Here is a 57,934-nt window from a genome sequence, read left to right on the forward strand (position 1 = left end):
CCCTAGTTTTGAACTCTCCCAAATTTAGCTGCATCCTTTCTATAGCAGGGTGACCAGAATTATACACAGTGTTCTAAAAGAGGTCTCACTAATGTCCTATACAATATTAATATGATGTCCCAACTCTTATACTCAAAGGTCTGAATTATGAAGGAATGCATGCTCAATGCCTTCACTCTGTGACACAAATGTCAAACCCTGAAGTGTCTGTTCAAGATCTCTAACCACACTAATTGTATAATCCCTGCTTTTGTTTTACCAAAATGCATTAGCTCACATTTATCTGAACTAAACTCCATCACCCAGTTGCTTGAGATCCCTTTGTAATCTGAGATAACCTTCTTCACTGTCCACTAACCTGTCGTTCTTGGTGTTATCTGCAAACAAACTAACCGTGCCTCCAATATTCTCATCCAAATCATTTATATAAATGACAAACACCAATGGACCCGATCCTTGTGGAACATTGCTGGTCACAGGCCTCCAGTCTGAAAAACAACCCTCCATCATCACCCTCTGGCTCCTACTGTCAACTCAGTTGGCAAGCACCCCCCCCCCCCCCCCCGAATCTCATGTGATCTAACTTTACTAACTAGTCTAACATGCAGGACCTTGTCGAAGGCTTTACTAGAATCCAAGTAAGTAACATCTCCTGCTCTGTGAGACATGATTTCCAACACAAAAAATATTGCCAACTCTCCCTAGTCAGTCCCAGCCTCTCCGAATGCAAGTAAATCCTATCTCTCAGAATCACCTCCAACAACTTACCCCCTGCTGGTGTCAGACTCACAGATCTACAGTCCCTAGACTTCTCCTTACAGGCTCTCTTAAACTATGCCACCCTCCAGTCCTTCACCTGTGTTTGTGGACTAGGAGCCCTGCAATTTCCTCCCTAACCTCCGACAACGTCCTGGGATACACTTGGTCAGGTCATATAAACTAATCTATTTCTATGTTACACATTACTTCCTCTTCTGTAATGTGAACCGTTTTCAAAACATCAATAGTTATTTCCCCAGGCTCTCTAACCTCCATTCCTTTCTCAACAGTAAAAACTGACGCAAAACATTCACTTAATGTCTCCTGTTAGAATGTCATAAGTTCCCATCAGGTCACCTCCTTACTCTGCTCCACTCCAGTGAATATAATCCTAAACAATCCATGGTCTCACCACAAGTGCCTGGCCTGTGTATCTGTTGTAAATTACCCCCTTGAGAAGGTGGGGGTGAGCTGCCTTCTGGAACTGCTGCAGTCTGTGTGCTGTTGGGAGACCCACAGTATCCTCAGGGAGGGAACGCCAGGTTTTTGACCAGGCAGCATGAAGGAACTATTGGTATATTTCCAAATCAGGAAGGTGAATGGTGTGCAGATGAACAAATTCTGCTCTCCGTTTAAACCCCAGTGGCAAAGTGCCTGCCCAACTCTGATCAGGTACCAACCTGCAATTGACGTCCAGCCCTGACTGCACCAAGGAAAAAAAGCTTTGTCGTTTTAAGATCGAGCTGTTCCCACACTCCGGCAGTCACCTTTAGCTCATAGCTTCAAACCAAAACAGGGAAGAGCAGTGTTTTAGAAGCTGTAACCATTCAGGCAACTGGGAAGTATTCTGTCCTGCTCCGGACTCGTGCTTTGGTGATCAGAGGGGTATAATGCTGGCTATTCGGTCTATCATGCCTGCACCAGATCATTACCTGTTTGATGATGGTGCCCCTTGGTGTTTTTTCCCCAACTGGGGTGGTAAAGGCAGATATGTCTGGAAACATCAACTTTAAACAATGACAGGGGAGCGATCAGGTCTCCCAGCCCTGCTTTTCGTTTCCCTAGTTAGCAGGCGGTCAGAAACTGCTGGGGACTTAGAGAAACAGCTACAGTCAGAAAGGTTCCATGCAGTGTGCTCCAAGCTGCTGAAATCTCTGCTGCCTGTAAGAACCTGTTTGAATTTACCTTTTGCTGAGGAATGCATTTGCGGGGATTGTAACAGCTCCTTGCGATATTGCGCAAGTTGCACTTTCAAAAGTTGTTATTGAAAATGCTGTTTCCTCTTGTCCCGTTTCAACCGCTGTGAGGTGTAAGTAAATTGTATTTGCTTCGAGCTAAGTGACTGGACCAGCTGCATCACCCCCTGAACATCTGCCTTTTAAATAAAAAGGTCAAACCTCTTCAAATGCTTTGAGAGGAGCTGGCCTGGTCCATAAACACCGAGCACACATTTCTTGCTTTGCCTCCACCCACCCCCACCCCTCCCTGAGCCATATCCCTCCACAATATTTCTATCCAATAAACATGCCTCTACAACGTTTCTAGGCAGCATATTCCAGACTGACTACTCACTGGGTGAACAAATTTGAACTTCAGGATATGATGGACGGCCAGTGATAATCCTGGACACACACTCCAACAGGCATCCTCCTCCTCCGCGATACATCTCACTCCAGCCCCAGCACTTCCTCTCGATTCCCGCTGACTCCTCGATTTATCCAATCCTGCCACACACCCCCCCCCCCCCGACCCCCCCTCCTCCCCAACCTCACGGTTGACATGAAATTCCACACTCGCCAGGGTCAGAGAAAGCTCTGCTGGTCTGGGATCAGGTTCCGGGGATGTTGGTAATGAGCACCGGGCACGGTCAGGGGGAATGGGCTGGGCTCCGGCTGAATCCAGGATACCCACCAGGCACCATCCCCAACTCGTATTAAAACCACGTCTGCCCGCCTGCCTCCCTGGTCCGTGTCAGAGTCACCCACATCCTCATGGTCTGGAGTCACGTGTGGGTCAGTGACAGTGGGGAAGCCAATAGTTTGAGAGATAGAGACAGGGAAAGGGAGACAGACAGAGACTGGGGCAGGGGGAAGGTGAAGACAGGGAGAGAGAGAAAGGGGGAGAGAAAGAGAGGGACAGGGAGAGAGAGAGTGACTGATGGGGAGAGGTAGAACAGGAGGGTGAGGGGGGGAAAGAGAGGAGGAGGGGGACAGGGATAAAGAGAGAGGGAGGAGATAGAACAGGAGAGAAAGGGGAAGAGAGGAACAGGGAGAGAGAAAGAGAGGGATGGGGGGAGAGATAGAGCAGGAGAGAGGGGCAGGGAGAGAGAAAGAGTGGGTCGGGGGGGAGAGATTGAGGAGGAGAGAGGGGCAGGGAGAGAGAAAGAGAGGGTCGGGGAGTGGAGAGATTGAGGAGGAGAGATAGAGAGGGACGGGGGGAGAGAGAGATAGAGCAGGAGAGAGGGACAGGGAGAGAGAAAGAGAGGGTCGGGGAGTGGAGAGATTGAGGAGGAGAGAGGGACAGGGAGAGAGAAAGAGAGGGATGGGGGGAGAGATAGAGCAGGAGAGAGGGGCAGGGAGAGAGAAAGAGTGGGTCGGGGGGGAGAGATTGAGGAGGAGAGAGGGGCAGGGAGAGAGAAAGAGAGGGTCGGGGAGTGGAGAGATTGAGGAGGAGAGATAGAGAGGGACGGGGGAGAGAGAGATTGAGGAGGAGAGATAGAGCAGGAGAGAGGGACAGGGAGAGAGAAAGAGTGGGTCAGGGAGACAGAGAGAGACCGAGGGAGTAGAGGGACACACATTGCTGACACATGGAAGAGTGGTTGGGACCTGGAAGCTGTTACCTGGACGATGGGTCAGAGTTCGGGACAGTGGATTAGTTCCTTCAGAAGGCCAGTCCTCTGTGGCCTGTTCTACAGTGGAATGTTCCTGATGCTGAAAGAAGTGATGCCTCTTCAAGTTGAAGTGGAAAGATTCTCACACTAAAACACCGGTCAGAGGAGAGGTTTATTTGTTTTTTTTTTAAAAATCCCTCAGCGTCTTCACAAACACAGAATGCAATGATGTGAGGGACGTTATCGACAACGCCCTCCGGCCCCCCCCCCCTCCCCCCCCCCGCGATTACCCTGTACACAGTCCAGCCCGGCCCCTGCTGGTGGATTCCTCACAAACAGGACAATAACGGAGATGGAGTCACGGAGCTCAGATGGGGCAAAGCCCCCCCACTACCACCACCAAACCTACACTGGCACTGACGAACAGACAGGGCTCAGTTCATCAGCTTCCAACTCCCGCTGTACAGCAAGATTCAATATCATAACACCACAGAGACACAGCTCCCCGGGGGATACTGACTCTCCCTGGGGTACAGGGCACTCACTCTCTCCAGAGCATGAAGGGGGAACAGCGTCTCCCCAGGGTACGGGGAGGGAACTGACTCTCCCTGGGTAGGGGGTGGTGTGACACTGACTCTCCCCAGGACACAGGAGTGACTCCCTGCTATATGAGACCCCTGGTGGGGTTTTGGGAGGGGTGGGGGGGTGCAGGCTGGTGCTGTGATAGATACCTGCATGTGACTCTCAGTGTTGGGTAAGTGCTCTGCTCTCCCAAGTGACTGGGATAAATAACCACATTCTCAGGATTAACAAGTCTGAGGCGATGGTGTAAATTCACAAACAGCTCAGTCACTCAGTCTATAGGGGCTCCCCACCCCCCGCCTCTGCCCTATCTATACAGTTCTCCATCAGGACAGAACCCTGCAGTCTGTAGGGCTCTCTGCGCCAGGGCCCGGGCAAAGCAGCGAGATCCCAGAAATCTGTCGGGATTCCCTCTGTTTATATTTGGGTGGGGGAGGTAGATGTGGAGGGGGGGTGGAGGGAGAGAGATAACAGGTGCCTTATCTCCCCTCTCTGCCTCACTCTTGTCTCTAACTCTGCCTTCCATCAATCCCTCTCTCTCTCTCCATACTCTTTTTTTCTCTCCTACCCTGTTTCTCATTCCGTTTCTCTCTCTCTCTCTCTCTCGGTCCGTCTGTCTGTATCATGTTCTGTCTGTCTCTGTCCCCCGCTCTGTTTTCTTGTCTGTCTCTCTCTCTCTCTCCTTCCCTCCCGCCTCACTCTAGTGCGCTCTCTCTCTCTCCTTCCCACCCGCCACACTCGGGTGTGCTCTTTCTCTCTCTCCTTCCCTCCCACCTCACTCTGGTGTGCTCTCTCTCTCTCTCTCTGCCCCCCAGACTCTGTCGCTCTCTCCTCTCTCCCTCCGGTACGACTTGCTGATTTGCAGGTTGTTGATGAGGTTGGCTGTGACAGGGTCAGGTTCAAGGGCAGACACACCTTCGGCCTCAGTCAGTCAGGGACGAATGGAAGTGAACTCTTTAGCCAAAGGGCAGGCTTTTCCAGAACCTGTGGGAGACAGGAGGGAACAAGAGGTTAGGTTATGGCACAATGTCCCATCCCAGTGTATCATCTCTCTGACCCGGCATGACCCTTCTGCAACCCAGGGGAGATCCTAAACCCACTCACAGGATTTGGGTGTCACTGGCTGGGCCAGTATTTATAGCCCGTCCTGAGCTGCCCCTGGGGAAAGTGGGGGGTAAGCCGTCTTCTTGAATCCCTGCAGTCCCCTTCTCCTCACCAACCCCAACACCCCTCACACTGCCCTTAGGGAAGGAGTTCCAGGGTTCGGTCCCGGACAGTGTTGAATTTCTCGAGTATTGTCAGAGCTACCCCACCTCCCCCAACCCCAAGGAGAGTGGGCAGTTTTCCCTCACATTCCTGACTCATGCCTTTTCCACGGTGGGATGGGCTTTGTGGGGGGGGGGGGGGGGGGGGGGGGGGGGCGGTGGAGAGAGTCAGGAGGGGAGTTACTCTCTGCAGGATTGAACCCCCAGGATGTTGATAGTGGGGGAGGGGAGGGGGGATTCAGTGACGGTAACATCACTGAACGTCAAGGGGGCAATGGTTAGATTCTCTCTCAATGGGAACCCCCAGGATGTTGATAGTGGGGGGGGGGGGGGGGATTCAGTGATGGTAACGCCATTGAACGTCAAGGGGGCGATGGTTAGATTCTCTCTCAATAGGACACCCCCAGGATGTTGATAGTGGGGGGGGGGGGGGGGGAGGAGGGGGTAGTAATTGTGAAGGTGGTCAGCCCCAGGATGTTGATAGTGGGGAGCCATTCGGTGATGGTATCACCTCGTGGCACAATGGTGGTGCCCGTACTCCTGGACTGTGAAGTCTAGGTTCCTGTCCCACCTGCTCCAGAGGTGTACAATAACATTTCTCAACGGCTTGATTAGAAAATCGTTTAAATTTTAAAAACTACCATGAATGTCAAGGGAGTGATGGACAGTTTGATTGTCTCTTATTGAAGCTGGTCATTGTCTGGTATTTGTTTGATGTGAATGTTACTTGTCACCTCTCATCCCAAGCCTAGATATTATCCAGAGCTTGTTACATTTGAACACGGCCTGTTTCAGTACCTGAGGAGTGGGGAATGGTGCTGAACACTGTGCAATCATCAGCGAACAATCCCCACTTTGGTCTTTACCATGGAGGGAAACTCACTGATGAGCAGAAGATGGCTGGGGCCGATGACATTATCCTAAGGAACTCCTGCAGAGATGTCCTGCAGCTGAGATGACTGACCCTCCAACAACCACAACCATCTTCCTGTGCGTCAGGTCGGACTCCGACCAGGGAAGCGGTTGCCCCCTGATGCCCATTGGTTTCAGTTTTGCCAGGGCTCCTTGATGCCACACTCGGTCAACTTGCAGCTTTGATGTTAATCCTCGGGGATTCAGCTCTTTTAACCAAGTTTGACCCAAGGCTGTAATGGGGTCAGGAGCTGAGTGACCCTGGGGGAACCCAAACTGGGCGTCACTGAGCAGGTTATTGCTGAGCAGGTGCTGCCTGACAGACACCTTCCATCACTTTACTGATGATGGGAGAGTAGCCGGACAGGACAACAATTGGCCGTGTTGGACTTGTCCTGCTTTTTATGCCCAGGCGTTAGGCGAGGAGACTAGGACCCGTGGACACAGCCATAGAATTAGAGGGGGTCAATTCAGAACAGAAATGCGGAGACATTTCTTCAGCCAGAGGGTGGTGGGCCTGTGGAATTCATTGCTGCAGAGTGCAGTGGAGGCCGGGACGCTAAATGTCTTCAAGGCTGAGATTGATAGATTCTTGTTGTCTCGAGGAATTAAGGGCTACGAGGAGAACGCTGGTAAGTGGAGTTGAAATGCCCATCGGCCATGATTGAATGGCGGAGTGGACTCGATGGGCCGAATGGCCTTACTTCCACTCCTATGTCTTATTGTCTAATGGGGACAATTGTAGAGCCTTGTTCTCCAGTGAGTTATTTAAGTGTCCACCAATAATCAGGACTGGACGGGGCAGGACTGCGGAGCTCAGATCTGACCTGTGGGTGTTTAAACCACTTACCTCCATCTGTCACTTACTGCTTCAGCTGATTGGCGTGCAGGTAAATCTGTTCAAGAACACTGTCCTTAACAGAGATCAGGAGCAGGGACCCTGGCTGGTTTTCCCCCTCTCTCTCTCTGACCCAGGGATCACTGGGCAGTGATCAGGAGCAGGAACCCTGGCTGATTTCCCCCCCCCCCCCCCACTCTCTCTCTAACCCAGGGATCACTGGACAGTGATCAGGAGCAGGAACCCTGGCTGATTTCCCCCCTCTCTCTCTGACCCAGGGATCACTGGGCAGTGATCAGGAGCAGGAACCTGGCTGATTTCCCCCCCCCCCCCCCACTCTCTCTCTAACCCAGGGATCACTGGACAGTGATCAGGAGCAGGAACCCTGGCTGATTTCCCCCCTCTCTCTCTGACCCAGGGATCACTGGGCAGTGATCAGGAGCAGGAACCTGGCTGATTTCCCCCCCCTCTCTCTCTCTAACCCAGGGATCACTGGGCAGTGATCAGGAGCAGGAACCCTGGCTGATTTCCCCCCTCTCTCTCTGACCTAGGAATCACTGGGCAGTGATCAGGAGCAGGAACCCTGGCTGATTTGCCCCTTCTCTCTCTCTCTCTGACCCAAGGATCACTGGACAGTGATCAGGAGCAGGAACCCTGGCTGATTTCCCCCCCCTCTCTCTCTAACCCAGGGATCACTGGGCAGTGATCAGGAGCAGGAACCCTGGCTGATTTCCCCTCTCTCTCTCTCTCTCTAACCCAGGGATCACTGGGCAGGGATCAGGAACAGGAACCCTGGCTGATTTCCCCTTTCTCTCTCCCTCTCTCTATCCCAGGGATCACTGGGCAGTGATCAGGAGCAGGAACCCTGGCTGGTTTCCCCCCTCACTGTCTAACCCAGGGATCACTGGGAAGTGATCAGGAGCAGGAACCCTGGCTGATTTCCCCCCTCTCTCTCTGACCCAGGGATCATTGGGCAGTGATCAGGAGCAGGAACCCTGGCTGATTTCCCCCCCACTCTCTCTCTAACCCTGCGATCACTGGGCAGGGATCAGGAGCAGGAACCCTGGCTGATTCCCCTTATTTGTTCGTGTTTGCAGTCCCCACATTTTGCCTATTGACCGTCACTCTGTTGGTTGTGAAACAGGGTTTCTTGCCTTATCACAGCAGGAGCTGGGGCTGATTGTTAGAGGCACAATTCAGCCCGAGTGCTGAGGTTTGCGGTGGTCTCTCATGGGTCCCCTTGTGCCCGTTGAGCTGGACCTGGGTATGGCAGTAGATGCCGCATTGTTCACATACAAAACGGTAGGGCTGCAGCAAACTGATGCCGTGGTGTTTCCGCGCGTGGACCCGGAGATACGCCACCGTGGTGAATCCTGCAGTTGGGGAAGGTTTGAGAGAGTGAGAGAGAGAAAGAACACAGGAGAACATCAAATCCAGACAGAGAGAGAGAGAGAGAGAACACAGGAGAACATCAAATTCAGACAGAGAAAGAGAGAAAGAGAGAGAGAGAGAGAGAAAGAGAGAGAGAGACAGACAGAGAGAACACAGGAGAACATCAAATCCAGACAGAGAGAGAGAGAGAGAACACAGGAGAACATCAAATCCAGACAGAGAGAGAGAGAAAGAGAGAGAGAGGGGGGGGGGGAGAGAGAGAGAGAGAGAGAGAGAGAGAGAGAGAGAGAGAGAGAGAGAGAAAGAGAAAGAGAGAGACAGACAGACAGAGAGAACACAGGAGAACATCAAATCCAGACAGAGAGAGAGAGAGAGAGAGAGAGAGAGAGACAAGAGGACAGTGCGAGAGAGAGCACAGAGATGAGACACAGCCTGACCGACAGCTGCTGATGGTCAGAGGTGCACAGCCAGATGTCACATGACACCAGGTAATTGCCCAAAAGGTTTATTTGAAATCACAAACTTTCGGAGCGCTGATCCTTCACCAGGTGATGTGGAGGGAGATGTACAGGTACAGAATGTATAGGTACAGAGATAATAGCAAGGTAACTCCAGGTAATTAACAATGTCAGATGGTGTGAATGAAGTGTGAACAGCTGAATAACACGTGAAGGGATGATCAAAGGTCACAATTAATTAACGCAGAGAGATAATTACAAAAACTCGGAAATAAGGCAGGTGCTGGGGACAAACCAAACGGCTGGAATAACATAATCGGTACAAGACAGAGCTACTGAGGGTCTAACCAAAGTAACAAGTAATCCCAAACCATACAAACTAACTCAGGTAAGGAGAGGTAGGGAGACAGAGGAAGGGGAGTTCAGAAGAGACTCCTATTCCTGATTATAAGACAGAGACAGACAGGGAGTGGCTGGTGGTGGGGAATCGCCGACTATCCCACATCCTCACCATGATTTCAGATTCAGGACTGGCTGTGATTCCTCCTCCACAGCTCAATCCCAACCCAGCACAGAGCCAGACAATGAATAAAGCTTCCCAACCCCCCACCGCTCAAACAGCTCCAGGACAGGACCAGCACGGGGTTAGATACAGGGTAAAGCTCCCTTTACACTGTCCCCCCCATCCCAGGGACAGGGACAGCACGGGGTTAGATACAGGGTAAAGCTCCCTCTACACTGTTCCCCCATCCCAGGGACAGGGACAGCACGGGGTTAGATACAGGGTAAAGCTCCCTCTACACTGTTCCCCCATCCCAGGGACAGGGACAGCATGGGGTTAGATACAGAATAAAGCTCCCTCTACACTGTCCCCCCCATCCCAGGGACAGGGACAGCACGGGGTTAGATACAGGGTAAAGCTCCCTTTACACTGTTCCCTCATCCTAGGGACAGGGACAGCACGGGGTTAGATACAGGGTAAAGCTCCCTTTACACTGCGCCCTCATCCTAGGGACAGGGACAGCACGGGGTTAGATACAGAATAAAGCTCCCTCTACACTGTCCCCCCATCCCAGGGACAGGGATAGCACGGGGTTAGATACAGAATAAAGCTCCCTCTACACTGTCCCCCATCCCAGGGACAGGGACAGCACGGGGTTAGATACAGAATAAAGCTCCCTCTACACTGTCCCCCCATCCCAGGGACAGGGACAGCACGGGGTTAGATACAGAATAAAGCTCCCTCTACACTGTCCCCCCATCCCAGGGACGGGATAGCGTGGAGTTAGATACAATAGATGCAGGAGTAGGCCATTCTGCCCTTCGAGCCTGCACCACCATTCAATATGATCATGGCTGATCATTCCTAATTAGTATCCTCTTCCTGCCTTACCTCCATAACCCTTGCTTCCACTATCCTTGAGAGCTCTATCCAACTCTTAAATGAATCCAGAGGCTGGGCCTCCACTGTCCTCTGGGGCAGAGCATCCCACACAGCCACCACTCTCTGGGTGAAGAAGTTTCTCCTCATCTCTGTCCTAAATGGTCAACCCGTATTTTTAAGCTGTGTCCTCTGGTTCGACACTCACCCATCAGCGGGAACATGTTTCCTGCCGCCAGAGTGTCCAATCCTTTCATAATCTTATATGTCTCGATCAGATCCCCTCTCAGTCTTCTAAACTCAAGGGTATACAAGCCCAGTCGCTCCAGTCTTTCAGTGTAAGGTAATCCCGCCATTCCAGGAATTGATCCCGTGAACCTACGCTGCACTCCCTCAATAGCCAGAATGTCTTTCCTCAAATTTGGAGACCAGAACTGCACACAGTACTCCAGGTGTGGTCTCACCAGGGCCACGTACAGCTGCAGAAGAACCTCTTTGCTTCTATATTCAATTCCTCTTGTTATGAAGGCCAGCATGCTATTAGCCTTCTTCACTACCTGCTGTACCTGCATGCTTACCTTCATTGACTGGTGTACAAGAACACCCAGATCTCTCTGTACTGCCCCTTTACCTAAATTGATTCCATTGAGGTAGTAATCTGCCTTCCTGTTCTTGCCACTAAAGTGGATAACCACACATTATCCACATTAAACTGCATCTGCCATGCATCTGCCCACTCACCTAACTTGTCCAGTTCACCCTGTAATCTCCTAACATCCTCATCACATTTCACCCTGCCACCCAGCTCAGTATCATCAGCAAATTTGCTAATGTTATTGCTGATACCATCTTCTATATCATTAACATATATTGTAAAAAGCTGCGGTCCCAGCATGGATCCCTGCGGTACCCCACTGGTCACTGCCTGCCATTCCGAAATGGAGCCGTTTATCACTACCTTTGTTTCCTATCAGCCAACCAATTTTCAATCCAATCTAGTACTTTGCCCCCAATACCATGCGCCCTAATTTTGCTCACTAACCTCCTGTGTGGGACTTTATCAAAAGCTTTCTGAAAGTCCAGGCACACTACATCTACTGGATCTCCCTCGTCCATCTTCAGAGTTACATCCACAAAAAACTCCAGAAGATTAGTCAAGCACGATTTCCCCTTCATAAATCCCTGCTGACTCTGACCTATCCTGTTACTACTATCCAGATGTGTCGTAATCTCATATAGACTCCAGCATCTTTCCCACCCCTGAGGTCAGACTAACTGGTCTATAATTAAGAGTAAAGCTCTCTCTACACTGTCCCCCCCATCCCAGGGACAGGGACAGCATGCGGTTAGATACAGAGTAAAGCTCCCTCTACACTGTCCCCCCCACCCCAGGGACAGGGACAGCACGGGGTTAGATACAGAGTAAAGCTCCCTCTACACTGCGCCCCCCCCATCCCAGGGACAGGGACAGCACAGGGTTAGATACAGAGTAAAGCTCCCTCTACACTGTCCCCCATCCCAGGGACAGGGACAGCACGGGGTTAGATACAGAGTAAAGCTCCCTCTACACTGTCCCCTCATCCCAGGGACAGGAACAGCACAGGGTTAGATACAGAGTAAAGCTCCCTCTACACTGTCCCCTCATCCCAGGGACAGGAACAGCACAGGGTTAGATACAGAGTAAAGCTCCCTCTACACTGTCCCCCACCATCCCAGGGACAGGAACAGCACGGGGTTAGATACAGAGTAAAGCTCCCTCCACACCGCGTCCCCCTATCCCAGGGACAGGGACAGCACGGGGTTAGATACAGAGTAAAGCTCCCTCCACACCGCGTCCCCCTATCCCGGGGACAGGGACAGCGCAGGGCGGTCAGATTACAGCCTCTGCCTCACTGTGTTGTGTGTCTCGCTCACCTTTATTACAGATGTCACAGGTATGGTTGGGTCCCTCACTGTGAACTTTCATGTGGTCTGTGATGTAGGCAGCACTCAGCAGCTTCCCACAGACATGACAGGGCACCTTCTCACCATGCCTGATCATGTGGGCTCGCAGGCGGTCTTTCGTGGCAAATGCTGCCTCACAGGTCTGTGGGTGGAAGGGAAACGTAACGGAGAGAGCTTCGGAGGGTGTGACTGCGGCCCGGTCAACCAGAACAGAGCCCACTGACCATCGGTCACTCCCCACTGACCATTGGTCACTCAGCTCACCCTCCCGCGGGTCACTCCCCACTGACCATCGGTCACTCCCAACTGCCCATCGGTCACTCAGCTCACCCTCCCGCGGGTCACTCCCCACTGACCATCGGTCACTCAGCCCACCCTCCCGCGGGTCACTCCCCACTGACCATCGGTCACTCTTCCCACCATCCCGCGGGTCACTCCCCACTGATCTTCGGTCACTCAGCTCACCCTCCCGCGGGTCACTCCCCACTGACCATCGGTCACTCACCCCACCCTCCCGCGGGTCACTCACCCCACCCTCCCGCAGGTCACTCCCCACTGCCCATCGGTCACTCACCCCACCCTCCCATGGGTCACTCCCCACTGCCCATCGATCACTCACCTCACCCTCCCGCTGGTCACTCCCCACTGACCATCGGTCACTCTCCCCACCCTCCCGCGGGTCACTCCCCACTGACCATCGGTCACTCAGCTCACCCTCCCGCGGGTCACTCCCCACTGACCATCGGTCACTCAGCTCACTCTCCCGCAGGTCACTCCCCACTGACCATCGGTCACTCTCCCCACCCTCCCGCGGGTCACTCCCCACTGACCATCGGTCACTCAGCTCACCCTCCCGCGGGTCACTCCCCACTGACCATCGGTCACTCAGCTCACTCTCCCGCAGGTTACTCCCCACTGACCATCGGTCACTCAGCTCACCCTCCCGCGGGTCACTCCCCACTGATCATCCGTCACTCACCCCACCCTCCCGCGGGTCACTCCCCACTGCCCATCGGTCACTCACCCCACCCTCCCGCGGGTCACTCCCCACTGACCATCGGTCACTCACCCCACCCTCCCACGGGTAACTCCCCACTGACCATCGGTCACTCAGCTCACCCTCCCGCGGGTCACTCCCCACTGACCATCGGTCACTCAGCTCACCCTCCCGCAGGTCACTCCCCACTGCCCATCGGTCACTCAGCTCACCCTCCCGCGGGTCACTCCCCACTGACCATCGGTCAATCTCCACACCCTCCCGCGGGACACTCCCCTCTCCCTCCCATGGGTCACTCCCCACTGACCATCAGTCACTCACCCCACTGACCATCGGTCACTCACCCCACCCTCCCGCGGGTCACTCCCTACTGACTATCGGTCACTCGCCCCACACTCCTGTGGGTCACTCCCCACTGACCATCGGTCACTCCCCACTGACCATCGGTCACTCACCCCACCCTCCCGCAGGTCACTCCCCACTGACCATCGGTCACTCCCCACTAACCATCGGTCACTCGCCCCACCCTCCCATGGGTCACTCGCCCCACCCTCCCGCAGGTCACTCCCCACTGACCATCGGTCACTCACCCCACCCTCCCGCAGGTCACTCCCCACTGACCATCGGTCACTCCCCACTAACCATTGGTCACTCTCCCCACCCTCCGATGGGCCACTCCCCACTGACCATCGGTCACTCCCCATTGACCATCGGTCACTCACCTCACCCTCCCGCGGGTCACTCCTCACTGACCATCGGTCACTCTCCACTAACCATCGGTCACTCTCCCCACCCTCCCGTGGGTCACTCCCCACTGACCATCGGTCACTCAGCCCACCCTCCCGCGGGTCACTCCCCACTGACCATCGGTCACTCACCGCAACCTCCCGCAGGTCACTCCCCACTGACCATCGGTCACTCTCCACACCCTCTCACGGGTCACTGCCCTCTCCCTCCCACGGGTCACTCCCCACTGACCATCAGTCACTCTCCCCACTGATCATCGGTCACTCCCCACTGACTATCGGTCACTCCCCACTGACTATCGGTCACTCACTCCACCCTCCCGCGGGTCACTCCCCACTGACTATCGGTCACTCAGCCCACCCTCCCATGGGTCACTCCCCACTGACCATCAGTCACTCCCCACTGACCATCGGTCACTCACCCCACCCTCCCGTGGGTCACTCCCCACTGACCATCGGTCACTCCCCACTAACCATCGGTCACTCTCCCCACCCTCCCATGGGTCACTCCCCACTGACCATCAGTCACTCCCCACTGACCATCGGTCACTCACCCCACCCTCCCGTGGGTCACTCCCCACTGACCATCGGTCACTCCCCACTAACCATCGGTCACTCTCCCCACCCTCCCGTGGGTCACTCCCCACTGACCATCGGTCACTCACCCCACCCTCCCGCGGGTCACTCCCCACTGACCATCGGTCGCTCAGCCCACCCCCCCATGGGTCACTCCCCACTGACCATCAGTCACTCCCCACTGACCATCGGTCACTCACCCCACCCTCCCGTGGGTCACTCCCCACTGACCATCGGTCACTCCCCACTGACCATCGGTCACTCACCCCACTTTCCCGCTGGTCACTCCCCATTGACCATCGGTCACTCACCCCACCCTCCCGCGGGTCACTCCCCACTGACCATCGGTCACTCACCCCACCTTCCCGCGGGTCACTCCCCACTGACCATCGGTCACTCACCCCACCTTCCCGCTGGTCACTCCCCATTGTCCATCGGTCACTCACCCCATCCTCCCGCGGGTCACTCCCCACTGCCCATTGGTCACTTACCCCACATGCCTGCTGGTCACTCTCTACTGGCCATTGGTCAGCTCCCCATTCCACCCATCAGTCATTCCCCATCACATTCCAGTTACTGGTCAACCCCCCCACTGGGTCCCGGTCACTCCCCCACTGGGGACCGGTCACTCCCCCACTGGGTTCCGGTCATGCCCCCACTGGGGCCCGGTCACTCCCCCACTGGGGCCCGGTCACTCCCCCACTGGGTTTCGGTCATGCCCCCACTGGGGCCCGGTCACTCCCCCACTGGGGCCCGGTCACTCCCCCACTGGGGGCTGGTAACTCCCACACTGGGGGCCGGTCACTCGCCCACTGGGGACTGGTCACTCCCCCACTGCCCGGTCACTCACCCACTGGTGACTGGTCACTCCCCCACTGGGCTCCGGTCATTCCCCCACTGGGGCCCGGTCACTCGCCCACTGGGGACCGGTCACTCCCCACTGCCCGGTCACTCCCACACTGGGCTCCGGTCACTCCCCCACTGGGTTTCGGTCTCTCCCCACTGCCCGGTCACTCCCCCACTGGGCCCTGGTCACTCCCCCACTGGGCCCTAGTCACTCCCCCACTGGGGCAGGGTCACTCCCCCACTGGGTTCCGGTCACTCCCCACTGGGCCCTAGTCACTCCCCCACTGGGGCAGGGTCACTCCCCCACTGGGCCCTAGTCACTCCCCCACTGGGCCCTAGTCACTCCCCCACTGGGGCCTGGTCACTCCCCTACTGGGCTCTGGTCACTCCCAACTGGGCTCCGGTCACTCCCCACTGGGCCCTGGTCACTCCCCCACTGGGGCTCCGGTCACTCCCCCACTGGGGTCCGGTCACTCCCCCACTGGGGCATCAGTCACTCCACCACTGTTGCCCGGTCACACCACCACTGGGCTCCGGTCACTCCACCACTGGGCTCCGGTCACTCCACCACTGGGCTCCGGTCACTCCACCACTGGGGCAGAGTCACTCCCCACTTGTGCCCGGTCACTCCCCCAGTGGGCTCCGGTCACTCCCCCACTGGGCTCCGATCACTCCCCTACTGGGCTCCGATCACTCCCCTACTGGGCGCCGGTCACTCCCCACTGGGGCGCATCACCCACTGGGGCCCATCACTCCCCCACTGGGGTGCCGGTCACTCCCCACTGGGTGCCGGTCACTCCCCACTGGGGCCCGGTCACTCCCCCACTGGGCTCTGGCCACTCCTCCAATGGGGCCTGGTCACTCCCCACCACATTCCAGTCTCCGGTCACTCCCGAACTGGGCTCTGGCCACTCCCCACCACATTCCAGTCACCAGTCACTCCCCCACTGGGGACCGGTCATTCCCCCCCACTGGGGCCCGGACACTCCCCCACTGGGCTCCGGTCACTCCCCCACTGGGGCCCGGACACTCCCCCACTGGGGCGCTGGTCACTCCCCCAATGGGCTCCGGTCACTCCCCCACTGGGCACTGGTCACTCCCCCACTGGGCTCCGGTCACTCCCCCACTGGGCTCCGGTCACTCCCCCACTGGGCTCCAGTCACTCTCCACCACATTCCAGGCACTGGTCACTCCCCACTGGGGACCGGTCACTCCCCACCACATTCCAGTCACCGGTCACTCCCCCACTGGGGCCCGGTCACTCCCCCACTGGGGTCCGGTCATTCCCCCCCACTGGGCACTGGTCACTCCCCCACTGGGCTCCGGTCACTCCCCCACTGGGCACCGGTCACTCCCCCAATGGGCTCCGGTCACTCCCCCACTGGGCTCCGGTCACTCCCCCACTGGGCTCCGGTCACACCACTGGGGCGCTGGTCACTCCCCCACTGGAGCGCCGGTCACTCCCCCACTGGGGCCCGGTCACTCCCCCAGTGGGCTCCGGTCACTCCCCACTGGGGCCCGGGCACTCCCCTACTGGGGCAGGGGCACTCCCCTACTGGGGCAGGGGCACTCCCCCACTGGGGCCCGGTCACTCCTCCACTGGGCTCCGGTCACTCCCCCACTGGGGCCCGGTCACTCCCCTACTGGGCGCCGGTCACTCCCCTACTGGGCGCCGGTCACTCCCCACGGGTGCCCGGTCACTCCCACTGGGGCTCATCACTCCCCCACTGGGCTCCGGTCACTCCCCCACTGGGGCCCGGTCACTCCCCTACTGGGGTGCCAGTCACTCCCCACTGGGGCCCATCACCCCCCCCCACTGGGGTGCCGGTCACTCCCCACTGGGGCCCATCACCCCCCCCACTGGGGTGCCGGTCACTCCCCACTGGGGCCCATCACCCCCCCACTGGGGTGCCGGTCACTCCCCACTGGGGCCCGGTCACTCCCCCACTGGGCTCCAGTCACTCTCCACCACATTCCAGGCACTGGTCACTCCCCCACACGGCTCTGGCCACTCCTCCAATGGGGCCTGATCACTCCCCACCACATTCCAGTCTCCGGTCATTCCCTCACTGGGGCTCCGGTCACTCCCTACTGCCCGGTCACTCCCCACCACATTCCAGCCACCAGTCACTCTCCCCCTACCACCAACTGGTCACTCCTCCCCTTCCTGCCTGCCAATCACTCCACCCCTGGGCTCCGGTCACTCACCTCCATCCACCGGTCACTCCACCCCTCCACAGCACCAATCTGTAGTTGCCCGAAAGTCACCTTCCTGAACCCTCCCCCCAAACCTCGCCCCTACCTTCCTCCCTCCCCCAAAACAAGGTGGTGGGGATGGGGAGAGGCTGCGGGGAGGACGTACCTCACATTTAAAGGGTCTCTCTGTAGAATGGACCTGCCTGACGTGGCTGTTGAGATGATCAGGTCTGAAAGAGAGGGACAGAAATAAATGAGGGTTTCTCGATTGTCGGTGGTTCTGATTAGTAAGCTGATGGACGACACAAAGATTGAGAAAGCTATGGATAGTGAGGAGGATTACCAGAGAATACAGCATGATATAGACAGGCTGGAGAAATGAATACAGAATTTAATCTGGACAAATACGAGGTTTTGGACGGTCTAAGGCAGGAGGGAAGGATACAGTAATGGGCAGAATCCTCATTACTTGCTAACCATAATGGATGGACTACCAGGTTTCTGGAGGTAATTACATTACAGGCAAAAAAGGTGATGGAAGAGTTGGTAGATTTCTTTATGCAGTGTGGGGTAGCCAGAGAGACTCAGTCAGATCAAGGGTCTAATTTTACTGCTAGGCTGATTAAGGAAGTCATGGATAGCTTAGATATACAACACTTTAAATCCAGTGTGTATCATCGTGAATCCCAGGGGGCTTTGGAAAGGTGGTATCAGACCCTGAAGACCATGTTAAGAGCGAACGGTCAGGATTATCTGAATGATTGGGATAAAGGTAACCCATTTATATTGTTGGCCATTAGAGATGCACCAAATGAACCTCCTCAGTTTACTCCCTTTGAGTTGATACTTGGACATGAAGTGTGAGGGCCTTTGAAATTAATTAAAGGTGAATTGACAGGACCGAAGTCAGAGACCTCACACGTGGATGTGGGAGAGATTAAATCTGGTAGGTGAATTAGCTAAACAGCACCTGAAGAGGGCACAGCATAGAATGAAGCAGGTGGCACATAAAATTATAAAATTCGGATGTTTTCCCATGGGGATGATGCATCAGTATTGTTACCAGTGAGAGGAAATCCCTTCAAAGCCAGTGGTCCCTATCAAACTGGCAAAACGTTGAGTAAAGTATCTGGTAAAGACACTGGAGAGGAAAAGGCTGTAAACCCTGGGTCATGTGACCATGTTAAAACCTGACTACAATAGAGACAGGGTACTGAAGAAACAGGTGTTAGTCATTGCCCCATGGAGGGGGGGAATCAAATCTCAATGTCATGGAGTTCAAAATACATGAAACAATGAGGAGTGAAATAAGTTAGTGATCTATTGTCTCAAGAGCAAAGATCCCAGTTGAGAGGTTTGTTACAGCAGTATGAGGACATATGCAGGAATAAGACAGGGGATACTAATACTACTGGACATGAGGTGGAAGTAGACAATGCTGTTCCAATAAAACAACACCCCTACAGACTTAATCCTTTCAAAGCCCAACAGGTCCAGGAGGAAGTGGATGCGATGCTCAATGAAGATATCATTGAAGTGAGTCAGAGTGAGTGGGGTTCACCGAGTGTTAGTTCCCAAATCTGACAGGACTTTACGAATTTGTGGGGGCTATCGGATGGTTAATGCTGTTACAAAATTGGACTTATACCCAATACCAAGATTGGAGGCCTGGATAGAGAAAGTTGGACTTACGGCGTGGTTATTGGCAGGTACCTTAATCAGAGAAAGCAAAAGAAGCTTCTGCGTTTGTAATCCCAAATGGGCTGCATCAATGAAAGGTATGCCCTTCGGAATGAAGAATGCACCCAACCTCGTTCCAAAGATTCATGAACAGAGCTGTGGCCGGATTAACAAATTGTGCCGTTAATCTGGATGATGTAGTGATGTTTAGCGAGTCTTGGAAAGATCGCATGGAACAGTGGGCAGAGCTCTTTGAACGATTACGAGAAGCAAATCTGGTAATAAACTTAAAGGGAACAGAACTCGCGAAAGCAGAGGTGACGTTCTTGGAATATAACATCAATCGTGGATCCCAAGGAATGCAAAGACAAAGGCCATCGAGGAATTTCCGTGACCATCCTCAAAGAAAGAGATGCTTTGAATTTTTGGGAGTAAGTGGAAGTGAGGACTGCAGATGCTGGAGATCAGAGTTTAGAATGTAGTGCTGGAAAAGCACAGCAGGTCAGGTAGCATCCGAGGACCAGGAGAGTCAACATTTCGGGAACGATTCTACTATTGTTCCAAACTTCAGCAGTGTGGTGGCATCGCTAAAGAAGAACACTAGATTTTGGTGGACAGAACAATGCCATTTGAGAAGGTAAAAGCAGTGTTAACTACTGCAGGTTTAGCTACACCAAATGTTTTTGAAACCCTTCAAACTTGCAAGCTATATAGGAGTTGGAGCTATGATGGAACTGAACGGCCAATTGGCTACTTTTCAAAGAAACTCAACACCCATCAGAGAAAATACTCTACCGTCGAAACAGAATGAGTTTGGTCCTGGCTTTACAGCAGTTTAATGTTGATGTGATGAACAAGGTGTTGGAGACAGTTGTGTACGCTGACCACAATCATCTCACATTCTTGGAAAGATTTAAAGACAAGAAAATGAGACTATTTTGCTGGAATCTTGTTACAGATTTTTAATTTACAAACTGTATATGTTGCAAGTCATAAAAATGTGATAGCAGATGCATTATCATGGATTTAAAGGAAAAAGTATAGATAAGATTGGACAAATTCCAATTTTATACACGTGTTCAGAAATTACTTTGAAAGCATAATTTAGAGTAATGAGCTATGTATTTCATTGTAATAGGATTAAGAATTAGAAAGAAAATGAAGCCATCTTTTCACTATGATGGTTCATTTCTTTTCTTAAGGGGAGAGGTGTTATGAAGTTGAAGGCATGTACCTTTAGAGTGAATACTGTTCTGAACTGAGAGATTACAAGCCCCTGTGTATGTGACTAAATGTTAGTCCCAGAATGTACTGGGAAATTTAAAATTTATAACATTTTACTGTGAAATGGATACCTGAGTTGGTTGCTGTTTTGACAACAATTTGAATTTAACTAGTTTAAATCATGCCCCAGGAAAAAGTTTGAATTTATTGTTTTGCCAACATCGAACCAATGAGATGGTCCAATGTTGGGGATATAAAAATGCAAGAGAGAGACCCAAGAATTTAAGAAACACTCTCTATCAAAGGTATTTTTCCATATGAAACATATTTGCAATAGAAAGAAAGACGACGAACCAGAGAGATCTTCAGCCGGAAGAAGACAGGCACCAATGATGATAATAAATGTGTGGTTTTGAAATTAAATTGATGCAATTTTAATAAGTGTCTTATTGGAACAGCATATTCTTGTAGCGTTTGATGCAGATAATAAAGCAATTAAGAGAAAGGGGGCTTAGAGGTATGAATAGTTGTTGTTGAATGTTTAGTTTTAGAGTTAAAAAATAAATTGATGTTACATTCTTTAAACAGTGGAATTTGGGAGCTCTCTGAAACTGATATTTTAACAGACTGTGATGTGAGGTGAACCTTTCTGGAAGTTTGGTTTAATTAACAGAGTGGTTCACTGCTGTGTCGTAACGTTACGTTTCACAATTATTTTGGAGCTGTTCAAAAAGTCACTCCCTGAAGGAATGAGAACTCATGTGAATGAGCAAAGAGTAAAAACGATAAGCAGCCGAAATGGCTGATGATTGTGAGTTGATTCGCAAGTTAAAATTTGGTTTCCAGAATCAATTTCAGTTGGTGAGGGATAGGAATTGGGGAAAAGAGAAATCTTCAGGTGGTAAGGGAAAAGGAGATCATGTTGAAGATAACCAAGATAGTTTATCACAGGGTAAACAGGAAACCCACGAGGGGGGGAGAGAAGTTTAAAAAGCTCACGTGTTTTCACTGTAATAAAGTGAGAACATGCAGTCACAATGTTGGTGGCTTCGAAAAAGCACTGGGAAGACTGGTATGGGAAAACGGGATAAGCCAGTGAGCTTTGAAGTGATAAAGGAAAGTGCAGTGGAAGCTAAGAAGCTGCAAAAGAATATCCAACCTGGTTGCAGATTGGTTGAGAAGAGCGAGCCAGGTCTCCTTAAACAACTTACTTGCAAAGGTAAGGCTGACTCACATAGGTCAGGAGCAGCAAGTTACAGTATTGAGACATACAGGATCACGTCAGTCTTTGGTGTTGAGAGACGAGGATATGTGTAATTCAAAAGGACTATTGCCAGAAAACGTGCTAGTACGTGGAATCTGTGGTGAGATGAGAAATGCTCAATCACAGGTAGGAGTGCTGCCTATTGTGGGTGAAAAGCCAGTGGGAACTCAGGAACTGAGATACTGCAAAAAGTATATCCTGGGATTTTTTTCAGATTGTGTGATAACTAGTTCACAAAGCCACCAGTTGAAACAGGTGGATAAATCAAAGAATACAGATATATAAAAGTTGAAGTATAATTATCAGAAACCAACTCTAATGGAATGGTTGAGACAAAACAGGAACAGGAGGAGGAAAAAGTTGCCATTTTTGGAACAAAGAACATTACAGCACAGGAACAGGCCCTTCAGCCCTCTAAGTCTGCGTGTGGGCGGCACGGTGGCGCAGTGGTTAGCACTGCTGCCTCACAGTGCCAGAGACCCGGGTTCAATTCCCGCCTAAGGCAACTGTCTGTATGGAGTTTGCATATTCTCCCCGTGTCTGCGTGGGTTTCCTCCGGGTGCTCCGGTTTCCTCCCACAGTCACAAAGATGTGCAGGTCAGGTGAATTGGCTATGCTAAATTGCCCGTAGTGTTAGGTGAAGAGGTAAATGTAGGGGAATGGATCTGGGTGGGTTGCTCTTTGGAGGGTCGGTGTGGAAATGTTGGTCCGAAGGGCCTGTTTCCACACTAAGTAATCTAATCAATCCTCTATCCAAACCTGTCACCTATTTTCTAAGGATCTGTATCCCTCTGCTCCCTGCCCATTCACATATCTGTCTAGATACATCTTCAATGATGCGACTGTTCCCTCCCCCACCATCTCTGCTGGCAATGTGTTCCAGGCACCCACCACCCTCTGCATAAAAACTTTCCACGCATATCTTCCCTAACCTTTTCCCCTCTCACTTTGAACTCGTGGCCCCTAGTCATTGAGTCCTCCACTCTGGGCAAAGCTTCTTGCTATCCCCCCTGTCTGCACCCCCCATGATTCTGTAGGCCTCAATCAGATCCCCACTCAACCTCCTCCTTTCCAATGAAAATAATCCTAATCTACTCAACCTCTTATCACAGCTAGCACCCTCCATACCAGGCAACATCCTGGGGAACCCCCTCTGCACCCTCTCCGAAGCGTCCATATCCTTTTGGTAATGTGGTGACCAGAACTGTACACAGTATTCAAAATGCGGCCGAACCAAAGTTCTACACAACTGTAACATGACCTGGCACTCTTGTACTCAATACCCCATCTGATGAAGGGAAGCATGCGTACACCTTCTCAATCACTCTCCTGACCGTCAGGGAATAATGGATCTCCCTGTACATCGATGTTCCCCAGGACTTTTCCATTTACTGTGTAGTTCACTCTGGAATTAGATCTTCCATAATGCAGCCCCTCGCATTTGCCCAGATTGAACTCCATCTGCCATTTCTCTGTCCAACTCTCCAGTCTATCTATATTCTGCTGTATTCTCTGACGGTCCCTTTCACTATCTGCTACTCCACCAATCTTAGTGTCATCTGCAAACTAGCTAATCAGGCCACCTATCCTCTCCTCCTATCACACACAACATGGATCCCTGTGGAACACCACCGGGCACAGGTCTCGATTTGAGAACCTCCCTTCCACTACTCGGTGTCTCCTGATGCCCTTTCAGGTTTCTATCCATCTCGCGAGAACACCCTAGACACTATGCAACTTCACCTTCTCCATCAGCCTACCATGGGGAACCTTATCAAACGCCTTCCTGAAGTTCATCTATATGACATCTACATCCCTTCCCTCATCAATCAACTTTGTCACCTCTTCAAAGAACTCTCATTAGGTTGGTAAGATGTGCCCTTCCCTGCACAAAACTATGCTGCTTATGAGCCCATTTTCTTTCAAATGGGTATATATTCTTCGTATCTTCTCCATCAGCTTCCCTACACTGACATCAGCCTCACAGGCCTGTAATTCCCTGGATTATCCCTGCTACCCCTCTTAAACAAGGGGACAACGTGAGCAATTCTCCAGTCCTTTGGGACCTTCCCCATGTCCAAAGATGCTGTAAATACACCTGTTAAGGCCCCAGCTATTTCCTCTCTCGCTTCCCTCAATAATTTGGGATAGATCCCATCTGGACCAGGGGACTTGTCCACCTTAACACCTTTTAGAATACCCAACACTTCTTCCCTCCTTATGTTGACTTGACCCAGAGTAACCAAAGATCTATCCCTAACCTCAACATTCACCATGTCCCTCTCCTCGGTGAATACCAATGAAAAGTTTAGAGGTGAAAAGGTGAAAAACTGCCAAGTTTAGAGGTGAAAAACTAAAGTAATTGTGCCAAAGAATGTCCACATAAGAATCTGAGTGCATCCCAGAATGCTATTATCTTAAAAGTGACACCTTGAAGAAGAAATGAAGACCATCATATCTTCACACAGATGAGAAATGGGCAGAGGTTCATCAAGTTGTATTACCAGTGGGTTATAGAAAGAAGGTGATGTAGGTGGCACATGAATTCCCAATGAGAGACCATTTGGGAGTAAGGAAAACTCAAGCCAAATACAAAACGTTTTTATTGGCCCGGAGTGGTAAAGTATGTGGTAAATTTCACCAGACATGTCGTATGTCAGGAATAAAACCAGCATCCTTAATATCCATCCCTGCTCCGGAGGAACCTTTCACAAGGATCTTAATTGATTGCGTACGACCCCAACCTAAAACTAAAAGTGGGAATCAGCATTTGCTGACCATAATGGATGTATCTATTGGTTTTTCAGAGACCATTCCATTAAGCAATATCACAGGGAAAAGGATTGTAGAAGAGCTACTCAAATTTTTCACTGGATACAAACAACCCGCAGAGATACAATCAAACCAAGGATCAAATTTTACTTCAAAGCTATTTGAGGAAGTTATGGATAACTTAGGAATCAAATAATTGAAATCCATCATCCCGAATTGCAGGGAACATTAGAACGGTAGCTTCACACTTAGAAAATCACGTTATAGTCAAAATATCCAGATGACTGGGATAAAGGAACTCCATTTGTACTTTTTGCATTTATGTACCAAATTAATTTATCAAATTCATTCCATTTGGATGAGTGTTTTGGGCGTGGGGTAAGAGGAGCACTGAAATAAATAAGGGGAAATTGGTGAGTCGAAACTCAGAGACCACATTTTTATATTCTGTGTCAAATTTTAGGGAAAGATTAAATAGAGCTGGTGAGTTTTCTAGACAGCATTTAAAAGCAGGTTGTGATGAAACAGGAAGCAGGCAAGAAATCAAAATCTGGCAATTTCGCTAACAGAGAGTAATTATTAGTGTTACTTCCAGGGATAGGTGATCCTTAAAAGCATGGCTTAGTGGACCGTATCGAATCAAAAGAGAATTCAGTGAGGTGGATTATTTGACACCTCACCAAATGGAAAGAAATCTGAGTGTGCCACATGAATATGCCCAGAAAGTAGTCTGACAAAGAAGGAAACTGAAAGGAGACTATTACTGTTTACAAGATAGCATGAAAACCAAGGTCAGAGGATTCTGAACTGGACATTCTTTACATTAAACTAGATGATGAGGAAGTTCTCAAAAGTTGGGATAGGTTATTGAGTTACTTTCCAGAGATAAACTGAAATGACCTGGAAGAGGTATTACAATTACAACGGGAGATATGTGGGAATAAGTTGGGAAGCACTTTTTAAAGAAGATTTATTCATCTGAAGGATGTGGGTGTCACTGGCTGAGCTAATATTTATTGCAAGTCCGTAGTTACCCCTTGAGAAGGTGTTGGTGAACTGCCTTCTTAAACCTCTGCAGTCTACCTGCTGCGGGTTGTCACATAATGCCTTTAAGGTGGGAATTCCAGGATTTGGACTCAACGACAGTGAAGGAATGGTGATATATTTCAGGATAGTGAGTGACGTGCAGGGGGTGGTGTTCCCAAGTATCTGCTGCCCTTGTCTTTCTAGATAGAAGTGGTTGTGGGTTTGGAAGGTGCTGTTTGAGAATTTCTTCAGTGCATCTTGTAGGCAGTACACTGTTGCTACTGAGCATTAGTGGTGGAGAGAGTGGATGTCTGTGGATTTGATGTGGGGGCGGGGGGGCTGCTTTGTCCTGGGTGGTGGTGAGCTTCTTGGGAGTTGTTAGAGCTGCTCCCATCCAGGGCAAGTGGGAATATTCCCTGACACTCCTGACTTGTGCCTTGTTGATGGAGGGACTGGCTTTGGAGGATCAGATGAGTTACTAGCTGCTGTACTCCTAATCTTTGTAGTAGTCTATGACCTGTTCTTGAAGACAGTGTGTTTATATGGTGAGTCCAGTTGAGTTTCTGGTCAATGATAATTCCCTGGATGTTGATAATGGGCACTCAGGCATGAGAACACCATTGAATGGCAAGGAGTGGTGGTTAGATTGCCTCTGGATGGGGACGGTCACAGCCTGCCATTTATGTGGCGTGAATGTTACTTGCCACTTATTAGCCCGAGCGTGGATATGAGGAGGTGAGGAGGGCAGATGCTAGAGATCAGAGTCCAAAAGCGTGGTACTGGAAAAGCATCTACCTATCGCATTCCCACCTCCCCCACCCACTTATCTCCCAGACTCCTTGGGCCCCTTCACTCCTGAAGGAGAGCTCAGACTGGAAACGTTAACTCTCCTGCTCCTTGGATGCTGCCTGACCGGCTGTGCTTTTCCAGCGCCACACTTTTCAAGCCTGGATATGGTTAGATCTTGCTCCACTTGAAGACAGACTGCTTCAGTATCTGAGCAGCGGCGAACCGTGCTGAATATTCTGCTATCATCGGCGAACATCCCCAATTCGGACCTTATGATGCAGGGAAGGTCATTGATGAAGCAGCTGAAGATGGTCGGGCCTAGGACACTACCCTGAGGAACTCCTGCAGAGATGTCCTGGAGCTGAGACGAGTGACTCACCATCGGAGAATTTGTCCCCTGATACCTATTGATTCCAGTTTTGTTAGGGCTCCTTGATGCCACACTCAGTTGAATGCAGCCTTAATGTCAAGGGCTGTCACTCTCACCCCACCTTCAGAATTCAGCTCTTTTGTCCAAGTTGGAACCAAGGGCTGTAATGAGATCAGGAGCTGAGTTCTCCTGGCAGAACCCAAACTGGGCGTCACTGACCAGGTGCTGCTAGATAACACTGTTGATGACATTTTCCATCACTTCACTGGAGACTGATGGGGCATTTATTGGCTGGTTGGATTTGTCCTGTTGTTTATGCCCAGGACATACCTGGGCAGTTTTCCACATTGTCGGGTAGACGTCAGTGTTGTGACTACACGGGAACAGCTCGGCCAGGGGGAACAGCAAGTTCTGGAGCAACAGTCTTCAGTGCTATTGCCGGAAGGTGATCAGGGCCTGGAGCCTTTGCAGTATCCAGGGTCTCCAACTGCTTCTGGATATCACGTGGAGTGAATCGAAATGACTGAAGGCTGGTATGTGAAATGCTGGGGACCAGGGGAGGAGAGAGATGGATCACCCACTCGGCATTTCTGGTTGAAGGCTGGTGTCAAAGAGCTCACAGATGGTGCTGGGCTCTTCAATCACTGAGGATGGGGATAATTGGAGAGCCTCCTTCTCCAGTGAGTTGTTTAAGTGTCCACCACCAATCACCACTGGGATGGGGCAGGACTGCGGAGCTCAGATCTGACCTGTTGGTGTTGAGATGGCTTTGCTCTATCACTTCCTGCTCATGTTGGTGGACATGCAGGTCGTCCTGTTTGGTGGCTTCCCCGTCCTCAGGTGGGCCTAGTGCTGCTCCTGCTCCTGACACACCCTCCTGCACTCCCCATTGAACCAGGGTTGATCCCCTGGCTTGACAGTAATGATTGAGTGGGGGCTAGGCCAGACCATGAGTGTGCAGATTGAAGATGTAAGGGTTTCTCCCTGCAGCTGGATTACCTGCGAGATAAATCTATTTTTCTGAATAGTCACTGTATCTATTATTTGGTTAAGTTTTTCTCTCCAGTTAAGTTATTCTAAGTGGTTCTTTCTTCTATTGCTTAAATAAACTGATTTGCTTAACGTTGAGTGGTGAGACTAGCTGCTTTGCATCTGGAACACAGCACTTACATGTGCCTTTTAAAAAATAAAGAGAAAAGGTTTGTGTCTAAACTACATTCTTAAAATATTTTGAGGGGCTCTGGCCTGGTCTGGTCCATAACAATTGGCACCACATCCACAAACACCTCCTCCTGCTCCTCCTTCCCCCACTGATGCTCAGTACACTGCAGGGGATTCACCAAAGATCCTCAGACAGCACCTTCCAAACCCACGGCCACTTCCATCCAGAAGGACAAGGGTCAGCAGATACATGGGAACACCACCTCCCTGCAAGTTCCCCCTCCAAGCACCTTAGCATCCAGTCTTGGAAATTCCTCACTGTTTTTTCAATGTGGCTGGGTCAGAATCCTGGAATTCCCTCACTCACCCCCAGCACATGGACTGCAGCATTGAAGGAGACTGCTCATCCCCACCTGCTCGAGGGTGAAGAGTGACGAGGGGATAAATTATGGCCCAGGCAGCCACGCTCCCGTCTCACGAGTGAACTATACAGAACAAGTCCTGCAAATCCAAAAGGATAACCTCAGGGAACTCTGTGGATAAGGACCATTGATCTGCTACCAGGGCTGGAAGGTCTAAGTTATAACGAAAGGTTAGCTCGACTGGGACTTCTACCTCCTGACCAAGGGGTGACCTTATAGAGGTTTATAAAACCATGACAGGCCAGGGTAGGGTAGGTAACAAGACAGCTTTTCCCCAGGGTAGGGGATTCTAAAACTAGTGGAGAGAGGAGAGAGAGAGACCAAAGGGTCCAGTGGGACAATTAGTTATTCACACAGAGGGCGGTGAGTGGGGGGATCAGTCTGCCAGAGGTAGTCGTGGAAGTGAGTACAATTTTGTCACATTCGGTCAGGATAAGGATGGGATAGGTATGGAGGGATGTAGACCAAACGTAGGCAAATGGGATTAGCGTAAATTGTGAAAACTGGGCAGCACGGGTGAGTTGGGCCGAAGGGCCTGTTTCCATGACTCTATAACGGCCTTCCCAGTCCACCCTCCTCGTGGATTTCTTTTTATTGCCTCTAGTGGGGACAGGGGGGTCGGGGAAAGTGCAGGTGTGAGATTGAGGAGGTTGGTCCGTGCTCCGTGGAGGTTTGGAGATCGGGGGCTCTCGGGGAGGGTGGTTGGGGCGAGGACAGAGAGGGGGAATGGTTGTCCTGGCGAACAGGCGCACAGCTGTCTGACCTACCTGGAGAAGCCCTTGCCGCAGTGATTACACAGGTAGGGTTTGTTGACTCCACCCTCGTGCGAGCGGACGTGGTAGCACATTCGGTCCTTGCGCTTGAAGCGCTGCTGACAGATGGGACACTCGAAGGGCTTCTCATCCGAGTGCGAGAGTTTGTGACGGTTCAGGTGGTAGATGTCACGGAAAGCCTTCCCGCACAGCTCGCAGCTGTGTTCCTTCCGGATACGGCGGGCGGGAGACGGGGAAGGTCCCGTCGGCTGGGAGGCCGTCTCAGCTGACCCCAAGCCACCCCCTACTCCGGCCATGGTCATACTGAGGAGGGCCATGGGCACCATGGTGGGGGGGTTGGGGTTGGCCGAGGCAACTTGTAGCTGGCTCCTACCTCCTCCCGAGTGGGTGCGCTGGTGCCTCCGCAGATTGTAATTGTTCTTGAACTCCTTTGAGCAAAGTGGGCAGACAAAGGGTCCCTTGCCCCTGGCCTTCCCCTTGTCCAGCTCGGGTCCTGGCCCACTCCGGGCCTGTGATTGCGACTCCTTGGGTCTCTCCTGCTGCAGTGGGCCGTCCGAGGCTCCGACACCACGGCTGGTCTCCTGGGAGACGGAGGCGGCAGTCAGGATGGGCAGGAGGTCGGCCTGCACACCGGCTGTCTGATCCACAGCAGCCGTCTGTATGGACAGAGAGAGAGAGAGCGATGCGGGAGGATCTTAGCTTCTCAAGAACCAACACACAAACCCAGTCACAGCACTGAGCTCTGCTCACCACGGTTGGGGGGAGGAAGGAGAGGGATGTGGTGGAGGTAGGTGATGAGGAAAGGTGGGGGGGGGGGTGGCAAGGAGGGGTGACAGAGATTACTCCCTCCCCCAATCTCTCTCCATATTCACAATCCTCTCGCTCACCGGGAAGATGAAGTTGTTCCAAGCAGCCTCCATGGTGGTCCTCACAGCTTCCCTCACCCTCTCTCTATGTTACTTTCTCCCTCTGCCTTTCAATCTTTATTTCTCTCTATTCTTTGCTCTTTATTCTCAAACAGCCCCTGCACCCACCCTCCCTCCCCCTTCCCTGCCGCTCTCTCTTCCTGTACTCCTATCCCTATCTATCTTTCCCTCTATCTCAATCTCTCCTGTTTCTTAGTCTCTGGGCTCTCTCTCTATATCTCCCTTCACTGTCTCTATTTGTTCCCTTTCTCCCTCCACACAGCATGTATCTATATATCCCACACTATCTCTGTCCTGTATTTCTCCACCTCTCTCTAGACTCAATGCATCTTTCGCTCTCAGTATCTCTATCACTTCCAATCCCCCTCTCTATATTGCATTTAGTTCTTGCTCTGTCTGTACCAGATAAAATAATTCTCTCCTAACTCGGTGCTGTATCTATTTCTGCCTTTATATACACTCTATATTATTTTATTTTGCGAAAGCCTTCTCCCTCCTATCTCTGTACTGTTTTTGTAATCTCCAATTACCGTATCTTCCTCTCTCCAATCCTATTTCTACACACTCTCCCCCCTAGAGATCTTTCTCCCTCTCTGTTGGGTTGTGTTCTTCCCCATGTAAATCCCTCTCTTGCCACGTAGAGTAATATTATTTCTCTCTCTTTGCAGTAGATCCTTTAGTTCCAGACAGAATCTGCTCCTCCTCCTCCCCCCACCCTATTTTCTATCCCTGGCTACCCTTTCTGTATCTCTATATTGTTGCCATTTCTCTCAGTCCCCTCTCTATCCTGTATATTTATTCCTCTCTGGCAGCTGACTTAGAAATGGGCCCAGCTCTCTCTATATTATTGATCTCTCTCTCTCTTCCCCCCTCTACAGTACATTTATTCCCTTCTCTTGCTATACTGTATTTATAATCCTGTTTCCCCTCTCACTTTCTCTCCTATTTTATTCCTCCTTCTCCTACTCTCTCTAGAGATACTATGTTTATCTTACTCTCTGTATACTGTATAATTTGTGTTCCTCCTGCGCTCTCCCTATTCTGTAGTTTCTCTCTATTATTTTTCCTTACACTATATTATCCCTCTATACTTTTATTCCACTCTCTCCCTCGGTCTCTGTTACATTCCTCTCCCCTCCCACTATTATTTCTCCCTATCCTATTTTAAATCACCTCCCACTCTCTCTCTTTATACTCTGTGCTATTTTTATTCCCTTTATAATATATTCCTCTCCCCCTACCCTTTACTGGATGTAATATTGATATTTCTCCTTCTCTAATCTCTATTTCTCTCTCTCCTGTATGAGATTATCTCCCTCTCTTTCTACACTGGATATTATTTACAGCTTGCAGCCCTTTCCTCTCTAACCCTGTACTGAGTGATATTTATCTCTCCTTCTCCAATCTCTCTCTCCTTACTGCAAGTTATTTTTGTCCCCCTCTCCCTCTATTATTCCTCTCCTTGTCCCTATTGTTTTTCTCTCTCCGTGTCTCTATATTATTTCTATCACTCTCTATACATATTATTCTCTCCCTTTCTATATTATTCCCTCTCTCCCTATATTGTATATATTTCTGTGTATTACTCCACCCTTCCTCTCTATATTACTCCCTTTATATTATTATTCTATCCCCACACTCTCTATTAGCCCTCTCTCCCTATATTATTTCTCTCTCTCACACTCCCCCCTCCCAGACCTTTATTATTCCCTTTCCCTGTAATTACTCAGTCCCTATCTATATTATTCCTTCCCTTCCTATATTTGTGTATTACTAACCTCTCCCTCTGTCCTTCTCTATATTATCCCCCTCTCCCTTTCTTTATAGCATTCTTCCCCCTCACTCTCTATTATCCCTCTCTCCCTGCTCACTCTCTGTAATATTCTATTTCTCTCCCCCACTGTATTCTCCTCTGTCCCTCTATTATCCCCTCACTCCCTGTAATATTATATTCTTCCCTCTCTCAATTACTGCTCTCTTCCCCCCCCACTCCTGATATTATACTATATTACTCTCTCTGTATTACTCCCTCCCTGTTATTCTCCCTCTTTCCCTGCAATATATTTCTCTTTCTATTACTCCCCCTCCCTCTGACCCTCACTCTCTCTCCCCCTCACTCCCTGTAATATTGTATTCTTCCCCCCCACTCCCTGTATTATACTATATCACTCTTTCTCTATTATTCCCTCTCCCTGCTCACTCCCTCCCTATAGTATAATAATATATCACTGTATTTCTGACCCTCTCTCTCTTTCTCTCTGTAATATTATACTATATCACTCTCTCTCTATTATTCCCTCTTCCTCTGACTCTCTCTCTATTACTCCCCCTTCCCTCTGACCCTCACTCCCCGTAATATTATACTATATTCCCCTCTTTCTCTCTCCCTATAATATTATATATCTCTCTGCGTGTATTACTCCCCTTCCTGACCCTCCCCCTCACTCCCTGTATTATACTATATCACTCTCTCTCTATTAACCCCCCTCCCTCTGACTCTCTCTCTATTATCCCTCCCCCCACTCCCTGTAATATTATATTATATTCCCCTCTCCCTACAATATAATATTATATCTGTGTATTTCTGACCCCCTCTCTCTGTAATATTATACAATATCACACTCTCCCTCTCCCCCCACTCCCTGTAATATTATATTATATATTACTCCCTCCCTCTGTCCCTACAATATAATATTATATCTCTGTGTATTACTCCCCCTCCCTCTCCTCACTCCCTGTAATATTATACAATATCACGCTCTCTCTCCCCCTCACTCCCTGTGATGATAATAACAGATTATATTATTATACCCCCCTCACTCTGTATTGTTATATTATATCCCTCTCCCTCACCGAAATATAATATAATATCCCCCTGTCTCTGGGTCTCAGTCTCCCTCTCTATAATATAATAATATATTATATCCCTCTCCCTCGCTGTATTATAATATTATCTCCCTCTTCCTCGCTGTAATATATTATATCCCTCTCCCTCGCTGTAATATAATATTATCTCCCTCTTCCTCGCTGTAATATTATATTATATCCCCTTCTCTCGCTGTAATGTAATATTATATCCCTCTCCCTCGCTGTAATATTATATTATCTCCCTCTCCCTCACTGTAATATTATATTATATCCCTCTCCCTCGCTGTAATATAATATCCCTCTCCCTCGCTGTAGTATAATATTATATCCCTCCCTCTCGCTGTAATATAATGTTATATCCCTCTCCCTCGCTGTAATATTATATCTCTCTCCCTCGCTGTAATATATTATCTCCCTCTCCCTCGCTGTAATATAATATTATATCCCTCCCTCTCGCTGTAATATAATATTATATCCCCCTCTCTCACTGTAATGTTATATTATATCCCTCTCCCTCGCTGTAATATAATATTATATCCCTCCCTCTCGCTGTAATATAATGTTATATCCCTCTCCCTCGCTGTAATATAATATTATATCTCTCTCCCTCACTGTAATATAATATTATATCCCCCTCTCGCTGTAATATAATATTATCTCTCTGTCTCTCTCCTCTCTCTCTGTAATATTATATTAGATCGCCCTCCCTCTGGGTCTCTCTCCCTCCCCCTCTGTAATATTATATTATATCCCCCTCGCTGTAATACAATATAATATAATAATTATATTATATCCCTCTCCCTGCACTATAATATAATAATATATCCCTCTGCCTCTCTCCCTCCCTCCCCCCCTCTCTATAATATTATATCCCCCTCCCCCCTCGCTGTGCTATAGTACAATAATAACTATATTATATCCCCCTCTCTCTATAATATTATATTATATCCCCCTCCCTGCACTACAATATAATATAATAACTATATTATATCCCTCTGTCTCTCTCCCTCCCTCTCGCTGTAATATATTATCCCCCTCTCGCTGTACTATAGTATAATAATTATATTATCCCCCTCCCGCTGTACTATAATAATATAATATTATAATAATATCCCTCGGTCTCGGTCTCCGGCGGCGGCTCCTTTATTTACAAACGGAACCCGCTCTCGGCGGGAACATGGCGGCTCACCCTGACCCCGCCCTGACCCCTCACCCCTCACCCCCCCGCGGCCCCGCCCCCGCCCCCCTCACTCCCCGGCCCCGCCCCCCACCACTCCCCGGCCCCGCCCCCCGCGCGAGAGGGAGGGGGTGGATCAGACTCTACCAACACCTCACCCTGCTCCAGGTGGAGGGGGGGAGGGGGTGTGTGTGCGTTTGGGTACAGCTCGGTCTGAGACATCCCACTCGCCCGGAACATAAGGTGACAGGAAGGGAGACAGAGATAATCTCAGGTCTACTCTCACCCCCACCACCCCACCGTTTACTTTCAATCCTCTGAACGCAGCTCACCCCCCCTCAAAGGGGAGGGGGAGATGGAGAGTGGAACCGGCCGCGGGATGGTCCATTCCCTAAGCGGAGGGGAGGATTGTCGGGATCACTGACTCCTCCAACCACCCCCACAACCTTACTGTCTCCCTCCATCTGTATCTCGGATTTATACCTTGAGATATTACAGCCCTGTCTCCATCTATCACATTGTCACCTCTTGCCACACCGTCCCATACACAAACACCCCTCCCAGCCCCGCAGGATGGATCCGCCCCATTACAGGGTGGGACGAGGACGAGACCATTCCCCAAGGAAAGGGGGGGGGAAATCCCCGGGACGGAGCGGAGGCTGAGGAGAGGGAGGGTGTGGAAATCACCATCCACATCGGATTGGTATTTCAACACGTCTCCGGAGCGTCGCGGGGGGAGGACACGCGGTCACGGATAACCCCCCCCCGCAGAAAGGGAAGGGGGAACACCCCTCAGAGGGGAGTGAAGAGTCCCAACCGTCCCCTGTTCGAAAGGAGAAAGGGACGGGGGCGTGGTCTCAGAGAAAAGGGGCGGGGCCTGGGTGGGACTGGGGCGTGGCCTGGGGGCGGGGCCTGGGTGGGACTGGGGCGGGGCCTGGGGGCGGGGTCAGGTGTGGACTGGGGGCCGGGGGCTGGGATGGACTGGGGGCGGGGTCAGGGATGGACTGGGGGGCGGGGGTCTGGGATGGACTGGGGGCGGGGTCAGGGATGGACTGGGGGCGGGGTCTGCGGTGGACTGGGGGCGGGGTCTGGGATGGGCTGGGGGCGGGGTCTGGGGTGGACTGGGGGCGGGGTCTGGGATGGGCTGGGGGCGGGGTCTGGGGTGGACTGGGGGCGGGGTCTGGGATGGGCTGGGGGCGGGGTCTGGGGTGGACTGGGGGCGGGGTCTGGGATGGACTGGGGGCGGGGTCTGGGATGGACTGGGGGCGGAGTCTGGGATGGACTGGGGGCGGGGTCAGGGATGGACTGGGGGCGGGGTCTGCGGTGGACTGGGGGCGGGGTCTGGGATGGGCTGGGGGCGGGGTCTGGGGTGGACTGGGGGCGGGGTCTGGGATGGGCTGGGGGCGGGGTCTGGGGTGGACTGGGGGCGGGGTCTGGGATGGACTGGGGGCGGGGTCAGGGATGGACTGGGGGCGGGGTCTGGGATGGACTGGGGGCGGGGGTCAGGGATGGATTGGGGGCGGGGTCTGGGATGGACTGGGGGCGGGGTCTGGGATGGACTGGGGGCGGGGTCTGGGGTGGACTGGGGGCGGGGTCTGGGATGATTCCTGCAGATTGAAAAGTAACATGTGCTGCGCCTCCCCCACTTTTCCTGCTACAGGAAAGATGTTGTTAAATAGAAAAGATTTAATGGATGTTGCCAGGGTTGGAGGGTGTGAGCTACAGGGAGAGGCTGAACAGGCTGGGGCTGTTTTCCCTGGAGCGTGACCTGAGGGGTGACCTTATAGAGGGTTACAAAATTATGAGGGGCATGGATAGGGTCAATAGGCAAAGTCTGTTCCCTAGGGTCAGGGAGCCCAGAACTAGAGGGGCATAAGTTTAGGGTGAGAGGGGTAAAAGGACCCGAGGGGTAACTTTTTCACGCAGAGGATGGTGTGTGTATGGAATGAGCTGCCAGAGGAAGTGGTGGAGGCTGGTGCAATGACCACATTAAGAAGGCATCTGGGTGGTGTCATGAATAAGAAGGGTTTTAGAGGGTTGTGGGTCAAGTGCTGGTAAATGTTTAGGCAGTTAGGAGCTCAATTGAAGAGTAGGACCTGAAAGGTAGTAACCATGGGATTGCTCCCAGTGCCGTGTGCTGGTCAGGGTAGGAACAGCAGGTTAGCTCAGGTGAAGATGTGGCTCGAAGGATGGTGCACTAGGGAGGGACTCAAACTACTGCGACATTGGAACTAGTCTTGGGCGAGGTGGGACCAATATAAAGCAGATGGACCATACCTGGGCAAGACTGAAACCGATGTCCTGAGGGAGTGTTTGGCTAGTGCTGCTGGGGGAGGGTTTAAACTAGCATGGCAGGGGATGGAAACCAATGCAGGAAGTCAGGGGGAGGTAACGTGGGGAGAGTAAGGGGTAAGGTGGAAGGCAGCAGACCCCAAGACAAAGATCACAAGGGGCCGAATTTCAGAATGGTTCCAAAAGGGCACTGATGTCAAATAAAAAACTAGCTTGATGTCTCACTGCAAGGAGCATTTGTAATAAGATGAATGAATTACCTGCAGGCAGTGATTCATGGAAATTATGTCATTGGGATCACAGAAAGCTGGCTCCAGGGTGACCAAGGATGGGAACTCAACATCCAGCAAAGCAAACAGACAGAAAGGTTAGGGATGTGGGTTAGCGTTGCTGGGAAAGCAGGAGATTAACACAATACTAACGGAGGACATTAACCCAGAGAAGATGGAATCCGTTTGAATAGAACCTTATTTTTAATTTTTTGTAATTATCACTCTGCCTCATTTAATCGGATTATAGATCATTCCCTTTGGTTGTTATTCAGCTATTGACACTTTGCAATTACTGTCCTAACACTCTTGGTCACCTGGAGAGACGTATTATTCAACACTTCACTCACACACCGTTTGCATGATCGTTTAATCTCTCTGCCTGTGTGCTTCTCTCTCACTTTACCCGACAAAGGGGCTCTGCTCCAAAAACTTGTGGTTTCAAATAAACCTTTTGGACTATAATCTGGTGTTGTGTGATTTCTCTACTTTGTCCACCCCAGCCCAACACTGGCACATCTATATCGAGTCATAGAGATGTACAGCACGGAAACGAACCCTTCGGTCCAACCCGTCCATGCCGACATAGATATCCTAACCTAATCTAGTCCCACCTGCCAGCACCTGGCCCATCTCCCTCCAAACCCTACCTATTCCTATACCCATCCAAATGCCCCTTAAATGTTGCAGTTGTACCAGCCTCCACCACTTCCTCTGGCAGCTCATTCCATACACTTACAACCCTCTGGGTGAAAAAGTTACCCCTTAGGTCCCTTTTATATCTTTCCCCTCTCACCCTAAACCAATGCCCCTCTAGTTCTGGACTCCCTGACCCTAGGGAACAGACTTTGCCTATTTACCCTATCCATGTCCCTCATGATTTTATAAACCTCTATAAGGTCACCCCTCAGCCTCCGACGCTCCAGGGAAAACAGCCCCACACGCCTGTTTTAAATTTGTTATCCTTTTTAATTCTATTTTCCTCTACACTACCGCCTAACTGCGGTCGTGCTTATTTTTCCCCAGCACCTATGGTGTGTGTGTGCGCAGGTGTGAGACACAGTGAGAGACACAAAGTGCACAAATCTTTATTTAATTTCCACCACCAGGAAAAGTAGGAAAACACCCGAGTGGCCTGTGACAAGCAGTGCCCTTCACATCAAAGGGCAATGCTGTGTGATCAAAACAGTGAAGGGCAGGGCAGGGATTAAATCAAAATAGAATTGGAGGGGGAAATGATGCACTCCACGGACTCCTGTTTATATCTGTCAGCCAGGGCTCCCTGATTGGACTAGATTAATAGCCCCAAATAGGGAACTCATATTCTATAAGGACCATCTGACTGACCTCATTACAATCACTGCAGCGGTTACCTTCTAAAAAATCCAGATTCAAAATCCCATCCCCTGCTTCCCCTTTCACCAACTACTGAATGGCCTACCTCTGTTCCTACATCAAATGATTTATTGACAGAGAGATCTCCAGTCCATGAATCACAAACAGTTGCTGCACAGATGCAACAAGAGCTCAAGGAAGACAGTGGGATGTTGGCATTTATAGTGAGGGGAATCACGTCTCAAAGGAGGGATGTTTCCTGCAACTGGTCATTGGGAGCCAGTTGATTTGACTCCAGGATCAGGAACTGATGAAATGTTAAGATTCAATTGGAAATGGATGTTCCCAAAGAATAAGAAAACATAATGTGGTGGAGGGACTCAGCGGGTCCTGATTTGGACAGAGAGAAAAACAGAGTCAAAGTTTCTAACTGAGAAAACGACTCTGTACTAGAAACATTAATTCTGTTTCTCTCACGACAGATTCCGCCAGTTGTAGTGCCATAATAACAATCTTTCCCTCAGTGTTAGTAAAACTAAAGAGTTGATCATCTACTTCAGGAAGAAAGGAGGAAGACATGCCCCTATCTATGGAGCTGACGTGGAGAGGGCAGAGAGTGTCAAGTTCCTAGCTGTGACAATAACCAACAATCTGTCCTGGTCCTCCTACATAAATAGATGGTCAAGAAGGCACAACAACACATCTTTTACAGGTGGGTCAGGAAATTCAGCATGTCCATAAGGACTATGTCCATAAGGACCATCACCACCTTTTACAGCAGCATCATTGAAAGCATTGTATCCAGGTGCATCATGGCCTGGTAAGGCAATTGCTCTGCCCAGGACTGTAAGAAATGACAGAGAGTTGTGAACACATCCCAAATGATCATGCAAGCCCGTCTCCCATCCATCTACACCTCTTACTGCCATGGAAAATCAGCCAATATTATCAAAGATCCGACCCACCCCTTGGTTGTAATCTCTTCAAAAGCTTAAATAAATGCACCAACAGATTTGAGAACAGCTTCTTGCCTGCTGTTACTGGTTGGTGAATGGGTTTCTCCAATTTCAAATCTAATGTTAATCTTGTTTCTGCACACCCCCAGTGCAGCCAAAACGTTGTGAGAAACAACACTCACATATTAATAAATTTCAGTCCGAGTCAAATTCTGAAGCAGTGAATTTTATTGATAAATGCAAGAACGGGTGCCTAACGAGTAAGCACCCCGATCTGAGGGTTACAGTCTGATTTATGCTGTTCAGCTGAATTTCTCGGTCCTCCCCTTTCACCCCATTGGTTACTTTTACTGGAGCGCGTAGCCTATCACAAGCTCTAGCTTCACTCCACCTTTGTCTAGCTTCTCTCCGCCTTCTCCCATTACTCTAAGCCTGTCGCCCCTTACTCTGATTTATCTCACTCCTTATATGTGACTATCCTGGCATCGTTTGCTGTCTTCGTGCGATCATCCTGCCAAACTAAATTCCATCCGTTGGTCACATCCCTCCTGAGACTGGCACACTATTCTCCTGTTACTGGTACATCCTGCTACACGGTTGCTCTGTCCTATTAGTCATAGATAATTCTACCTGTTTTCGCTTCTCACTGTTTAGTATTGGCATGCACAGCCTAATTTTATAATGTAAACTTTTGCAGAAGCAACACCTGTTTCCTTATTCTGCACAATTTTAACCCTATACCTTACAACGTTGTTAAGCCTTTGTTTAATCACCCTCTAATCTGTATGTCCTTGGATGTTATGATCTACCTGTGTAGGAAGCAAAACATAACTTTTCAATGTCCTTAGTTACATGTGGCAACAATAAATCAAATCAGATTCCCCAGTGCTTTCTGTGTTTATTTCAGATTTCTAGCACTTGCAATACTTCGTTGACTCTAATATTTCTGTTTGATTGGATTCTGAGGGGGGCAGCGGGTCTATTGGACAAAAAATATGAACTCTCTTCAGCACTTCTGTTTTATCTTGTTTTGGTCTTTGCTTTTAGCAGAATTCTCAAACTCCTTTCAGCATGAAACATTTTCTGACTAACCCAGGCAGGGCTGAGATAAGGAAGAGCATTTTGTTCGGTGTCGCTGGGTCAAAATGCTGGAGCTCTCTCCCTAATGATGCTGCCCGACATGTCCTGACACCACACAGAGAGGGGATCTGCAGCGGTTCAAGGGCAGTGCTCCACTCCACCTTCTCCAGGGGGCAGTAAATGCTGGGCAAAGCAGTGAACACCCCTGTCCTGGGTATTCATAAAACAACTTACTGGTAATTGTGAGAATCAAAGCTCACTCACGTCAATAATTTCAGTCCGAGACAAGATCAGAATCAGTAGTGTCATTTATTTCACACTTGTAAGTGGGTGCGATGTCCACTGTCCACAAGGCAGGGACAAACACACACTGAATTCAATGAATACACGATATTTATGTAATTTGTTTTTTAGTCCCATTGCTCCTCCCTGTTTACATCCTCCCCTTCCCTAAGCCCGGTACCCATTACTCCTGTTTCTCTCTTGCCTTATCCGGCCTTGTCTGTGACAAAATGCTTATTTCTGGCCTCGCAAGGCCGTTTGACCTCATCCCGCTGTGGGTCGTTGTTAGGTACATTCTTTCTTCACCATTATCTACTCCCTCCATCTGTGCTTTCCCCAACCACACTGATCCTTATGACCTTTTAATTGGGGTTTGTTCCTGTGTTACTGTAAAAGTGGGAAACAGATGCTCATACCTACTGTTTGTACAGGCGTATCGAGCTTAACTGCCTCCCCTCACAGCATCTTATCTAGTCTCCGGTAATATCTACCATTGTTTTGCGGTCACGTTTCATTCATGCATAGATTTTTAGCTTATACAAAAACAATTATGCATTTCCTCCACATAGTTCCTGTGAGAGTTGGAGTAATGATTCAAGATGTGCATAAGCATAAGGGGCAAGAAGGTGACCAAAAGAAAATGGCCGACATATGAATTTGACTAACTTAGCTATAGCAGCAGAAGTGGTAAACAAGTTGCAGCTGGACCACAAGGTCAGACAGATAACAAACCAGACAATGGGCGACCTTACACATAGCAAAAACAAGTCCAGACAGCAAAACCACAAGGGCGAAAACGAACCTCGTGACTGATAACGAGGGAGAAACAACTTGAGGTGGACAATGGGTGGTTGTCAGCTGCCTGGGAAGATTGTAAACACTTGAGGGGGAAATGTGTCCAGCTGCACTTGCAAGATTGGAGTAAACAAGTAATGGAAAAGTACCGGTTGCACGAGATTGAGAATCACCTGACTCAACAGGGGGTGGAGTTTAAGGGTATATCAGGGGATGCTTTGTAACGATCAGGGTCCCTTTCTTTGAGGGGTACCCAACTCTGCAGACTTGCTAATTGCTAATAAACTTTGTTTTCCTGAATTTGTCTTGAGCTGACTTTTTACGTCTCACAGTTCCCATTCTTGTTGACTCAGCTCTTGACTGAAACTTAGATTAGATTAGATTACTTACAGTGTGGAAACAGGCCCTTCGGCCCAACAAGTCCACACCGACCCGTCGAAGCGCAACCCACCCATACCCCTATATTTACCCCTTACCTAACACTACGGGCAATTTAGCATGGCCAATTCACCTGACCCGCACATCTTTGGACTGTGGCAGGAAACCGGAGCACCCGGAGGAAACCCACGCAGACACGGGGAGAACGTGCAAACTCCACACAGTCAGTCGCCTGAGTCGGGAATTGAACCCAGGTCCCTGGCGCTGTGAGGCAGCAGTGCTAACCACTGTGCCACCATGCCGCCCAAATTACACACTGATGGGAGTTCATTTACTTTGTGTAAGTAATTATAATTACAGACGTAACACGACTTTACCCATATCCCACAGTAATTCCACCACATTTAATTATTATTTAATTCTATTACAAGGAGTTAGTCAGGGGCTGGGTGGAGGGAAGTGGGGGGGAACCATTCCATTGTAAAGTGGGGCCATCACCAGAGGAAGGAAAAGGCAGACGGACACCGGAAGTGGGTGTGAATTGGGGAAGGAGAAGCAGGACGGACACGGAAGTGGATGGGGAAGGAGAAGCAGGACGGACACCGGAAGTGGATGGGGAAGGAGAAGCAGGACGGGCACCGGAAGTGGATGGGGAAGGAGAAGCAGGACGGACACCGGAAGTGGATAGGGAAGGATGAAGCAGGACGGACACCGGAAGTGGATAGGGAAGGATGAAGCAGGACGGACACCGGAAGTGATGTAGGTGGGCGGAGGTGCTTGCGGCGGATCCCGGATGTGGATTGGGAGGAGGCGGGAAAAGGGAAATGCGAGAAAGAGCGGCCCCTCCGCTCAGCTTCCCGCGTCCCCGGCGGAACCTCCCGCCTCAGGACATCAGTCACCGGGCGGAGGGGAACAACCAGGAGACGGACATCGGGGGGAGGTGAGTGAGGGGGGGACACCGGAAACACAATAAATGAGCGAATTGGGGACGGTATAGGGGACGTACACCGGAAGTTGCGATCTCAGATCGTGCAGGGACACCGGAAACTGGCAAATGGGGGACAGGGAAAGGGGACGGACACCGGAAGTGGGCGGACGGGGAAAGAGGACGGACACCGGAAGTGGTCGGATGGGGAACCAGGAAAGGGGACGGACACCGGAAGTGGGCGGACGGGGAAAGGGGACGGACACCGGAAGTGGGGCCCGGGCGGTGGGAGCTGGCGGCTCCGGGACCGAGAGGTTTATAAAAAAAACACAAAAAGGTAAATGTTTAATTTTTAACAAAATAAAATAAACCGGAAATAACCTCAGAATAAAATAGTCATTAACTTTAACAACAAATAATCCGGGGTCCGCCGGAGACCGATTTTATCAACAACCGGCTCCCCCCCTCCTCCTCCCCCGCCTCCCCCCCCCTCCCCCTCCCCCCCTCCTCCCCCCCCTCCTCCCCCCCCCCCCCTCCCCCCCCCCCCCTCCCCCTCCCCCCCCCCCTCCCCCCCCCCCTCCCCCCCCCCCCCCCTCCCCCCCCCCCTCCCCCCCCCCCCCTCCTCCCCCGCCTCCCCCCATCCTCCTCCCCCCCCTCCCCCCCCTCTCCCCCCCCCCCTCCTCCCCCCCCCCTCCCCTCTCTCGCCCTCCCCTCCCTCCCCTCCCCCCGCCACCCCTTCCCCCCCCCCTCCACGCCGCCCCCTCCCCCCCCCCCCCCCGCCCCCCCCTCCCTCCCCTCCCCCCCCCCCCCCCCCCTCCCCCCCCCTCCCCCCCCCCTCCCCTCCCCCCCCCCCCTCCCCTCCCCCCCCTCCCCTCCCCCCCCTCTCCCCCCCTCCCTCCCCTCCCCCCCCTCCCCTCCCCCCCCCCCCCCCTCCCCCCCCTCCCCTCCCCCCCCCTCCCCTCCCCCATTTGTAAAAACCCTTTGGATTCTCCTTCATTCTATTTGCCAAAGCTATCCCATGTCCCCTTTTTGCCCTCCTGATTTCCCTCTTAAGTATACTCCTACTGCCTTTATACACTTCTAAGGATTCCCTCGATCTATCCTGTCTGTACCTTACATATGCTTTCTTCTTTTTCTTAACCAAACCCTCAATTTCTTTAGTCATCCAGCATTCCCTATACCTACCAGCCTTCCCTTTCACCCTGACAGGAATATACTTTCTCTGGATTCTTGTTATCACATTCCTGAAGGCTTCCCATTTTCCAGCCGTCCCTTTACCTGCGAACATCTGCCTCCACCCAACTTTCGAAAGTTCTTGCCTAATACCGTCAACGTTGGCCTTTCTCCAATTTAGCACTTCAGCTTTTAGATCTGGTCTATCCTTTTCCATCACTATTTTAAATCTAATGGAATTACAGTCGCTGGCCCCAAAGTGCTCCCCCACTGACACCTCAGTCACCTGCCCTGCCTTATTTCCCAAGAGTCGGTCAGGTTTTGCACCTTCTCTAGTAGGTACATCCACATACTGAATCAGAAAATTGTCTTGTATGCACTTAACAAATTCCTCTCCACCTAAACCCTTAACACCATGGTAGTACCAGTCTATGTTTGGAAAGTTAAAATCCCCTACCATAACCACCCTATTGTTCTTACAGATAGCTGAGATCTCCTTACAAATTTGTTTCTCAATTTCCCTCTGACTATTAGGGGGTCTATAATACAATCCCAATAAGGTGATCTTCCCTTTCTTATTTCTCAGTTCCACCCAAATAACTTCCCTGGATGTATTTCTGGGAATATCCTCCCTCAGCACAGCTGTAATGCTATCCCTTATCAAAAACACCACTCCCCCTCCTCTCTTACCTCCCTTTCTATCCTTCCTGTAGCATTTGTATCCTGGAACATTAAGCTGCCAGTCCTGCCCATCCCTGAGCCATGTTTCTGTAGTTGCTATGATATCCCAGTCCCATGTTCCTAACCTGAGTTCATCTGCCTTCCCTGTCAGGCCCCTTGCATTGAAATAAATGCAGTGTAATTTATTAGTCCTACCTTGTCCCTGCCTGCCCTGACTGTTTGACTCACTTCTGTTCTCAGCTGTACACGTCTCAGATTGAAATCTTTCCTCACTAATTCCCTGGGTCCCCCCCCCCACCTTACTAGTTTAAATCCTCCCGAGCAGTTCTAGCAAATTTCCCTGCCAGTATATTAGTGCCCTTCCAATTTAGGTGCAATCCATCCTTCTTGTACAGGTCACTTCTACCCTAAAAGAGATTCCAATGATCCAAAAATGTGAATCCTTCTCCCATACACCAGCTCCTCAGCCAAGCATTCATCTGCTCTATCCTCCTATCCCTGCCCTCACTGGCTCGTAGCACTGGGAACAATCCAGATTTTACTGCTCTCGAGGACCTCCTTTTTAAATTCCTGCCGAACTCTCTGTAATCTCTCTTCAGAATCGCTACCTTTTCCCTTCCTGTGTCGTTGGTTCCAATGTGGATAATGACCTCCTGCTGGCCCCTCTCCCCCGTGAGAACATTCTACAAATATTGAGTGGGAACTCTATAGTACGAGTGGGTCAGTTTTTGTCCAGTGTGTGCAGGAGGGTTTCCTGACAGTGTGTAGACAGGCCAACAAGGGGTGAGGCCACATTAGATTTGGTACTGGGTAATGAGCCCAGCCAGGTGTTAGACTTGGAAGTAGGTGAGCACTTTGGTGATAGCGATCACAATTCTGTTATGTTTCCTGTAGTGATAGAAAGGGATAGGTGTATACCTCTGGGCAAGAGCTACAGCTGGGGGAAAGGCAATTACAATGCGATTAGGCAAGATTTAGGAAGCATAGGATGGGGAAGGAACCTGCAGAGGATAGGCACGTTAGAAAGGTGGAGCTATTCAAGGAAATGCTCCTGTGTGTCCGAGATAGGTATGTACCTGTCAGACAGGGAGGAAGCTGTAGTGCACAGGAGCCATGGTTTACAAAGGAAGTGGAATCTCTGGTCAAGAAAAAGAAGGCAGCTTATGTTAGGATGAGATGTGAAGGCTCAGTTAGGGCACTTGAAGGTTACAAGGTAGCCAGGAAAGAACTAAAGAGAGAGCTCAGAAGAGCCAGGAGGGGACATGAGAAGTTGTTGGTGGATAGGATCAGGATAAACCCGAAGGCTTTCTATAGGTATTTAAGGAATGAAAAGAATTCCGAGTGTTAGATTACGGCCTATCAAGGAGAGTAGTGAGAAGCTGTGTGACGAGTCAGGGGAGTTAGGGAAAGCACTAAATGAATATTTTTCGACAGTATTCACTCGAGAAAATGACAATATTGTCGAGGAGAATACTGAGATACAGGCTACTAGACTAGGTGGGATTGAGGTTCACAAGGAAGAGGTATTAGAAATCCTGCAGTGTGTGAAAATAGATAAGTCCCCTGGGCCGGATGGGTTTTATCCTAGGATCATCTGGGAAGCCGGGGAGGAGATTGCCGAGCCTTGGGCATTGATCTTTAAATCGTCATTGTCTACAGGAATAGTGCCAGAAGATTGTAGGATAGCAAATGTGGTTCCCCTGTTCAAGAAGGGGAGTAGAGACAACCCTGGTAATTATAGACCAGTGAGCCTCACTGCAGTTGTTGGTAAAGTGTTGGAAAAGGTTATAAGAGATAGGATTTATAATCATCTAGAAAAGAATTTGATTAGGGATAGTCAGCACAGTTATGTGAAGGGTAGGTCGTGCCTCACAAACCTCATTGAGTTCTTTGAGAAGATGACCAGACAGGTAGATGAGAGTAAACCGGTTGATGTGGTGTATATGGATTTCAGCAAGGCATTCGATAAGGTTCCCCACAGTCGGCTGTTGTACAAAATGCGGAGGAATGGGATTGTGGGAGATATAGCCGTTTGGATCAGAAATTGGCTTGCTGAAAGAAGACAGAGGGTGGTGGTTGATGGGAAATGTTCATCCTGGAATCCAGTTACCAGTGGTGTACCGTAAGGGTCGGTGTTGGGTCCACTGCTGTTTGTCATTTTTATAAACGACCTGGTTGGCAGTATAGAAGGGCGGGTTAGTAAGTGTGCAGGTGACACCAAGGTCGGTGGAGTTGTGGATAGTGCTGAAGAATGTTGTAGGTTACAGAGAGGCATAGATAAGCTGCAGAGCTGGTCTGAGAGGTGGAAAATGGAGTTTAATGCAGACAAACATGAGGTGATTCACTTTGGTCGGAGTAACCGGAATGCAAAGTACTGGGTGAATGGTAAGATTCTTGGTCGTGTCGATGAGCAGAGAGATCTCGGTGTCCATGTACACAGATCCCTGAAAGTTGCCACCCAGGTTGACAGGGTTGTTAAGGAGACATAGTGTTTTAGCTTTTATTAATAGAGGGATTGAGTTCCGGAACCATGAGGTTATGCTACAGCTGTACAAAACTCTGGTACGGCCGCACTTGGAGTATTGTGTACAGTTCTGGTCACCGCATTATAAGAAGGATGTGGAATCTTTGGAGAGGGTGCAGAGGAGATTTACTAGAATGTTGCCTGGTATGGAGGGACGGTCTTATGAGGAAAGGCTGAGAGACTGGAGGCTGTTTTCGTTGGAGAGAAGAAGGTTGAGAGGTGACTTAATAGAGACATAGAAGATAATCAGAGGGTTCGATAGGGTGGACAGGGAGAGCCTTTTTCCAAGTATGGTGACGGTGAGCACGAGGGGGCATAGCTTTAAAATTGAGGGGTGACAGACATAGGACAGATGTCAGAGGGAGTTTCTTTACTCAAGAGAGTAGTAAGGGTATGGAACGCTTTGCCTGCAATGGTAGTAGATTCACCAACTTTAAGTACATTTAAGTCGTCATTGGACAGGCATGTGGACGTACATGGAATAGTGTAGGTTAGTTGGGCTTCAGGTTGGTATGACAGGTCAGTGTAACATCGAGGGCCGAAGGGCCTGTACTGCGCTGTAATGTTCTATGTTCTATGCCCCCTCTCTGAGACATCGCTGATCCTGGCACCAGGGAAGCAACACACCATTCTGATTTTTCACTGCTAGCCGCAGAAACATCTGTCTGTACCTCTAACACAATTGATCTCTTGGAACTTGACGTACCCTTCGTTGCATTAGAGCCAGTCTCAATACCAGAAACTTGGCTGTTCGTGCTACGTTCCCCTGAGAATCCATCACCCCCTACATTTTCCCAAACAGCATACCTGTTTGAAATGGGGATAGCCACAGAATGCTCCTGCACTAGCTGCCTACCCTTCCTGGAGTTACCCCATCTATGTGACTGTATCTGGGACTTCCCCTCGCCCCCTTCCTATAACTGCCATCCATCATATACTGTTGCAAATTCATTATTGTTTCTAACTGTCTCTCCAACTGATCCATTCGATCTGATAAGATTTGCAACCACCAGCATTTATTGCAGATACAATCCGCAGTAACCCTTAAACTCTCTTTAAACTCCCACATCTGACAAGAAGCATATATCACTCTACTAAAAGCCATTTTTGCTCCTTCACAATCTACAGACCCAGAAAATAACACCGTCGTATTCCTTTACAAAACACTGCCCCAGATTAAATTAATAGTTATGGTTTGTATTTTCAGTTTATTCAAGATACGTATCTCAAAAATAATATAATCAAGAAAGAACCCACTCTACTCACTACTGCAGACTTTCTGCAGATCACATTTAAAACAATACACTTATCTGTTTCTATGCTGTGAACTTCACCCAAACAGTTCCTCCAAGATCAGTTGTGAATTTCACTGTCTGTTAGTTTGCCCAGACGCACTCCAATGTCCAACATGAATTCAAACAGCAAAGGCAGTAACTGCAGGTTCACTGTGGGGTCAGTTTCTCTCCCTCCCGCCCGCACGCCCGCCCTGTCCTCACCATGTTCTTCCTTGGTCTGCTCTTCTCCCTTTTAAAACTGCTGTTGTTTTGACGTTTTTTTCCCCCCAAAGTTCCAAAACAACACAACAGCTTATATAACAGGAATTGCTGCTCCTGGGATTCGAGGGAATCACCTCCAACACCTAAAATACCTCAAAAAAAGGAGCAGCTTTTACAGCCAGAAATGTTTCCCGTCCACCTCCATCTTGGATTACCCAGAATCCTTAAATACTCAATCAGGGGACGATGGGGGATTAAAATCTGGAGGAATTACAGAGAATGAGTTGGGGAGTTAATTGGGAATTAGTTCTGGGGAGTAACGGGAACGTGAATTGGGGAATAACGGGTATTAAACAGCTAGAAGAATGTGTTGAGTAATAGGGGTGGGGAGGGAGGTAATTGTGATACTGCCCCTGGGACCACGTGGCATTGGATAAACATGTGCATTAATAATCTGGACTTCATTGAGAATCCATGTTAGTGGCTGTAAAATGCTCAGCCCGTCAGTCGTTCAGGCCAGTGAGGGGGTAAAAGCCCCTTTTTGTAATCGCTGTGTGTCTCTGTCTCCAGCTCTCTATGTGACGCTGTGTGGAGGGCAGGGGTGTGAATGCAGTGACCCACCCCCTCAGGGTGGGAGACGCTGGGCACTGAGCCCAGACACTGCCTGCTGTCCAGGATGCTGACCAGCGCCCGGCCTGGAAGTCTCAAAGACCCCGAGGTGGCTGAACTCTTCTACAAAGATGACCCGGAGAAACTGTTTGTCGATCTGCGGGAAATCGGACATGGCAGTTTCGGAGCCGTTTACTTTGTGAGTGACCGGTGGGGGTGGGGGGGGGGATGTGGGGGAGCGGGGGAAGAGGGGAGTGTAATAGAAAGTGGTTCACTAACACCAGCTCTTCACTGGTGACTAACTGATGATGTTACCTAGTAATGGTGACGAAACGTCTGAAAACGAACCATCCAGCTCAGAGAGCGAAGTTTATATCCAGTAATGGGGGCCGTGGGGGGGGGGGGGGGGGGGGAGGGGTGGGTTACCGTGATCACTACCTCCCCTCCTCTGCCTTTCACCGTTCACCCCCAGGCTCACCAGCTCCCCCCCGTCCAACCTGTTTGCTCACTCTTCTGTCACCTACTTCCCTCGGCTCGCTCTCCTCGTTCCCTTGTCCCCTCAGCACGACCCGTCACTTACCTCTGTCTCCTCCTGTCTTCCTCCAGGCGAGGGATATGCGAAGCAGTGAGGTGGTCGCTATTAAAAAGATGTCATACAGCGGGAAGCAGTCCAACGAGGTAACGCAATAGGCCGGGGGGGGGGGGGGGGGGGCGGAGGGTTACGGGGTCAGGATGGAGAGAGAGAGAGAGAGAGAGACGGGTGGAAGGTGTCAGGGCGGGAAGCAGTCCAACAAGGTAACGCAATATGCCTGGGCGGTTGGGGGGGGGGGGGGTGGTTACAGGGTCAGGATGGAGAGAGAGACAGGTGGAAGGTGTCAGGGTGGGGGTGAAAGGAGAGGAGGGGAGGAAGGTGTCAGGGTGAGGATAGAGTGGGGGGGGAGGAAGGTGTCATAGTGGGGGTGGAGGGAGGGAGGGAGGGGAGAGAGAGATTGTGGGTGGGTGTGTGTGTGGGTGTCAGTTGGGGTTACAGTCCCAGGGCTGGGGATATGGGGAATGTGTCTGTCATGGGGAGGGAGGTGTGGGGTGATGGGAGTCATGGGGAGGTATATAAGAACATGTCTCTGATTGTATCGCTCTCTCTCTCTCTCTCTCACACTCTCTTTGTTTCACAGAAATGGCAGGATATAATTAAGGAGGTGAAATTCTTACAGAATCTGCGCCACCCGAACACCATCGAGTATAAAGGCTGTTACCTCCGTGAACACACCGCCTGGGTACGTTCACCAGGAAATCCTGCTCCCCTTTTCCCCGGGGTGGGGTGGGGTAGGGTGGGGGAGAGGGGCTGGTTTACTGGGGCTGCGTGCTGTCCCACTCTGTATCTCACTGTCACCCTATCTCTGTTACAGCTGGTGATGGAGTATTGTCTGGGATCAGCGTCAGACCTGCTGGAGGGTAGGTGTCCACAGTGACCTCCCCCACCCCACCCTCCCCACCCACCCCACCCACCCCACCCCAGTCCAAGCACTGCTGTCCCGATGACCAGCTCTGACTCCTGGACACTTGATCTCTCTCAATGATTTTCAATTACCCCAACTTGTTCGCTCTGTCTCTCAACGTCCTTGTCCCTCTTTATGTAGTTATCTTTCCCCACCTCTCTGCCCGACCCCCCCCCACCTCTGTGCCCGACCCCCCCACCTCTCTGCCCGACCCCCCCACCTCTCTGCCTGACCCCTCCCCCCATCCCAGTCCAGTACCTTGTCCGATGGGATGATGACGATTCCTGCTTCTCTTCCAGTTCACCGGAAGCCACTGCAGGAAGTGGAGATCGCTGTCATCACTCACGGAGCCTTGCAGGGATTGGCTTATCTCCACTCTCATAACATGATCCACAGGTGAGAGGTCACGGAGGGGATGTGGGAGGGTCACGGGGGGGGGGGGAAGGGGAGGGTCACAGAGGGGGGTGGGAGGGTCAGAGGGTCACTGCAGGAAGTGGAGATCGCTGTCATCACTCACGGAGCCTTGCAGGGATTGGCTTATCTCCACTCTCACAACATGATCCACAGGTAAGAGGTCACGGAGGGGGGTGAGAGGTCACAGGGGGGAGGGGAGGGTCCCGGGGGGGGGTGGGAGGGTCACGGGGGGAGGGGGGGGTTGGAGGGTCAGAGGATCACAAAGGGGGGTGGAGGGTCATGGAGTGGGATGGGAGGGTCAGAGGATCACGGAGTGGGGGTGGAGGGTCACGGGGTTTGGGGTGGGAGGGAGGGGTGGAGGGTCATGGAGTGGGTGGGGTAAGAGTGAAGAGCCATAGTGGGGCTTGGGGTTAAGGGTCAGTGCGGCACAGGAGCAGAGAGTCAGTCTCCTGCAGGGTTTGTGGACTGAATCTCCCAGTAACCCCTCATCCTCTGACTCTCCCCTTCCCTGCACACCCCACCCACCCCCCCCAAACCGCCCTGACCCTCCCTCATTTCTTCTCTCCCTGTCCCGTCCCTCTCTGGTCCCCTCCATCCCTGTCCCTCCCTCCCTGTCCTCGTCTCCCCCTCCCTCTCCCTCTCCCTCTCCCTGTCCCTCTCCCTCTCCCTGTCCCTCTCACTCTCCCTGTCCCTCTCCCCTGTCTCCCTCTCCCTGTCCCTGTCCCTCTCCCCTGTCTCCCCTCCCTGTCCCTCTCCCTCTCCCTGTCCCTCTCCCTTGTCTCCCCGTCCCTGTCCATCTCCCCTGTCTCCCCCTCCCTCTCCCTGCCCCTCCCTGTCCCCCTCCCTCTCCCCTGTCTCCCCCTCCCTGTCCCTGTCTCCCCCTGCCTGTCCCCCTCCCTCTCCCCTGTCTCCCCCTGCCTGTCCCTCTCCCTCCCCCTCCCTGGCTTTCTCTGCAGGGATGTGAAAGCTGGCAACGTTCTCCTGACTGAGCCAGGACAGGTGAAGCTGGCAGATTTCGGTTCCGCCTCCATCGTGGCTCCGGCTAACTCCTTCGTGGGGACACCATATTGGTTTGTAGCCCTCGGTCTGTCGGTATCTGCCTCAGCTGTTCAGCTCCTGAATGTGCTCGTAACCACCCCCCACCCCTTCCCTGTCTCCATGTATGTCCCACCTGGACTCCCTCCGTACCCCCTTATCCTCGCATACTCCCCTGCACGCGTGTACCCTTCCCTCATGCTCCCTCACTCCACGGTCTGTCTCCTTCCCAGTCTGTCTGTCTCTCCGTGTGTGTGTGTGTCTTTCTGTGTGTCACACTGTGTGTTTTTCTCTCTCTCTCTGGCTTTCTCTCTCTGTCTGGCTGTCTCTTATACTCTGTGTCCCTCTGTTGTCTTCCAGGATGGCCCCTGAGGTGATCCTGGCGATGGATGAGGGGCAGTACGATGGGAAGGTGGATGTCTGGTCTCTTGGTATTACCTGCATTGAACTCGGTGAGTGGGTAGACTGGCTGACTTAGTCAAAGAGTTAATTATGCTGAGAGAGTGTCCATGAGTGTGGGCTCAACATAACCTGTACCTCTGTGTGTGTGTATGCCTGGTTTCTCTCCCCTCCTGCCTTGCTCTGCCTGATCTCTCTCTCTGTCTCTCTCTGGTTACAGCGGAGAGGAAGCCTCCTCTGTTTAACATGAATGCGATGAGTGCCTTATATCACATTGCACAGAACGAGTCCCCTGTGCTACAGTCTAACCATTGGTAAGTGCTGCTGTGCTTTCTCATCTCCAGCTCCTCGTTCCCCACTCCTCCTTCAGAGACCAGCCTGCCCCGGCCGGTCAGTCAGACCCGGGTCCCCATCCCCCCGGCCGGTCAGTCAGACCCGGGTCCCCACCCCCCGGCCGGTCAGTCAGACCCGGGTCCTCACCCGGTCAGTCAGACCCGGGTCCCCACTCCCCGGCAGGTCAGTCAGACCCGGGTCCCCATCCCCCCGGCCGGTCAGTCAGACCCGGGTCCCCACCCCCCCCGGCCGGTCAGTCAGACCCGGGTCCCCACCCCCCCGGCCGGTCAGTCAGACCCGGGTCCCCACCCCCACGGCCGGTCAGTCAGACCCGGGTCCCCACCCCCCCCCCCCCCCGGCCGGTCAGTCAGACCCGGGGCCCCATCACCCCCGACCGGTCAGTCAGACCCGGGGCCCCATCACCCCCGGCTGGTCAGTCAGACCCGGGCCCCACCCCCGGCTGGTCAGTCAGATCTGGGTCCCCATCCCCCCGGCCGGTCAGTCAGACCCGGGGCCCAATCTCCCCGGCCGGTCAGTCAGACCCGGGGCCCCCCATCCCCCCGGCCGGTCAGTCAGACCCGGGTCCCAATCTCCCCGGCCGGTCAGTCAGACCCGGGGCCCCCCATCCCCCCGGCCGGTCAGTCAGACCCGGGTCCCCATCCCCCCGGCCGGTCAGTCAGACCCGGGTACCCACCCCCTCCGGCCGGTCAGTCAGACCTGGGGCCCCATCCCCCCCGGGCCGGTCAGTCAGACCCGGGGCCCCATCCCCCCCGGCCGGTCAGTCAGACCCGGGGCCCCATCACCCCCGGCCGGTCAGTCAGACCCGGGTCCCCACCCCCCCGGCCGGTCAGTCAGACCCGGGGCCCCATCACCCCCGACCGGTCAGTCAGACCCGGGGCCCCATCACCCCCGGCCGGTCAGTCAGACCCGGGGCCCCATCCCCCCGGCTGGTCAGTCAGACCCGGGCCCCACCCCCGGCCGGTCAGTCAGATCTGGGTCCCCATCCCCCCGGCCGGTCAGTCAGACCCGGGGGCCCCCATCCCCCCGGCCGGTCAGTCAGACCCGGGTCCCAATCTCCCCGGCCGGTCAGTCAGACCCGGGGCCCCCCATCCCCCCGGCCGGTCAGTCAGACCCGGGTCCCCCGCCCCCCCCGGCCGGTCAGTCAGACCCGGGGCCCCATCACCCCCGGCCGGTCAGTCAGACCCGGGCCCCACCCCCGGCCGGTCAGTCAGATCTGGGTCCCCATCCCCCCGGTCGGTCAGTCAGACCCGGGGCCCCATCCCCCGGCCGGTCAGTCAGACCCGGGACCCCGTCTCCCCAGGCCCGTTTGTGTTCTCTGTCATCGTTTCTGTGTCCTTTTCCAGGTCGGATTACTTCCGGAATTTTGTGGCTTCCTGCTTACAGAAGATTCCTCAGGACCGTCCCACTTCGGAGCTTCTGTTGAAGGTGGTTTGAGTCAGGGCTGAGTGTCCCCTGCTTCCCCTCTTTGTGTTGCACCATCGATCCCTGGCCACTGTCCAATCTTTCCCCATTCTCCCGCCTGCAGTCTGCCCTGCTCCTGTCACCTCGATCCCCAGGAGCAGCTAGACCCATCGTCCTGAGGTTGACGGATAGATTGAGAGTAATAATCCAGGCAACATAATAACTCGGCATAAAATAATCCAGACAGTGTGAGAGCATTGGGTTCGGCCCAACAATCCCAACTGGTTCTCCAAAAACAACTCTCCCCACACCCCCCACCCATCCTTGTTACCCCACATTTCCCCACGGCCGATCCACCCTAACCTGCACATCCCTGGGCACTACGGGACAATTTCCCCACGGCCGATCCCACCCTAACCTGCACATCCCTGGGCACTACGGGACAATTTCCCCACGGCCAATCCCACCCTAACCTGCACATCCCTGGGCACTACGGGACAATTTCCCCACGGCCGATCCCACCCTAACCTGCACATCCCTGGGCACTACGGGACAATTTCCCCACGGCCAATCCCACCCTAACCTGTACATCCCTGGGCACTACGGGACAATTTCCCCACGGCCGATCCACCCTAACCTGTACATCCCTGGGCACTACGGGACAATTTCCCCACGGCCGATCCCACCCTAACCTGCACATCCCTGGGCGCTACGGGACAATTTCCCCACGGCCGATCCCACCCTAACCTGTACATCCCTGGGCACTACGGGACAATTTCCCCACGGCCGATCCCACCCTAACCTGCACATCCCTGGGCGCTACGGGACAATTTCCCCACGGCCGATCCCACCCTAACCTGAACATCCCTGGGCACTACGGGACAATTTCCCCACGGCCGATCCCACCCTAACCTGTACATCCCTGGGCACTACGGGACAATTTCCCATTGGCCAATCCCACTCTAACCTGCACATCCCTGGGCACTACGGGACAATTTCCCCACGGCCAATCCCACTCTAACCTGCACATCCCTGGGCACTACGGGACAATTTCCCCACGGCCAATCCCACTCTAACCTGCACATCCCTGGGCACTACGGGACAATTTCCCATGACCAATTCATCTGAACTACACGTGACTGGAGCTGAGCACCTGGAGTTAACCCACATAGACACGGGGAGAACATGCAAACGCTACACGGCCAGTCACCTGAGGGTGGAATTGAACCGGGGTCCCAGCTGCTGGGAGGCTGCAGTGCCAACCCCTGTGTTGCCCCAGAGAAAGGCGACAAGATGAGAGACAGGGGCATTTTTAAGGTGAACCAGAAACAGTTGACCAACCAGATATTGATGATTGTTGTGTTTGCAGAGGAGGAGATTGAGTTTGTATCATTGGCCAATGTTGGGGGAACGTCGGATTTAGTGAGACACAAACGGAGCTCAGGATTACTAGGGAAATAGTGTTGGAGAAATAGATGGGATTGAAGGCAGAGCAATCCTCATCATCTACAACCTAGAGTGCTCAAGGCAGTGATTCTAGAAATAATGGGTGGGTTGGTGGACATCTTCGAGGTTCTATAAGCCTCCAGCCCCTACACCCCATCTCTATAGCCCCCCTCCAGCCTCAACACCCCATCTCTGTAGCCCCCCTCCAGCCCCTACCACCCATCTCTATAGCCCCCCTCCAGCCTCAACACCCCATCTCTGTAGCCCCCCTCCAGCCCCTACACCCCATCTCTGTAGCCCCCCTCCAGCACCTGCACCCCATCTCTGTAGCCCCCCTCCAGCCCCTGCACCCCATCTCTGTAGCCCCCCTCCAGCCCCTACACCCCATCTCTGTAGCCCCCCTCCAGCCCCTACATCCCATCTCTGTAGCCCCCCTCCAGCCCCTACACCCCATCTCTATAGGCCCCCTCCAGACCCTATACCCCATCTCTATAGCCCCCTCCAGCCCCTACACCCCATCTCTGTAGAACCCCCTGCAGCCTCTACACCCCCTCCCTATCTGTGTCACCCCCTCCCTCTCTCCCCCTGCACCCCCTCCCTCTCTCCCCCTACACCCCCTCCCTCTCTCCCCCTACACCCCCTCCCTCTCTCTGTAACCCCCCGTCCCTCCCGCTACACCCTCTCCCTCTCTCTGTAACCCCCCGTCCCTCCCGCTACACCCTCTCCCTCTCTCTGTAACCCCCCTCCCTCTCTCCCCCTGCACCCCCTCCCTCTCTCCCCCTGCACCCCCTCCCTCTCTCCCCCTGCACCCCCTCCCTCTCTCCCCCTACACCCCCTCCCTCTCTCTGTAACCCCCCCTCCCTCTCTCCCCCTGCACCCCCTCCCTCTCTCTGTAACCCCCCTCCCTCTCTCCCCCTACACCCCCTCCGTCTCTCTGTAACCCCCCTCCCTCTCTCCCCCTGCACCCCCTCCCTCTCTCCCCCTACACCCTCTCCCTCTCTCGATGTGGGCTGTGCTGGTCTCTGGAAGTGGATGTGTTTGTGTTTGCAGCATGTCTTTGTGAAGAGAGAGAGGCCTCAGACCGTCATCATGGATCTGATCCAGAGAACGAAGGACGCAGTGAGGGAACTCGATAATCTGCAATATCGCAAGATGAAGAAGATCCTCTTCCAGGAAACACGGAACGGACCAGCGTCCGACCCGCAGGAGGATGACGAGGTAGAGACAACATCGGAGATACAGGTGTCCCAGGGCCCCTTCTCCCTGAGAGACTGATCCCACATCCTCCCTCTCGGTGTGGGATGTGGGTGGGGAGTGTGTGTTTTTGGACGTGCCTGACGTTGGTCTCTCTCCCTCTCTCTCTCTCTCTGTGTAGGAGTTGGATGCCTGTGTAGGCCGTACTGGGACAGTAAACAGTGTGGAGAGCAGTCACTCAGTCCCCAGCATGTCGATCAGTGCGAGCAGCCAAAGCAGCAGTGTGAACAGCCTCGCCGATGCCTCAGACGACAACAGCGAGATTGCGATGATGCAGGAGGGAGATCACACGGTCACCTCTAACAGTTCGGTGATCCACCTGCGACCGGTCAGTACTTGGTTAGTTAGATCTCCTGGTCGTCTTGGCGATCCGGTGATCCCTCGGTACTGGATTAGGAACCAAGTCGAGGGATCCACCTCTGGGCTCCCTCCCTCCAACCAGGAAATCCAAACAGGGCACCAAGCTCCCGGGGTGATCCTTCCAGTGTCAGGAACACCCCTGGCCGTGGAGACCCCAGTCCCCTCAGTTGGAACCCCAATATCCCCTTGATCTCCCTGAGCACCAACTGTTGGGAATTCATGGACTCGGACTCCCAGATCCCTCTGCAACTCAGCAGCCTCTCTCTCTCCCTCTGTCTCAATCCTCTGCTGCTTCTCTGTTCTCCTGGTCCTGGGGTGGGGGGAGAGAGGAGACTGGGTCTCACATTCCCGGTCACAGGGTTGGGTGGAGGGATACAGGGTGTCACGTTCCCGGTCACGGGGGGGGCTGGGGGGAGACAGGGTGTCACGCTCCGGGACACATCGGGGTGAGGGGGGGAGAGGGGAGACAGAGTCACACTCCCACTGTCTACCCTCCGTGTCGATGGGAGCGACGCCGTTCCCACCCGGCACCGTGCCTGACACACACAGCCCCCCCCTCACTCTCCGTCTCTCCTGTTGCCAGGGTAACGACGATCTCTATGACGACCCGTACTCAGGGGAAATGGAAGCTCAGCCCCCCGTCCCATCGTCCTCCTCCACCTCATCGTCTTCGGCAGCAGCTCGACGGAGAGCGCACTACCGGAACCGGGAACACTTCGCCACCATCCGCACCGCCTCGCTGGTGAGTACCGCCCTGCCCACCCACCCTGCCCACCCCGCCCCCTGCCCCACCCCCGCCCACCCCC

General features: G+C 52.2%; 2 protein-coding genes across 2 annotated transcripts in view; one reads left to right on the forward strand and one right to left on the reverse strand.

The window, feature by feature from the left end:
• Positions 1–3,885: 3,885 nt before the first annotated feature.
• On the reverse strand, positions 3,886–30,221 carry LOC132813910 (myc-associated zinc finger protein-like). The gene is made up of 6 exons (XM_060823291.1): positions 30,091–30,221; positions 29,198–29,859; positions 17,889–17,952; positions 12,332–12,503; positions 8,341–8,559; positions 3,886–5,155 (listed from the first exon to the last, which is right to left on the reverse strand). Exons 1-5 carry the CDS (start codon positions 30,121–30,123, stop codon positions 8,345–8,347), a joined length of 1,146 nt encoding a protein of 381 aa, XP_060679274.1. The 5' UTR covers positions 30,124–30,221; the 3' UTR covers positions 3,886–5,155; positions 8,341–8,344.
• A 12,110-nt stretch (positions 30,222–42,331) lies between these two features.
• LOC132813915 (serine/threonine-protein kinase TAO2-like) overlaps positions 42,332–57,934 on the forward strand; it is an 18,650-nt gene continuing 3,047 nt past the window's right edge. The window contains exons 1-13 of the mRNA XM_060823300.1: positions 42,332–42,501; positions 48,931–49,168; positions 49,576–49,647; positions 50,142–50,243; positions 50,376–50,421; positions 50,765–50,861; positions 51,836–51,949; positions 52,275–52,366; positions 52,534–52,627; positions 54,011–54,092; positions 56,565–56,732; positions 56,890–57,096; positions 57,712–57,870. Of these exons, the coding sequence (XP_060679283.1) occupies positions 49,037–49,168; positions 49,576–49,647; positions 50,142–50,243; positions 50,376–50,421; positions 50,765–50,861; positions 51,836–51,949; positions 52,275–52,366; positions 52,534–52,627; positions 54,011–54,092; positions 56,565–56,732; positions 56,890–57,096; positions 57,712–57,870 (1,365 nt within the window). The 5' untranslated portion in view covers positions 42,332–42,501; positions 48,931–49,036. The remainder of the gene's footprint in view (positions 42,502–48,930; positions 49,169–49,575; positions 49,648–50,141; positions 50,244–50,375; positions 50,422–50,764; positions 50,862–51,835; positions 51,950–52,274; positions 52,367–52,533; positions 52,628–54,010; positions 54,093–56,564; positions 56,733–56,889; positions 57,097–57,711; positions 57,871–57,934) is intronic.

Source organism: Hemiscyllium ocellatum, unplaced genomic scaffold (genome assembly GCF_020745735.1).
Source record: "Hemiscyllium ocellatum isolate sHemOce1 unplaced genomic scaffold, sHemOce1.pat.X.cur. scaffold_532_pat_ctg1, whole genome shotgun sequence".
Taxonomy (NCBI): Eukaryota; Metazoa; Chordata; class Chondrichthyes; order Orectolobiformes; family Hemiscylliidae; genus Hemiscyllium; species Hemiscyllium ocellatum.

Excerpts from the sequence above, each read along its gene's own strand:
- LOC132813910 (XM_060823291.1), bottom strand. The coding sequence starts at position 30,123 with ATGGAGGCTGCTTGGAACAACTTCATCTTCCCG. Across the intron at positions 12,504-17,888 it reads AGAGACCCTTTAAATGTGAG|ACCTGTGAGGCAGCATTTGC; the intron begins GTACGTCCTCCC and ends TTCCACCCACAG. Across the intron at positions 8,560-12,331 it reads CTGTGACATCTGTAATAAAG|GATTCACCACGGTGGCGTAT; the intron begins GTGAGCGAGACA and ends CCCCAACTGCAG.